The sequence below is a fragment of the Ovis aries genome, chromosome 2 (genome assembly GCF_016772045.2).
Source record: "Ovis aries strain OAR_USU_Benz2616 breed Rambouillet chromosome 2, ARS-UI_Ramb_v3.0, whole genome shotgun sequence".
Taxonomy (NCBI): domain Eukaryota; kingdom Metazoa; phylum Chordata; class Mammalia; order Artiodactyla; family Bovidae; genus Ovis; species Ovis aries.
In genome coordinates, this window is record NC_056055.1 from 23,299,904 (window position 1) to 23,371,992 (window position 72,089).

Genomic DNA, 72,089 nt, shown 5'->3' on the forward strand with positions numbered 1-72,089 from the left:
TCATGGCAAATAGAATAGGAAAAATGGAAACAGTGACAGACTTTATTTTCTTGGGCTCCAAAATCACTGCAGACAGAGACTGCAGCCATGCAATTAGTAATAAAAGATGTTTTGCTTCTTGGAAGGAAAACTATGACAAACCCAGACAGTGTATTAAAAAGCAGAGACATTACTGCTGACAAAGGCCCATCTAGTCAAAGCTATTGTTTTTCCAGTAGTCATGTGTAGATGTGAAAGTCGGACTATAAAGAAGCCTGAGCACCGAAGAATTGATGCTTTCTAATTATGATGTTAGAGAAGACTCTTGAGAGTCCTTTGGACTGCAAGGAGATCAAACCAGTCAATCCTAAAGGAAATTAACGCTGAATATTCATTGAACGGACTGATGCTGAAGCTCCAATACTTTGGCCTCCTGCTGTGAAGAGCTGACTTATTGGAAAAGACCCTGATGCTGGGAAAGATTGAGGGCAGGAAGAGAAAGGGGTGACAGAGGATGAGATGCTTGGATGGCATCACTGACTCAATGGACATGACTTTGAGCAAACTCTGGGAGATAGTGAAGGGCAGGGAAGCCTGGTTTGCTGCAGTCCATGGGGTCCTAAAGAGTCAGACATGACTAGTAGTTTGTAAAGGTGGCTCAGCTGGAGAAATATCCCCAGAGAGGCCAGTACTCCCTGCAGGGGGCAGTCACATTTGTAGAGTTCACTGTCTAACCAGGGCACTGCCTTAGGCCAACACTTGTAGCAACTGCAAGGCTTACCATGCCAGCAAACTGAAAGGCAGATGCATGTTGTTCTTTTTTTTTTTTTTTTTTTTTTTTAAGGAGAGTAGTTTACAACTGCTGCGTGCGTGCATGCATGCTTAGTTGCTTCAGATGTGTCCTAATCTGCAGCCCCATGGACTGTAGCAAGCCAGGCTGCTCTGCCCACAGGCAACCATTGTCAGAGTCTGGTTACCGCACTAGGTTAGTAATTCTCATTCCTGCGCAAGTTAAAGGCAGCAAGTTGGAAACTGTGTCTTTTTAGTTTTGTATCCATTGCGCTACCCATGTCCACTATTCTATGGCTGGTCTGAGGCTGCCTGCAAGAGCCGTCAGACTCCTTTTCTTCAGCGGACCCCAAGAACTGCTGTCTGCATGTGTCAGAATGGGGCTACTGAGTGCGCTGAGCCCCCAGATCACATTTGTTCTAACAGTGGGTGGCATCCTCCCATCTCTGTGTGACCTAGAGGGAGAAGAATGAGTATGTTGGGCCCCTGGAGGGCCTGAAAAGATAGGAAGAAAGTCTGCCCTTGTAAGCAGACCCTGAGCCAGCAGCACCCCAGGACACTTCGGTCCCCTTCCTGGGAAGGGAGAGAGGCCTGCAGGACATTCCTGGTCTGCAGCAAGGCTGTGTTGTGGCCTACATGGGGATGTTTATCTTAAGCTGCATCTTTGTTTTATGTGATTTTCCAAATCCCTTTTTTTCTTTACAGTAAAAGCTTAAAGACGCACACAGATGAGATAAGAAAAGTCCATGGAGGGGCCAAAAAGAACACCAGAAGCTAAGCGTCTATGGAGAGATGCCAGATGCTGTTGCCTCTACATGTCAGAAGTTGGGATGGAAAAATTCTACATAGAGAATACTTGCCTTTGTCTTTGACCTTTTAGTTAAGAATTGAAGATAGTTTTCCTTGGTGGGGATACCACTGGCTTCTGGATATGATTGCTTTGTGCTTGGTGTTGATAAAAATGTGAGCAGGCCTGAGAGTTGTATGGTTTTCTCATTATCCAAATGCTAGCTCCTAGAGGCCACCAAGTTTGGTCTGATGCAGAGCCTCCTGTATGGATGGATGTGAGGATGAAGTAAGATCAAATATTATAGCTGTGTTCATGCTTCCTGTTCTTACTCCCACCCAGCTTATCAAACTTCCTGCCAAAATCAGGCCAACTGCTCTCCCAACGTGTCTGAAAGAACCCTTAGGACAGACATGAGAGGCTGGAGAGATGGGGATTCTTAGAATGCTAAAAGTGAGAGCTGGAAACACATCCTTCCATCTCTGCCCAAACTGGACAGTTCTTTATTAACTCATTATTAACTGGGAGATTTTTGCAGAAAGTAATGCCTGTGGCCAGCGATTTTTACTTTGGCTGGTTGAAAATTAATTCTGTTACTTCACGAACACTTTGCGGGTTCTTGCATTCAGTAGTTACCCCTGATACACCTGTAAAGTCTTCTCCAGCACCATGAGTTTCATTTTCACTTTCCATATAAGAATCAATCACTGAAGTTTTTTGTCTTTTTGTTGGCCTAATATTCACATCATCTGAATCAGAACTATGTTCTGAAGAACTGTCATCTTCTGAGACACTGGTATATATGTCTCTCAGACAATCAGAGAAAGTATCTGAATAAAATTCACTGAAACATTCTTCTTCACTCAAAATTTTGCAATGCATCATGTTTGAAAATTTTATGGTAATTAACTTATGTTTATAATATACACGAAGTTGGAACAAAAACCCAACAGAGCAAAACGTGAATGATAATGACAATCATAAGTTGTATAATAATCAGTGTTAAGCTCCAACAGCTTCACACAGTGATGTTAACTGTATCATTCTGTCAAAACATATTGTCATGTCTCAGGTCAGTAATGTGATAAGTCACTAACAGTCTCACAGCCCACTCATCTTCCTCCCTCCTTGCTCCAGAAGGGACTTAAATCAACCAATAGAAATAGACAAGTTAAAAAAAGACGATGTGAAACTGGAAAGAGGAAATGAGGGTGGGGAAGCCTGGCTGGGCACATTGGCTGATCTGAGCCTGAGTCCCCAGGGAAAGGGCCCTGACTTTTGGGGTTCCCCAAGGCTGGATCCCCATCTGTGCTGTGAATCAGCGTAGGGCCCCTGAGTTCTGCTTGGCCATTGAGGCACCCGTGCTCCTGGGGAGTTGCAGCTTTTCTTTCTTCTTTTTTCCCTTTGCATTGAACTATCTCCAAATCCTATTTAGATTCGTTATCTTGAAATAAAAAGACCAACAATCACCAAACACAGTGGAAGTGAGGAAAGTGCCCCCAGTGGGCAGCATGGCCTGAACTGGATGTGAAGGCCCGCCCAGAAGCAGAGGAGAGCTAGGGGTGCCGCTGGCAGGTGGATGCTGAGGTCAGGTTCATGCAGCCTGGGAATGGGGCTAGAAGCCCAGAAAGTCCAGCTCCATTATAAATTTAATGTGAAGTGATTAAGAAGTGGTTTTAAAGCAATCAATGTCATCTACACTAGGTGTATTTTGTAACTTCACATAATTCTGTAAAATACGGTTCACTTTTCCTAGACAATCACACAGACATTAAAGGTGTATGCACAGGTGGGAGCAGCAGAGACAGGTGGATCTCTTTGCAGTGAAAGGAGAGGCATCACAGCAGCAAAATATGTCTTTGGGAAAGAGGGTGCAGGTAAACTCTCTCTTGTTTCTGTTTATTCTGTTTGATTAGTGCAATTGACTTGCTTTATCATGATTAGCCCTGGATCATCAATAGTCTCTATTCTTTAGCTCCTCTGATCAGCACAAGAGAAGGGATTTCCAGCACTACTTACAAAAATGAATTCTTCTGTAGCATGAAACAGACATTAGCATTGACGTTGAAGACCGCAGACTTCTCAGACTTCTGTTCTCAGGATCCTTTGTAGTCTCATAAATGATTGAGGAGCCAAAGACCTTTTATTCATGTGTGGTAAATGTATTCCTATTTACTGTATTAGAACTTAAAAATAATAAAAATTTTTACGTGCGTGCTGCACGCTAAGTTGCTTCAGTCATATCCGACTCTGTGACCCTATGGACTGTAACCCGCCAGGCTCTTCTGTCTTTTGAAATCTCCAGACAAGAATATTGGAGTGGATTGCCATGCCCTCCTCCAGGGGAGATTCCTGACCCAGGGATCGAACCTGAGTCTCCTGCATTGGCAGGTGGGTTCTTTAGCACTAGCGCTATCTAAAATAACACTAATAAACCCATTACATGTTAACTCACATATTTTTTACAAAATGATTTTTTACCAGTAATTATTTTGTTTGGAGAAGAGTGTCACTGTGTGCCTTTTTGCAAATCTCTTTAATGGCTGGCTTAATAAAAGATAGCTGGATTATAATATCTACTTCTGCATCCAATCTTCTGTGATAGATTTTATTTTTCATTTTATTTATTTTTGGCTGCATTGAGTCTTCATTGCTGCACGCAGGCTTTCTCTAGTTGCTCTGTGCAGGCTTCTCATTGCTGCAGTTTCTCTTGTGGAGCATGGGCTCCAGGCGTGTGGGCTTCAGTAATTGCGGCATGTGGTTCAGCAGTTGGTGCTTGAGGGTTCTAAGGCACAGACTCGGTAGTTGTGGCCCACGGACTTAGTTGCTTTGCTGCATACTATGGCATATGGGATCTTCCCAGATTAGGGATCGAACCCAGTCTCCTGCATTGGCAGGCAGATTCTTCACCACTGAGCCACCAGGGAAGCCTGATAGGCTGTTTTGATTGAAGTATATGAAGAAAATCCAACCTCATTTAGATCTGTAGTTTTAAAAGAGAGGAGAATTTTAAGAGCCTTTCAGATAGTTGTGAATATCCTTCTTTGATATGACATCAACACTTGACTAGTGGTAGCTTCTTAAAGGTGAGCTGCAATATGCAATCTGAAATCATATCAATGGACTTTTTGTCCTCCATTAAAATAAAATCAGTTATCTTGCACTTTGAACGGATTTTTCAATCTGTGCATGGTTTTGTACCAAAAGGCATTGGCCATTTGGAAAATATTGGTTCACTGAGGTACACCGCTAGACCATTCAGGTATGACCTAAATCAAATCCCTTATGATTATACAGTAGAAGTGAGAAATAGATTTAAGGGCCTAGATCTGATAGATAGAGTGCCTGATGAACTATGGACAGAGGTTCGTGACATTGTACAGGAGACAGGTATCAAGACCATCCCCATGGAAAAGAAATGCAATAAAGCCAAATGGCTGTCTGGGGAGGCCTTACAAATAGCTGTGAAAAGAAGAGAGGTGAAAAGCAAAGGAGAAAAGGAAAGATATAAGCATCTGAATGCAGAGTTCCAGAGAATAGCAAGAAGAGATAAGAAAGCCTTCTTCAGTGATCAATGCAAAGAAATAGAGGAAAACAACAGAATGGGAAAGACTAGAGATCTCTTCAAGAAAATGAGAGATACCAAGGGAACATTTCATGCAAAGATAAGCTCAATAAAGGACAGAAATGGTCTGGACCTAACAGAAGCAGAAGATATTAAGAAGAGGTGGCAAGAATACACAGAAGAACTGTGCAAAAAAGATCTTCATGACCCAGATAATCATGATGATGTGATCACTAATCTAGAGCCAGACATCCTGGAATGTGAAGTCAAGTGGGCCTTAGAAAGCATCACTATGAACAAAGCTAGTGGACGTGATGGAATTCCAATTGAGCTCTTTCAAATCCTGAAAGATGATGCTGTGAAAGTGTTGCACTCAATATGCCAGCACATTTGGAAAACTCAGCAGTGGCCACAGGACTGGAAAAAGTCCGTTTTCATTGCAATCCCAAAGAAAGGCAATGCCAAAGAATGCTCAAACTACCACACAACTGCACTCATCTCACATGCTAGCAAAGTAATGCTCAAAATTCTCCAAGCCAGGCTTCAGCAATACACGAACCGTGAACTTCCTGATGTTCAAGCTGGTTTTAGAAAAGGCAGAGGAACCAGAGATCAGATTGCCAACATCTGCTGGATCATGGAAAAAACAAGAGAGTTTGAGAAAAACATCTATTTCTGCTTTATTGACTATGCCAAAGCCTATGACTGTGTGAATCACAATAAACTGTGGAAAATTCTGAAAGAGATGGGAATACCAGACCACCTGACCTGCCTCTTGAGAAATCTGTATGCAGGTCAAGAAGCAGCAGTTAGAACTGGACATGGAACAACAGACTGGTTCCAAATAGGAAAAGGAGTATGTCAAGGCTATATATTGTCACCCTGCTTATTTAACTTCTATGCAGAGTACATCATGAGAAACGCTGGACTGGTAGAAACACAAACTGGAATCAAGATTGCCGGGAGAAATATCAATAACCTCAGATATGCAGATGACACCACCCTTATGGCAGAAAGTGAAGAGGAACTAAAAGCCTCTTGATGAAAGTGGAAGTGGAGAGTGAAAAAGTTGGCTTATAGCTCAACATTCAGAAAACGAAGATCATGGCATCCGGCCCCATCACTTCATGGGAAATAGATGGGAAACAGTGGAAACAGTGTCAGACTTTATTTTTGGGGGGCTCCAAAATCACTGCAGATGGTGATTGCAGCCATGAAATTAAAAGACGTTTACTCCTTGGAAGAAAAGTTATGACCAACCTAGATAGTATATTCAAAAGCAGAGACATTACTTTGCTGACTAATGGCCGTCTAGTAAAGGCTAGGGTTTTTCCTGTGGTCATGTATGGATGTGAGAGTTGACAGTTGTACTGTGAAGAAGGCTGAGCACTGAAGAATTGATGCTTTTGAACTGTGGTGTTGGAGAAGACTCTTGAGAGTCCCTTGGACTGCAAGGAGATCCAGCCAGTCCTTTCTGAAGGAGATCAGCCCTGGGATTTCTTTGGAAGGAATGATGCTGAAGCTGAAACTCCAGTACTTTGGCCACGTCATGCAAAGAGTTGACTCATTGGAAAAGACTCTGATGCTGGGAGGGATTGGGGGCAGGAGGAGAAGGGGATGACAGAGAATGAGATGGCTGGATGGCATCACGGACTCAATGGACATGAGTCTGAGTGAACTCCAGGAGTTGGTGATGGACAGGGAGGCCTGGCGTGCTGCGATTCATAGGGTCGCAAAGAGTCGGACACGACTGAACGACTGAACTGAACTGAGGTACGTGGAACTTCCAAATGTTGATCCAATTATTATAGTACATGAAAAAAATCACAATTGTTAATATCACCACCCACCTCTCAAGTATTTTAATGATTGAAAGGCTCTTGAGCTCATGGTTCTTGTTATAAGCTTTTCAAGATTGAGAGATTGAATGGTATCACAGGCAACAAGAAATGTCAGTCATTTTTCTTGAATCTACAGGCTCCATTTATTCATTTCTGAAAAAACATCTGCCAAATACCCAAGTCTAAGTATTCAGTTTGTCTGCCAATTGTTTTTCAGGAGGAAATGATGTTCCATGAAAAAGTGGCTAGTTTGGCTTGCTATTCAAACAATTGCACAAGTGTTTTTCCTCAAGAAAACCATAGTGTTTTGGGACGTAACAAAAGTCCTTTTTGTGAACTTTCCATTTTGTCATACAGAATACAAAAGACTTGTACTCAGAGATTGAGAGTTAATAAATTAATAACTCATATAGCATCATCATGAGTGAAACTGGCCTTTTTTTTTTTTAAGTGTGTGAATGCGTGTGAGGGAGGAATATGATCTACAGTACAGTCTGGTCCTGCTGGCTTGACTGAGGTTATGCCAGCAGTTTTACCCATTGTTTCTTTTGTATCATTTGGGCAAATGTCAATACAATGAACATGAATACCATTTTAGTGTTATTATGAAAAAAGTTTCTACCCTGTAAGCCATCTGAAAGGCTCTTGGGTCACACAGTATTCTGCAGAACATACTTTGAAAACTCCTAAGATAGGTTTTTTCTTTTTTCTTTCTTTCATTTTACTTTTTCTCTTTTTGATTTTTATTTCTTCTTCCAGTTTTGTTGAGATATGTTACAGCACTGTATAAATTTAAGGTGTACAATGTAATGATTGGACTTATATACATCATGAAATGATCATCACAATAAGTTTAGTGAGCATGCTTCATCTCATAGATACAAAATTAAAGAAATAAAAAATTTTCATTGTTGTGAGAACTCTTAGAATTTACTCTCTTAATGACTTTCATATACAACATGTTAATTGCTCAGTTGTGTCTGACTCTTTGTGACCCCCATGGACTGTAGCCCGCCAGACTCCTCTGGCTGGAATTCTCCAGGCAAGAATACTGGAGTGGGTAGCGATTCCCTTTTCCAGGGGATCTCCCCAATCCAGGGACTGAACCCATGTTTCTTGCCTTGCAGGCAGATTCTTTTTGGTCTGACCCACCAGGGAAGTCCCATCATATATAACATACAACAATATTAATTAGTGTTTTATTTTTCTTATAAGCCGTCTTGCCAGCCTTCTGGAGATAGGTAAGCACCAGACAGGGGGTTCTGCTTATTCCTTTTGTATCACTGAGAGGAAGATCCCAGGAAAAGCCTTACTTCCCACTGGTCAGGCCTGCAGGAGGCTCAGAAAGGAAGCATTTCGGTTTTCACACTTCTTAGGGGTGGAGGATTGGCAGCAGAAAGAATGGAGGATGGGGTTAGTGAGGGGAAGCCTCAGTGCCTGAACAAGGAAAGTATTTCTGGGCTTCACCATTTCTCATTTTCATAAAACAAAAGTCCACATTTCTGATTTTACAGTTTCTTTTTGTAAAGAGAGCAGCTACATATATTGCTTTGTTTCTGCGATACCTTATGAGACTTTTTGGAGGACTGAATAAGATAACACGAAATAGGGCATGCACATAACACAGTGCCTGGCACATATCATGGATTAAATGCCATCATCATCACACATACCAGGCATCCAGGGCCCTGCCTGAGCTGGCACGATCAGCCTTCCATCATCCTCTCCATCCACCCTCCCGACGAATGTCCACCTGAGCCAAATCGAGATGCTTGCCATTTCCTCTCTCCAATCTGCTTGAGTTCAGCTCCCACCACCTCTTTCTTGGGCTCCTCTCTATACAAAGTCTCCCAATCCTCCTCCTTGAAATAACTGTCCTTCCTCTAGACTCAGGTAATGGGCTGAATCATGTCCCCCAAGGAATATATGTTGATGTCTTGATCCCCAGAACTTCAGAATGTGACCTTATTTGGAAATAGGGGCACTGCAGATGTGATTAAAGTTAAAATGATGCTCTACTGCAGGAGACTGGGCCCATGATCCAGTGTGACTGGTGTCACTGAAAGCCTTGTGAAGGTGGAGGGCTGGAGAGATGGATCTGCAAGCCAAGGGACACCATCAATTTGCTGCAAACTACTGGAAGCCAGAAGGAGGCAAGCAAGGATCCCACTGCTGGCTTCAGAGGGCAAGGATTCCTCTTGGATCCCAGTGCTACTCTCTTTGCATTTTGAACTCTCTGACTTTATTTTACATACCTGTATTTTGTTAGTTGAAGCTTCTTGGTAAGTCCCCCTTCTCTCTGAAGGGCAGAAATCTGTGGTTCCCTGTGTTTTAGGCAGCAGTAGGATTATTGGGGCTTCCCTGGTGGCTCAGTGGTAAAGAATCCACCTGCCAATGCAGGAGGAGTCGATCCCTGGGTCAGGAAGATCCCCTCCCTGGAGGAGGGCATGGCAACCTTCTCCAGTAGTCTTGCCTGGAGAATCCCATGGACAGAGGGGCCTGGTGTGCAACAGTCCATGGGGCTGCAAAAGAGTCAGACTTGACTCAGTGGCTTACCAGCAACAGGATTACTCTCCCCAGAGATTGTTTTAGGGAATTCAAATGTAAAGATGGGTTCTACTTGGTATAAAACTCTTTCTTCACTGTCCTCAAGAATACCTGTTTCTGGAGACTTCCCTGGCAGTCCAGTGGTTAAGACTCTGTGCTTTCAATGTAGGGCATTTGGATTTGATCCCTGGTTGGAGAACCAAGATCCTACAGGCTGTGTGGTATGGCCAAAAGAAAAACCGATCCTGTTTCCCATATATATACCCATTATGGACCAGGAACTTGTGCCTTTTTGGGAAATGGGTGAACTTTTGGATAATTTGGAACTGTTAATGGCCACTTTGGGGAAACTTCAATTTAGACAAGTCAACCTGAAGGGGCACCCTTGAAAAAAGAACCTCACATCTTTCAGAGAGAGTGGAAAGCAGTCTTTGATTAGTATGCAGAAACAAAAACAAACTTGTTCCAAAAATATCTTTTCTAAAAGAATCCTTACAACATACAAAAAAAAAAAAAAAAAAAAATTTAGCAAAAAATTGGTCACCTGAGTAGGTAAACTTAACTTAGTCCAGCAGCCAGAAACACAGAGAGTATCCAGCTATTCTTTTGGGTTTTGTATTATCATACCTGAGACATGGCTAAAATTTTTAAATGAAAGCTATAAGGTCTCTGTGTCAGTCTATATTTTTATGTGTATCTATTTAAGTATTTATATTATGTATGTGCTATTTTTTTAAGTATTCTATTTAATTGGCTAAAAGAAGAATAAATGCTTCTAAAAAGTCTTTGTAAAATACAGAAATATAGAATCTAACACAAATATTTTTTAAGTTCACATGATCTGGTATAATTTTGGGTAAATAAAATCTAGTTTAAGTGTGTTGGTTTAATAAAACAGGAATGTCTTCAGAATTGTCAGCATTAAATGTAACACAAACATACAATTTTTCCTACCTGGGTTTACTATTCAAATTAGGTCATGCTATCTCTACATTACAAAATTGTCAACAAGAAAAATAACTTAAGATAATGGTTAGCTGTTTGATGTCTAATCTAGGCATAATTATTAAGAATAATTTAAATAAGAAAATTTACACTAAGTTTAACTATATAATGGATATATTTTGAATGTTTAGGTCATATCGAAATAAGGTAGTATACTGAGATTTTGATCACTAAACAGAAGTTTGTCTACTTTTAGCTTTTTAATTTTTATGGATAGACAGTAGATATCTGGGTCTGTGATCAATATATCATTTGACACATTAAAAAAAGGATGCTATGAAAAACATGTCTCTACAAAGTATGTATTTTTATAATTATGTACAGTTGGCCCTGTGCATCCTTGGGTTCTGCAAGCATGGATTCAACTAACTGTGGATCGAAAATATTCAGAAAAAAATTCAGAGAGTATGCCACATGTTGGCAACTATATACATAGCGCTTATACTGCATTAAGTATCGTAGGTAGTTTAGAGATGATTTAAAGTGTATAGGAGAATGTATGTAGATTTTGCAAATATACATCATTTTGGAGAGGGAAATGGCAACCCACTCCAGTATTCTTGCCTGGAAAAATCACGTGGCTGGAGCAGCCTGGTGGGCTATAGTCCCTGGGGTCTTGGAGTTGGACACAACTTAGCAACTATACAACAACAGCAATGATATACATCATTTTTTGTAAAAGACTTAAGCATCTGCCAATTTTAGTATCCACTGGGGTCTGCAGTCAATCCCTAGAGGGTACAGAGGAGTCATTGTATTTATACATTTGCTAATTTACTACATGATGTTAATAGGCGATAGTCTGCTTCCTAGTTCTCGCTGGGAAGTAAAGATTGTAATCATTAAAATTTATCATCAATATATAAAAATAGAACTACTGGTAACAATAAGAACAAAGGAAAACAACTTTGTATATAACATATGGGAAGAAAATGGGATATATTTTTATATGAAGAGAATGCAAGTAATATAGGATGTGTTTTTGTTAAAAGAGAGGGATATTGTCTAAAATAAAATGACTGGTTGTTCCAGAAAAAGAAGAGAAAAATAAGACAAAACCTAAATGGATATAGAAAACTGCAGGAGGTTTATGGAAAATAAATTTTATGTTGTGAGGTCACAACTGGCCGAAATTGAATAGATACAAGTGTTTTTAAAAAATGAGCTTTAATAAATAGGGTCAGTCAGTTCAGTCGCTCAGTCGTGTCCGACTCTTTGCGACCCCATGAATTGCAGCACACCAGGCCTCCCTGTCCATCGCCAACTCTCGGAGTTCACCCAAACTCATGTCCATCGAGTCGGTGATGCCATCCAGCCATCTCATCCTCTGTCGTCCCCTTCTCCTCCTGCCCTCAATCCCTCGCAGCATCAGAGTCTTTTCCAATGAGTCAACTCTTCGCATGAGGTGGCCAAAGTTTTGGAGTTTCAGCTTTAGCATCAGTCCTTTCAATGAACACCCAGGACTGATCTCCTTTAGGATGGACTGGTTGGATCTCCTTGCAGTCCAAGGGACTCTCAAGAGTCTTCTCCAACATCACAGTTCAAAAGCATCAATTCTTTGGCGCTCAGCTTTCTTCACACTTCAACTCTCACATCCATACATGAACACTGGAAAAACCCTAGCCTTGACTAGATGGTCCTTTGTTGGCAAAGTAATGTCTCTGCTTTTTAATATACTATCTATAAATAGGGTACTTATGTAAAACTAAAACAATGTTCTTTCATTTGCTACAAGGACAAAGTTTTGTTAGACTCTTAGTCTGCTTTGCTGATTGTGAAAGGTTTTTCTTTACTTTTTAAGTAGTCTGCCTAGAAAACAAAGATTCTGTTGTTTATGAAAATAATTTCCTGTGCTTCATGTTGTCTTTATTGAGTCTGATTACTTGAGAAAACTGAGTCTTCTCTATGAAAAGAGCTAGGGTTTTTTACAACTACAGCTGACCTTTGAACAACATGAGTTTGAACTGCACAGGTTCCCCTATACTCATATTTTTTAAATAGATAGGTATTATGATACTACAGTTCCAAGTTTGGTTGGATCCAAGGATACAGAATCTCAGATCTGGAGGGCCAGCTGCAGAGCTACATGTGGATTTTTGACTGCACAGAGGGTTGTGCTCCTGCCTTCACGTTGTTCAGGGGTCAGCTCTATATAACTTTCTGTATTTGCCTTTGAAATCTTTTCATTGTCACTTTGGTTGAATGAATAACATAGTGTTGTTTTACAGTGAACTGTGATCTTATTTGATCAAGTGTCTTAAACATTTTGATATTTTTGACACAGTTCCCAAAATCAATTATCAAAGTCTTTTTGACCTCAAAGTAACTTTGGGATTTTTTCCAGAGGGTCCCTGGAAGATCTCAATAGAGTTGCTCTCCCTCCCTATAATTTATTAGGCTTAATTTATTAGGTTATTAGGCTTATTTGACATGTTAAGTTACATAGGAAACATAATCCAAATAAAAACTGTTTAACTTTCTTAGATTTTATTTACATGGTCATATATTAACATAAATAATTCAGAAATTATGTGCAATTCCTAAAAATCCAATATGTCCTGCTGTAATGTTATCAGTCATAATTTCAGTTAGTATTTTATAGTATTGAAAGTAAAAGTCACTCAGTTATGGACTACACAGTCCATGGAATTCTCCAGGTCAGAACACCGGAGTGGGTAGCTGTTCCCTTCTCCAGGGGAATCTTACCAATCCAGGGATCAAACTCAGGTCTCCTGCACTGCAGGCAGATTCTTTACCAGCTGACCCACCAAGGAAGCCCAAGAGTACTGGAATGGGTAGCCTATCCTTTCTCCAGGGGATCTTCCTGAACCAGGAGTCAAACCGGGGTCTCCTGCATTGTAGGCAGATTCTTTACCAGCTGAGCTACCAGGGAAGCCCAACATCACAAAATAAATGTTTGCTTCTCAGCTGCACTATGATTATTATTATTTTGGTCAATTTTAACCATGGCTATTTTTAAGCCTTTTGTCACTCACAGACAGGTATTTTTCATTCTCTATTCTTCTCTGAATGCACTTACAATCAACTACAGATGAAAATGCTTCATCTTCAAAGAGATTCATGAAAGGACCCTGATAACATGACAAGTACTCTAACTGGTTTGTTGGTTCAAGTCACAATCTGAGTTACAGGGTTTCAGTCCCATTTCTAAAAGCAACCATTTAATAGTGTCTTTAGAGTGCAAAGGCAATTGAGAGAGAGGATTATTAGAATAAGTACTCAAATAAAGGAGTATTAAAAGGAGTAGGAGTTAAAGTTTTTGTCCCTTTTGTCATTAACCTTTAGTTAACCATCTGCAAATCTTTCCATTAGGCTATTTTGGAATTCTGAAGCCTTTTGGGGCTTCTTGTATACCAATTAAAATAGATACAGTGGTTTGAAATAAGAGCTCTCTAAAATGTTAACAATTTGAAGACTTTTGAATTCAGAGGATACAAGGAGCTAGCTCTTTTTTTTTTTTTTTTTTTTTTAGGAGCTAGCTCTTGCCTACAAATATTTTCCTCTGCTAATCTAATTTTAGAAAAGAGAAAAACTTACCGCTGTTATTTCCAGTAGACCCTGCAGAGAGAGATCCAGAAGAGTGCGACCCACTCCAGTATTTTTGCCTGGAGATGTTCCATGGACAAGAAGAGACTGGAGGGCTACAATCCATGGGGTGGCAAAGAGTCAGACACAACTTAGCAACTAAACAAGAACTAAATAAGAATTTTATGTGAAAAATTTCTGGAGAGCCAGAAGAACCCAAATTTTGCCATTTCGGGGTCTGATTTCCTTTAATTTCTAAGCAAGTACTTGTAAGCATACTTAAACCCAGCTGTATTCCCATAGGTGACTGTCTGCATGGGAGCTGTTTGGCTTTTGAGTACAGTTTCCCATTATTAATTTGGTAGGCTAATTCAGACATGAGATATGATCTGAACAACTTTCTGAGGACAGTGTGGTAGATCCAATGTGGCTGCTTCTGAGTCTAGATCCCCAGGGGGTTACCCTTGGATCAATTCAACTCCAGTATTTCTCAGTCTCTCCCCGTGACAGTCTAAAACTGCCATCGGTGCTCCAAGTGCTAGGTTATCAGCCTCTGTCTCAGCCCTTGAACCTCCTCACCTCACCGTGAGCAGTATTTACTTGATGGTGGTAGAGGTCAGTCTCTCTTGTTCTTTGGAGCTGAATGATTCAGTCTCTCATTTCATCAGCAGAAGTTTTACTCAGACCATATATCAACTAGTTTAAAAGAAACTTAACAAAACCCCAGCCATCCATGTTTCCCTGGATGTCTTGCCTAGATGCCTTTAGGTCCCTGCCTAGGAAATGCACTGGTGCCCCTTATAACTTCAAGTCTTAAGGGAAACAGCTGGAATAAAATTTTCAGGACCATCACTCAAACAATGGGATGCAATATCAGGAGAACTCATCAGAATACCTGAGCAGTACTAAAAAGGTAGTGGGGTTCAATGGGTCCTATGCTGGTTTCCGGTAGGTTCCAGGTGTCCTCTGTTGGATAACTCTGATTTTCTGCTGACCACACCATACATGTCAAGAAAAACTGATCAGTTGATCTAAGAAATAGTTTGAGCCAAATTGAGAATTATAACGTGGGAACAGCCATCCAGAAAGCTCCAAGAACTGTTCTACCTGTTAGAAGTCAGACCGAAGTTATTTAATCTTTTGAGACAGAGGTTGTTGTTCTTGTTTAGTTGCTAAGTTGTGTCCAAATCTTTGCAACCCCACGGACTGTAGCCCTCCAGACTCCTCTGTCCATGGAATATTTCCATGCAAAAATACTGGAGTGGGTTGCTATTTCCTTCTCCAGTGGATCTTCCCAACCCAGGGGTCGAACCCCCCGTCTCCTTCTGCATTAGCTTTTACCATCGAGTCACTAGGAAAGCTTAAGATTAAGGGCTATACGTTAAATGAAGTATTATTGACAGTTCATGCAACCACATCCATGTATAATGGGTCATCGTGGTCCCTTAAAAGGTTAAGGAGGGAGGTTATCTCCTAATGAGGTCTGGTTAATGTGAATGCACAGTACACACTAAAAGGGAAGGAGGACCCAAGAGAGGAAAGAAAAGTTTTATGTTTAACTTTTTTCTCATCTTGCCATAGAATATGAATTTTATTTTATCACCACTTACGGACCTCAGAGCACTCACTACAACAGATCATATGTGGATAACCTCCATTTCCATTGCCGTATGGTACGCGTGAGGACATGATTAAAGACTGTCAAACTGCAAACCCGGAAAATCCATCCGATTGAAACTGCCACCCTCATTCCATCATCTAAAGTTGCTTCAAACGCAAATCTAAAAATTTTCTCAAACTAGCTGTTCTCCAAGCTTGGGAACTGAATTTATAATTTGCTTGAACTCTTAACCTTTGATTTTCTTCTGTTTGCATACCTATTTGCCCGCATAGCATAGAGGCCAAATTTAGGCGGATGCTCACCTAACATCACCTCTTGAAAGAAAACATTCCCATGTTCATCCTTTCCTAAATTATAATGATGTGTGTTTGCTAATACATTATGCTGTATCTATGTAAAGAAATAAAGATAACATAGATTGACTTAGACAAGTAAAACCTGTATTTGATCATAACCTAAGTTATTTTATTGGTGAAATTTTGGCTTGAAAACAAATCTTGGCTTCTGGGAATCTCTGCTCGGGAATTTTTCAATCCTTGGCTATTTTTCTCCTCATCCTCATCATATTAACCCATCTAGTTTGTTGTATTCTCTCAAGGGTTTTCAATACCTTTTGGTAGCCACTCACACTTCAAATGACATCTGTCAGGACTGGACAACCTAATGAACTTAATGATTGACATCCAATGTGTATGATGCTGATGCAACTGTTGGTAACAGTGACTACAATGACCCTCTGTCCTGATGATTCAATTGGCTGAAACATCCAATATCTGATTCTTCACCCTGGTGGCAACAACAGTGGGAACTGAGAGTAATACCATATAGTTGGTCACACTCTCCAACTTGCTGAGAGAATGATTAAACTTTTGGCTGTTGGAGATTGATCCAACCTCCTTTCCCTTTTTCTTCCCCAAGGGATAGGATGGTTGAGATTGAAAGCTCAAACCTTCTAAGCACCTGGTTAACTCCTTTGGTAACCAGGCCCTGTCCTCTGGAGCATTTCAAAAAAAAGCACCTCATTAACATAAAAAAGATACCTTTATTCCTCTCATCACTTAGGAAATCCCAAGGGTTTTAGGAGCTCTGCACCAGGATTGGGGGACAAAGACCAAATATAGATTTTTTTTTGTTATTAATAACAATATCACAAGAAGTCACTGGATTAAGGAGCCTTAATCCAATAGACTATGGCTTTATAAGGGAAGAAAGATATCTCTTCCTCCTCTCTCCTCACTCACCTCTTTCTCTCTGCCATGTGTGGACACAGTGAAAAGACGGCTGAAAAGCCAGGAAGGGAGCTCTCACCAGAACCTTGAACTTGGACATCCAACTCCAAAACTGTAAGAAAGTAACTTTCTGTTTGATCTGCCCAGCGCGTGTCCTTTGTTATGGTAGCCCAAGCTAAGTGAGACACACTGCCATCTTCTGCACCTGCACTTTTCTGTTCTAAGTCACCTGGTGGAGCAATCCAACTGCTTCTAGAATTATCTAAAAGCATCACCAGGAAGAACTAATGGGACCAAGGACCACTTCCTTGTCCATCACAAGGCCTGTGTGAAGTGCTAAACATTATCATCTCTAAGAAGCTGGTATCTATTGAGGATGACTTGCCCCTGGCCCCACAGCTCATCATTGATAAACCCAGGCTTCTGTTTGTCATTTCAACATTCTTTCCCTGCAATGGGCCAACCACTGTTTTGGAAAATGAGTCACGAAAACCTCATGATACCAATCCTTAGGAACAAATATTTAAATACAGGAAAATAAGTAAGCATGAATATTTAAAGCCGGGAAATTCAGAATGTAATATTTGCACACTAGGATATCTAATTTGTTTGCTATGCTGATCAGAGCAGAAAAAAGTTTTCATAGTTCTATTTATATATTTGTAAGCAGTAGTACAAAGAAATGAACCATCATCTGTACATTTTGGCAATGAAAAGAAAAAGTCAACTTTATGTCAAGCAGCTGAGGGTACCATGCTCTTCACACGTCCCTCTTTTGTCACGCAGAAGCAATTCAGTGTGTCAACAAAAGACAGGACAAAGCAGAAGTGCACTGATGGGAACTTCTCAAACATTCCTGCTTAGAAAAGGAGTTTCTCTAGTGAGGAATAGCCTCGTTCAGAAGTGGAGAGAGTGTGCATGCTGAACACAGAAATGCAGAGCCATGATTTTACTGGAGCGTTTCTCCTTGGAGAGCCTTTGAAGACCCCACATACCCAGCCAGCCAGTAGTTAGCTCTGGAAACATTCTGCCTGTCAGTCTATGCCATGGTTATAAGCAAACTGAGGTGTCACAGTCTTTGAAGACTGTTCAAAAGAAACAGAGCCAGATCCTAGTTAAAGGCAAATAAGATTTTATTCATACTACTGCAATAAGGGGAAAGAGTTGAGCTCAATTCCTAAGGCAGGGACAAGTGGGGATTTATGCCTAAGAAAGGAGAGTCAGTCAGTCAGTCAGTCAGTTCAGTGGCTCTGTCATGTCTGACTCTTTGCAACTCCAGGAACCGCAGCACACCAGGCCTTCCTGTCCATCACCAAGAGTCATCGAATGGAAAACTACTGAGAGGAGACATCAAGGATGGGCTACTCTCGCTAAATCTACCTAGGATTCTTGCTGAAGGCAGGCCGGGGCGGTCAGTTCAGGGGTGAGGGATGACAGCAGGATTCTTGGCGAGGACTGGCTGAGGCAGGCCGATGAGGGGCCCTGAATGAAACCACAGAACACATCTCAGAGCTCAGTGGTGCTCATGTTCTTTATGTTTCAGCATGGACAGAATTCAGGGAGAGGCAAAGTGATAATAAGAAGTGATTTATTTGAGGGGATATATGTACACCTATGGCTGATTCATGTTGAGGTTTGACAGAAAACAACAAAATTCTATAAAGCAATTATCCTTCAATTAAAAATATAAATAAATTTTCAAAAAAAGAAGTGATTTATTTGTATAAGATGCTTGTGAAGGATACACATGGGCAGGTAAAAGGGCTCTGCTCTGAGAACTTAGGCTACATTTTTACAATTAAAGGAAAAGTAGGATGGGGGAGAAGACTATCTCTTCATTCTTTTTAAAAAATCAATCAGTTAATTCATTTTTTTACTATGGTGGGTCTTCGCCGCTGTGTGGGTTTTTCTCTAGTTGTAGCAAGCAGGGGCGGTGCGTGGTCTTCTCATTACTGTGGCTTCTCTTGTTGCAGAACACGGGCTCTAAGGTGTGTGGGCTTCAGTATTTGTGGCACATGGGCTCACCAGGATGGCTCCCAGGCTCTAGAACACTGACTTAGAAGTTGTGATGCAGGGTTTAGTTGCTCCAGGTGGGATCTTCCTCGACCAGGGATTGAACCCATGTCTCCTGCACTGGCAGGTGGATTCTTTACCACTGAGCCCTGAGGAAAGCCCTCTCATTTTTAAATTAAAAAAAAAAAAAAAGTATTCATCTATTTATTTGGCTGCCACAGGTCTTGACTGCAGTATTTGGGATCTCTGTTGCATCATGAAGGATCTTTTGTTGAGGCACATGGGCTCTCTCCAGTTGTGGTGCATGGGCTTAGTTGCCCTGTGGCATGTGGCATTTCAGTTCCCCAGTCAAGGATTGAACCTGTGCCCCCAGCATTGCAAGGCAGATTCTTAATCACTGGACCATCAGGGAAGTCCTCTCTTCCTCATTCTTGACTAGACATCAAGCTTCCATCATCAGCTTCTCCTCCACCCTGGGTGGTACAGTTTTTTGATCGCTATGTAGTCAATCTTGGATTGTCAAGGTGCTATTCAAATCAGCAGAAGGGTGGTAACATATGCTAAAATATGGTTAATCATCTCAGGCTTCTGTATAATGAGGGTCTTCTACTCTGGAATATCACCTTTCCCATATATATATATAATTTTTATTTATTTAATCATTGGCTGTTCTGAGTCTTCATTGTTGCAAGAGGGCTTTCTCTAGTTGAGGGGAGCAGGGGTTACTCTTTCTTGTTGCAGAAGGCTAGGGCACTTGAATTTCTATAGTTGTGGTGCCTGGGCTCAATAGCTGTGGCTCTTGGGTGTTAGAGCATGGACTCAGTAGTTGTGGTACACAGGCACAGCTGCCTTGAGGCATGTGGGATCTTCTCAACCCTGGGATTGAACCTGTGTCCTCTACATTGGCAGGCAGATTCTTAACCACTGGACCACAAGGGAAGCCCTATTTTTGTTTTTAGTTCATACACAGAGGAACATGTTCTAGGGGTCATTAACTTACTGACCTCAACCAGCAGGATTCAGGTGTCACTGACTTGACATACAGTTTTGTTATTAAGAAAGCCTGCTTTGTTTCACAATTTTCTGATTGCTTTCTTGATTAACTTAACTTACAATCATTAACTTACAATGGTCTCTCAAAGCCCCCTAAAGTTCCCCATCTATTTATAATTTCCTAGTGGGATTTTTAAACTAGCTATTTGACTATCTTACTCTAGACTTATCATGAGGACAAGGCCTAGTGGAGAAGAGGGTTCAGAGGAGCCTGTCTAAAGTTTGACAGAGGAAAGCCTTTAAAAGAATTGAAGTTATCAGACAGAGACAGTGCAGAAAATGCTGCCCTTAAATTCAGGTGGGAAATGGGTAATAAGGTAGAGTATGTGAACAGTAAACTATTTTTAGAGTAATGGCAGGGGTCTGGGAGAGGGGGCAGGGGAGGGAGGCAGGTGTGAGGAGGCCCTCATGGAGCTGCTCTCAAGCATTAGGAATAAGAATGTTGCTCAGTTCCACTGAGATTATCCAGGACACATAAAGCTGGTTAGCAGAGGCCAGCAATCCAGCCACCCTTTGATGCCCTGGAAGGAAGTCAGGTATGAACGGATGCTGCATGTCTCAGCTGGGGTTAGTCACCCTATCCTGTTTCCAGGACTCCATTTATGGCTGCTCTTGTGCTCAGTGGAGGAGAAGGGGTAGGAGACTTGATTCCAGAAGAGGCAAGGAAAGGGCCCTGGGCTTCCTCTCATAGCATCTGCAGCCCTCTCCCACCTTAAGGGTCAGCCAGCGCGATGGGTCAGAAGCAAATGACACAGGATCACGGCTCAGGAAGGGCCTTAGGAAAGTCCCTTCACAGACTGGTTGAGAACACTCAGTAGATGCAGAGCTGGAGGAGAGCTGAGCTGTGCCTATGTTCCTCTTGAAGGGGTTCTTGAGGGAGGGGTCCCTGGCTTGCTTATACACACACTCACTCACTCAGAGCAGTCACAGGAGGAGGGTCCCTAGGTGCGGAGAGGCGCTAGCTTGCTCTTCTCCCCAGGATTTCTCTTCCCTGGAAGGCTGTGCCCCTTTCACCATGGTAACTGAGTGGGCTATGCTCCCAGGAAGGAACATTTACCCCTTCCCCAGCACAGGGAGGGCACATAATACTTATACCAAAAATCTGGAATTTGTCGGTGGGCAGGTGGCATCATCACTAAAAGGAATGTTCCCAACTTTCCCCACTATGGTGATAAACGAAGAAAGCCAAACAGATGAAAAATACAGTCTTCACGATATTTAGTGTCGCTACATTCATCTTAGTTCTGAGTTTTAAGAAATGTCAGGGACCTGTACATGCAAGATTTATAGTGTTTGTAGTTCCTCTCAATCTTTTCCTCCCCTCCGCTTCGCCTACAAATCCCCCCTTCTTCCAAGAGGACAGTGAATCAGGGCTTTGGCACTACGCTTCAAGGAACAGCATCAATCCTCGGACAGAATTTCCCTTAGACCTGGCTCTGCCAAGCGCGCGTACACAACCAACCGAGGAGGTGGGGCTAGTAGTGAAAACTGTCCGCGCATTTTCGTCCCATTTCCCTGGGGACAGCGGGTGGCTGCAGGAAGTTCATCTGCGGGAGACCCCGCCTTCCCCATCCGCGCTTCCTTTCCCTTCTCGCTCCATCGCAAGGGCTCTGTGTTTTCCTCATTCACCTTGTTTTTTTTTTCCTCTTGTCCCATCGGGAACATAAGCACCGCGAGGCAGGGCGCGAGCCGGGACTCAGGGCTAGAGGAGCTCGGTCGGCGTCCAACGGCACGGTGGTGGGATCCTGTCCTGACATGTTTGATGTTTTGCTCATCACAAACTTTTTCTGCATTAACATCAGAATACTATTTAAATTGACCATTGAACTTTTTTTTTTTTTGGCGCTAAATCTTTTAAAATGAGCCCCGCGTGAATGCCTCAACCATCCCGGGCAGGAAGTAGAAACTGTTTTGCTCGCTACTGAATCCCAGTGCCGGGCACAGTAATACTCTGGTTCTCCGAATAAAACATTCTTTAAGAACCGCCCCTAATTTCTTGCAGGGACCCTCTCTGCCAGGGCGCAGTACTTCGAGGCAAACCTCGAGAAAGAACAGGGCCCAGGTCTCCCCAGCGCTGGATCCCTGCCCCCTACAGATCGAATCGCTCTTACCTTTCCTCGCAGGTGGGACCCCTGGGGCAGGTGGGGAGGGACTGAGCGCCGAGTGGGGCGAGCGCCCCGGGGACTTAGGGCGAGGGCGCGGCGGGCGGGGCCCAGGGGAGGGTGCGGAGGGGGAGGGCATGAAAGGGTGGCGGAGAAGAGTGCGTCGGCCAGGAGCGCGGAGGCGGCGAGCAGCGCAGGACAGAGAGCTCCGCAGGTAGGTGGGACGTGCAGAGGGTCGCGGAGGAAGGCGTGGGGCGGGGCGCCGAGGCAGGAGGGGGCGGGGCAGAGGCAGAAGGGGGCGGGGCAGGGGCGGGGCGGTTCGGTTCTCTGGGGGCCGGTGCTGCGGTTGTTGGTGTTACGGCCGCTACACCTGGGGTCGCGGGTGTTTGTGAGTGTTCCCCCTCACCCCAGCGCGGACGTCCGTGCTCCCGCCAGAGGCCGAGGCTCAGGCTGGTGCCGAGGTCCGGGCGCCCGGCGGTGCGAAGGGAGCCAGACATCGCTGCCCGCCCGCAGGTGACCGTTCCCCCGCAGGGATCAGCCACCTGAGTTCATTCACCCAGGTCCGCTCCTCCGCTACTATCCGTGCCCCGCGCTCACCGCCCCGCCTCTCCCCTCAGGTGTCCTTCTGCCGCAGGTGTCCCCCCTCGCAGGTGTCCCCGCGCCCGGCCATGGTGGACGTGCTGGGCGGGCGGCGCCTGGTGACCTGCGACGGCGCGTGGGTGGAGGCCGAGGCGGCGCTGCAGAACAAGGTGGTGGCGCTATACTTCGCCGCGGGCCGGTGCGCGCCCAGCCGCGACTTCACGCCGCTGCTCTGCGACTTCTACGAGGAGCTCGTGGACGAGGCGCGGCCGCCCGCGCCCTTCGAGGTGGTCTTCGTGTCCGCCGACGGCAGCGCTCAGGAAATGCTGGAATTCATGCAGGAACTGCACGGTGCCTGGCTGGCGCTGCCCTTCCACGACCCCTACCGGCAGTGAGTGGAGACCGTGTGTGTGGGAGGTGCTGGGAACTCCCACACCAACCCCCACCCCAATCCCTCATCCCCGGGCTTCTCCCAGCTCTCAGGGCCTCTTTGATAGCCTCCATCCCCACCCCTTCGTGTTTGAGCCTCTTTGCTTTGGCTTCCCAGGGAGGCTCTAGCGTTGGCTGACGGGGAACTCGGTGGGCGCGGACCTTGGTCCACCCTAGTCTTTGGCTCAGTGGATCTGAGGCTCTGGGAATCTGAATGTATAAGTTCTGGTGATGATTTTTCTGCGGCAGGGAGCCCATTCGAGAAATCACAGCTCTGAGATGCTGCACCCTACTGTGCAGGGAGGGCTTCCCAGGGGCCTCAGCTGTACAGAATCTGCCTGCCAATGCAGGAGACACAGTCGCCGCAGGTGCCATCTCTGGGTTGGGAAGATCCCCTGGAGGAGGAAATGGCCACCCACTCCAGTATTCTTGCCTGGAGAATCCCATGGACAGAGGAGCCCGGCGGGCTACAGGCCGTATGGTCCTCAAAGATTCGGACACAGCATTGAGCACACCCGCACTGCACAGGGAAGATACTGACCCTTATCTGGAGAGTAGGAGAGGGAGATCCAGAATGGATGCTCAGGTCAGAACTGGAGACTATGGGTGGACTACCCTGGCCCAGTAGCCTGGGCCTACCAGGTGCTGGGGAGAAGGGTCAGGACTCAAGTCCTGGAGGAACCTACTGCAAGCCAGATTGCAGTTTCAGTTTTATTGGCAGTGACCGAAATTTCATAAAGGTGTCTCCTGCCCCTATGCCTGTAAGAAGCAGCAGCTTCCTGGGCTCTTGAGACAGATGTCAGAGGTGACAAAAATCCATGCTCTCTGAAGGGATCTTGCCCCACCCTTGCTTTTAGAAAAATATGTGACATGGATTTCAGAATTTGTGAACAAACTAGAAATTGACCCTAGCGCTCTATTTTTTTTTAATTTAAATTTAATTTCTTTTTGCCATTCTGTGTACCATGTGGAATCTTAGTTTCCCAACCATGGATTGAGCCCACAGCCCCTGCACTAGAAGCTCAAAAACTTAACCACTGTACCACTAGGGAAGTCCCAACCCTGGTGTTCTGTTGGCTGTGGGCATGGGATCTATGGAGGGGAGGAGGGAGAAGGTGGGGGGTGGTGTGTTAGGGAAGAGAGAGGACATGGGAGGACTTTGTGGAGGATTGGAAGAGGGAAGTGGGGCACAGGCACCGATTGTCTGGCATGTTGGGGTCACCTGTGGTGTAAGAGTCCAGACTGAGGTTAATTGTTCTTCACCAAGTGCATTACCCCACTTTCCCCTTAACAGATATGGAGGTGAATTTCTGGATTTTTTTTTTTTTAAATAACACCACGTGGTACATTTTTCTGGGAATTAGTATTCAATTGCGGCATTCCCCCAAATTAATTATTCTGAAACGGTTTTCCTTCTGGACACTTAAAAATGAAAGCTAACTTTGGAAAGTTCCCTGGAGGAGTAATTTTTCCCCAGCACATGCTTTTGCTGATGCTAAGCAAGAGGTGAGATCCAGGCCCTTCAAGGCAGGTTCCCTGCTCCCCAAGACCTCACTCAAGGCGTGACTAGGAAAAGTCTTCCATGAGACATCCAAATGACCATGATTTACTTGGTTGAAACTTCCTATAGCTTCACATCTAGTGGTGGTTGTAAAAGGAGTTTTGATTTGCTTAGCATCCAAGTTACACACCGCTTTTGAAAGAATACACTAATTTTTGAAAGTGACAGCGTTAGTAATCAAGCAAAGGGCTCAGGGCCTCGGCAGAGTCCAGTTGTGGGATCTACTTGTGGGGTGACTGTAGGCAAGGTATTCAGTTGCTGAGTATAATGACAGGGCACGTGATGGATGAGAACTGCACTGATGCACCAGTTCAGAGCTATGCCAGCTGGTTCTGTAGCAGTACTTTCCGTGTTGCCCATTTCACAGATGTGCTATTGAAGTGGAGAGATGGGAGCCCCGGCTCTGGAGCCAGTTGTTTCTGCTCCAGCTTCCTCTCCCAGGGGACACTGAGCCTCAGCACAGCCTTGCTGGGGGTGGGGATAAGGGTGGGGTTGGGGGTTGCTTACAGCGTACTCTCTGCTTCCTGGATTAACTGGTCAAGGCGCATTTGGTCCACTGCAGGTACTGAGCTGTTTAGGGCCCGGCCTGGGGCTGCACTAGGCCCTGGCCATCTCCGGCTGCCAGCCTCACCTAGGAGGAATCCGATCGGTCGGGGGGGTTGGGCAGCAGTTTGGGAAGTTAGTTCCTGGGGCCTACCCTTCCCAGATTAAACTTTGTTAATCCTGTCATTGCAATTTATAAATTAGGAAATGTGGTATTCTGTGGGAAATTCTTGGAGCTAAGCCCTAAATTTTGCTTATCCCAGCCTGCATTTTGAAATCAGATTGTGAGCATAAATGAAAGTAACAGCCACCAAGGAGAACTAAAGAATGTAGAAAGCCTCCAGGAGGCCTTTTTCGAAGTTCTCAATATGTGCAGAGCATGGCATTCTTCTTGGTGCTGTGAGAAGGTGAGGGACCCGGGCTGTCTTTTTCCAGTGGTCCACACGCGTCATCTGCTGTCCTCTATGAGCCTCAGGCAGGTCATCAGAAAACCAGAGGACAGCAGGTCCTGCCTTGATGCCTGTGTGTGCAGCTGGGCGAGAGCAACATTGAAGACAGAGTCTGTCCTGCCTTCCCTCCCTTTCTTTATGAGCCCAAGAGCCAAGTAAGGAATAAAGAAAAATCCCTGATTGCCAGCAGGAATTTCTGTTGCATGCTGCCAGGCATGCGAGACCCACTCAGTCCGTGTCTCAAACATCCCCCTCCAGTATTTGACCCTCATTCATTTTATTTTTTGTTGTCTCGTTTGCATCTGTGTTCTGGTCAGACTTGACAGCGAATATGCCAGAATACTCCATACACTTTCCCACCTCCAGAGGTCTTACACATGCGGCATCCTCCAGCCCTGGAGCCTCTCACTTCTCTTCCTAGTAGCTCGGGACACCGGGTGCGTGTCCGGCCCCTGAGGCCTCTGCCCTCCGTAGCTTGAGCCAGCGTCACTCCTGTTGTCAGAGTGTGTGTCTGGTGGGGGCGGTGGTCTCTGTAGTCCCAGAGGTTGAACTAGACATTGTTCAGGGCTTGGCACCTGCAGGGCACTTGTTTGATGGATACTTGAAGCAAGTAGAGAGATTTGCTTGGTAACAGCCTGGCTACCAGTGGCTGAGATGGAAAGAGACTGGAGCCAGAAGTTGCCATGACAACCCAGAAGCAGTTGCGCCAGGGAAAAGGATGCGCTGCTTTAGATGAAGGGAGGGAGCCAGTGCTGGGACTGCATGCAGGGTGAGGAGGGAATGGACTCTCACATTTCCCTGAAATGGTTAAAACACTGAGTTATCACTTCATTCTGCCCAGCAACAAGGCTCTTTCCTTTCTGAGGCTTGGTCTACTCTCTCTGGACACAGCTCCCAGAGGAGACAGAGATGACTTCATGGTTCCAGGGTGACACCTGTCACCAGGCAGAGGCTGCCAGGGTGGGGATGTAGGGTCCACACTGGGTGATCCTTTGAAGAGAAGCTGGGGCAATGAAGTGTCTTCAGACCTCCTCCTCACTCCTCGAAGGCCTGCCTGACTCCTGATGTCCCTGTGTTGTCCCTTTTTCCTTCTCAGTCTCGATAGAGCTTTTCTCTTAGTCTAGGAACCAGGTTTTGTTTTGTTGCTCACCCCATATGGATTCATTTCCTAGTCCAGTGATTTTTGTCCTCTATCTTCTTTTGCCTTCTTTCTACTTTCTCTATAATTGCTTCATCATTGTTTTTCCAGTTTTCTTGAATTAAACGCAGAACTCATCTATATAGAGGCCTTTTAGTTTTGGACAAGAATATGTAAGACAACTCTCTGTGTCTAATTGTACCTATAGCTTGGGACCCATAGTATATTCATATTGCCCTGTTCTAATTATTTTGTAAGTCTGCTTTACAATTTCATAGATAACATATGGTTATTTAGTTTTTAACTCATTCCAAAAATTATTGGTTGTTGCTTTCCAGTTCCATTATGTTATGGTCTGATTAAGCAATCTGCACTGATTACTTGAAACTTATTAAGATCCCTTTATGACCAACAACATGACTGGTTTTGTCACCATTTCATAGATGCGTGAAAGCAAGGCATATTTTCTCTGTTGGGTGTAGATACTGTTTTTGTTTTCTTTTTTCTAGTTTGAATTAAGATTTGTCTTGGAGCAGGACACCAGAAAGCAGCAGGGAGGACCTGATGGAGGTGTCACAGGGGAGGTTTGGTAACAGGAGGGTCTCAAATGCATTTCTTCTTCCTCTCAGGTTCACAACCCTGAGGGCGACAGATAAGGGAAATCAGATTACTGCTAACCTGAGGCCCTGGCAAGCTGGTAGCAGGACGGGATTTGCACCCAGCTGTCTTGTCCTGAGGGCAATAATCCCTGTGAAGGTTATGGGGAGATTTGCAAAACTGAGAAGGCAGACCGCTCCTTTCCCTAAATGAATACAAATAATTTTGTAAAATGGTCACACGAGGGGTTATTACATGTGAAGGTAAAATGTTAATCAGCATGTCCTTGAATTTATAGGGTAGAAAGTCTAGTAAGCCTTGGCATTTGTCTAAAACTTACGGAATTTTAACTTTTCCCATTATAGGTACCTGATGTATTTAAACCTCTTGAGATAGGAAGGATCCAGATTTATTAGGTTACTTGTGGGTTTAAAATTGCACTGTCATTCGGCAGCCACTAGCCACATGTGACTACTTAAATTTAAAATAGACTGAAATAGGGAATTCCCTGGTGGTCTAGTGGTCGACTTCCCTGGTGTCTTAGAGGGTAAAGCGTCTGCCCGCAATGACCTGGGTTCGATCCCTGAGTCGGAAGGATCCTCTGAAGAAGGAAATGGCTACCCATTACAGTACTCTTGCCTGGAAAATCCCATGGACAGAGGAGCCTGGTAGGCTACCGTCCATAGGGTCTCAAAGAGTCAGACACGACTGAGCGACTTCACTTTCTTTTCACCTTCTAGTGGTTATGACTTGGTGCTCTTACTTCCATGCTGCTGCTAAGTCGCTTCAGTCGTGTCCGACCCTGTGCGACCCCATAGACGGCAACCCACCAGGCTCCCCCATCCGTGGGATTCTCCAGGCAAGAACACTGGAGTGGGGTGCCATTTCCTTCTCCAATGCATGAAAGTGAAAAGTGAAAGTGAAGTCCCTCAGCTGTGTCCGACTCCTAGCGACCCCATGGACTGCAGCCTACCAGGCTTCTCCGTCCATGGGATTTTCCAGGCAAGAGTACTGGAGTGGGGTGCCATTGCCTTCTCTGTCTTACTTCCATGGATGGGTTCAACCCTTGATTGGGAAACTAAGATCCTGCAAGCCACTTGGCACAGCCAAAAAATACATAAACAAACAAACAAAATGAACTAAAACCAAAAATTCAGTTTCTCAGGCTCACCAGCCAGATTTCAAGTGCTCAGTTATCACGGGTGACCATGGCTATGACGCTGGGCAGCACAGATGCAGAACGGTCCCATCACCGGATGCCCCTCTGAGGCAGCATTGGCTGAGAACCAGCCAGCAGCAAGAAGAGCCCACAGGAATCCTCAGCCCACTGGGAGGGCTCGCCGGGCAGGCTGGGTGCTAAGGCTTTGCGGGCTCAGCGGGCTCTGGGGAGGCGCCGGTCCCTGCAGACGTGCAGCGGACTGGCCTGTCCCATGCTGACCCTCAGCCGCCCTCTTCTCTCCCACAGCGAGCTGAGGACCAGGTACCACATCACGGCCATCCCCAGGCTTGTGATCCTGAAGCCCAGCGGGGAGGTCATCACCGACAAAGGGCGGAAGCAGATCCGGGAGCGGGGGCTGGCCTGCTTCCAGAACTGGGTGGAGGCAGCCGACATCTTCCAGAATTTCTCCGGTTGAGCCGGGGGCGGGTCTCCGGGGAGCCTGGACAGGTGTGCAGTCACTCCTGCTGCTGCAGCCTCAACCCGGCAGAGAAGAAGAGCATTCTCTTTCTCTGTGTTGGTGGTTTCTCTCAGAGCAGAAGCACTCATCTGTGATGGCAATAAAATGTTGCTCAGGGAATGCCCTCCCTCTAGCATTGTTGGTAGTTATTTTTATTATTCTTAGCATAGCTTTCTCCACATGAGCTTAAGTGTGTTCACAATGAGCTATTGGAAATCTATGCAAAACATGTATTTATTATACAAGCTCTTCAGGTAAAATGGCATATTTATTGATACAAATTTTCTGGAGATGTCTTTATTTTATTTTCTGTTTAATTTTTTTTTTATTGAAGGATAATTGCTTTACAGAATTTTGTTTTCTGTCAAACCTCAACATGAATCAGCCATAGGTATACATATATCGCTTCCCTTTTGAACCTCTCTCCCCTGGAAACTTGCATTACCATATGTAAAATAGATAGCCAACGGGAATTTGCTATATGGCTCAGGAAACTCAAAGGGGGGGGGGAGGGGGGCTCTGTATCAACCTAGAGGGGTGGAATGGGGAGGGGAAGGGAAGGGGAGGTTCAAGAGAGATGTCTTTATTTTAATGATACGCTTTCATGACTGTTTATTACTAAAGTTTGCACAGTCTGTTCGCTTTAATAAACACACCTATCTGCACCTGGAGTCCTCCGATTTCCTTTTTTCTCCCAGAAAACCAAGTGCCCTTATGAGGAAAGCGAAGCACTCGAGAAACACCATTCTCAAACACTTTGTTTTGTTTTTCAAAAGGGATAGTTTTTAATTATGGGTCTTCTTGGGAATTTTTCTTCTCTTTTTTTTCTTACACTTTTAGTAGCATCATATCTTAGAAAAGAAAATTTCAAGGCTGCATACTCATATCTTCAAGATCAAATCTCCCCATCTTCTGAAAGATGCTGATTAATCCAGGTAAACAAAAGTTCACACACAATCTTTCATTTTTTTAAATTTCTATTGAAATGTAGTTGATTTACAATGTTGTGTTAGTTTCAGGTGTACAACAAAGTGATTCATTTATACATACATATGTATATATACGTAGAGACCTGGGTTCGATCCCTGGGTTGGGAAGATCCCCTGGAGAAGGAAATGGCAACCCACTCCAGTATTCTTGCCTGGAAAATTCCATGGACAGAGGAGCCTGGTAGGCTACAGTCCATGGGGTCGCAAAGAGTCGGACACGACTGAGTGACTTCACTTTTTCATGTATATATACAAATATACATATATTCTTTTTTAACATTCTTTTCCCTTATTATAAGATTATTATATTTTTATGATTATTATATTTTTATAAGATTATTATATTATTATTATAAGGTTATTATAAGATATTGAGTAGAATTTCCTGTGCTATTCAGTAGGTCCTTGTTGGTTATCTATTTTATATACAGTTATGTGTATCTTTGCTGATGACAGGAGGGATGTGTGCAGTGCCTGCGTGCTGGAGGTGGCCAGCCATGATCTGATCCACGTGATTGGAGTCGTGAAATACCAGGCACCCATCTCTAGCCCAGTTTCCATCTGCCAACCCACTTGGCTCACTGGGTCCCTCACCAGGAATCTGGAGCAAAGCTGTCCCTTGTGGGACCCAGGAATCCCCACATCACCTAAGGAAGCCCTCTGTAGAGCAATGCTGGGCACAGTGAAGAAGGCTGCTGGGCTGCTCAGGTAACCCAGAATGTGAGAGTTGAATCCAAGAGGGTGAGGCTGTGTCATTGGCTTAATTATATCAGGGCCAGGGAATTCCACAGCACAGTCACCTTGTTGTGCTCTCCCCACCATCAGTCAAGTTCCCCATGGATTGACTAAAGATGTATTTGATGAAGCTAACCTGGCCATTATTTGCCCCAGAAATAAAGCATAAAAGTGCAGTTTTCTTCTCAAAACAAAAGATGGCATATTTCACTTAATTTTGGTATTTTCCCCAGTACTATAGTGTTAGCTACTTTCTTTATCATATCACATGGTTATCACTTGATCTTATCCAAAAGGCTGAGAAGCAGAGACATCACTTTGCTGACGAAGATCCATCTAGTCAAAGTTATGATTTTTCCAGTAGTCATGTACGGATGTGAGAGTTGAACCATAAAGAAGGCTGAGCACTGAAGAATTAATGCTTCTGAACTGTGATGCTGGAGAAGACTCTTGCGAGTCCCTTGGACAGTAAAGAGATCAAACCAGTCCATCTTAAAGGAGGTCATCCCTGAATATTCATTGGAAGGACTGATGCTGAAGCTGAAGCTCCAATACTTTGGCCATCTGATGCGAAGAGCAGACTCATTGGAAAAGACCGTGATGCTGGAAAAGATTGAAGGCAAGAGGAAACGGGGGCCACAGAGGATGATATGGTTGGATGGCATCATTTACTCAGTGAACATGAGTTTGAACAAACTCTGGGAGATGGTGAAGGACAGGGAAACCTGGCATGCTGCAGTCCATCTGGTCGCAAAGATCCAGGCATGACTGAACGACTGAACAGCAACAACAATGGTTACCACTGCTTTTTTTGTGATGAAGTAATTTAAGATCGGATTATAGTAATTCAAATCACACATTTTGGGGGCGGTGTGTGGACATTTCTTGTAGGTGTAACATCCTGGTGGGTGGATGCACACATATGCATGCATGTTTTGTGTGTGTGTGTGTGTGTGTGTGTGTGTGTTAACCACAACCAGACTTCTTAAAAAGTGTAGATAAGTTCCTCCTGGCAAACATGCTCATTAGTTGCCATGACAGAGCCCAAGCACCGTGCTTACCCCTGAGGCTGGACCATCATGTTGCTTTCAGCTTGGGATCTGCGTGGGGTTGTGTGTGTGGTAAGCATTCAGCACCTGGAGGGAGGGAGAGGTCCCGGCAGAGGCCACCCTACAGCTGCACCAAAGTAGCACACTGGGGGTTAGGGTTTCCACATGTGAATTTTAGGGGCACACGAATATTCAGACCACAGTAGTGGCCCCACCCTAGCCTTGCATTCCATCGAAACTCCTGGGTCTCTCTGTGTATGCTGATTTTACAGAAGCATTGCTCTACCCGGTGTCTGTCTACTAAATTTTTTGAAATCATTTATACTGAGCCTATAATTGTGGCATCTTTTCTCACACCCAGGCTGCCCAATAAGCAGGAAGTATTAGCTGCAGGCTGGGGAATCCAGAACCATGTGCAAATCCCAGGAGGTCTCCACAGCAATTTCACTTGAGAAAGATGTTGCTTATTATGTGTTTGTGTGGGACAGCCTCTGGAAGAACATGTGGACACACACACAACACACAGCACACCACATATATACCGCATACACATCACACACTATACATACACCTTACATGGATACATACCACATACAAACATCACATACTACACACACAGATACACACTGCACATCACATGTGCACCAGTTATGCACAATATCACACATACTATACCACACCACATGCACATACTACACATCACACAGACATACCACACACTCACCATAAATAGCACACAAACACTACACACACAAAAAGCACACCACATATACACCACAGACACACACACTACACACCACACACAAAGAAATCACATGCAAACACCACATACTACAGACACATGCCACACACAGGCAACACCACACACACGTACACACACTACGTTCACACCACACACACCACAAACACACATACCATACTCACATCACGCTTGTTTTCTGAGTCTTTCTGTCCTCCCTTCCTTTCTCTTCTTCTCTCATAGTGTTTTGGTCTAGTTCCATGAAAGCAGGATCTTCCTGTCTCTTCACAGGACACTGATGGGGTTTGGGGGGACCAGATGGAACCCCAGTGGGCTTGCTAACTTTGAGTTCCCTTTAGAGTGATCTTCCTGGGCCGTTTTGCCGTGAGACTTTCTTCCTGGGCTGGTCACATTGATCAGGTAACACCCTCCCATCCCCACTGGCAGGAGAGGACTGGGGGCTGGCAGGGAGAACACATTTTCCCATGATTTCCTGGAGTTCACTTCAGCACCCCGCCTTCAACTGTGTCTCTCCCACTGTGAAAGACCACCAGCCACCTCTGAGTGAGGTGGGACACCCAGGGTAACAGGGTGCAAAGGTAACCTGTTGTGTTAGTCCCTCAGTCTTGTCTGACTCTGTGGCCCCATGAACTGTAGCCTGCCAGGCTCCTCTGTCCATGGAATTCTCCAGGCAAAAATACTGGAGTGGGTTGCTATTCCCTTCTCCACAGGATCTTCAGAACCCAGGGATCAAGCCAGTGTCTCCTGCAGGCGCAGTGCAGGCAGATTCTTTACCGTATGAGCTGCCAGGGAAGGGAATCTAGGGTTGGTTTCATGTACAGATCCCAGTCCTCATGGGTGCTGCGTGTCCACCTCAAGGGGTTTCTGGAGCTGCCAGTTCTCAGGTCTTCAGGATTCCCGGCTAAAACCAGTTGGTTTCTGCTTCCCCAGTGCTGGCCAGGATCCTCCGTGTGTGTGTGTGTGTGTGTGTGTGTGTGTGTGTGTGTGTGCCTATAGAGGCAGCCACCACCCCGTCACTTGTAGAGCTTCCCAACATTTCTTGTTCCCTCTTTGTTTTCCCATCATTTAAAAAATCCCTTCATTGTCATTTTAATGGCTCTGTCAAGCAGTGAAATTATATGCAGGTGTTCAAACTGCTTGTTTGCCTGAGAGTTGAGGAGTGTCCATTTTAAGTTTGTAATGCCACCAGGACGATCTCTTTGAAATTTTTATTGGGATTTAGTGAACTGACAAAATGCTGTGTAAATCTAGCTTTCTGCTTTCAACATGAATTTCTAACTTTGACAATGTCTCCACAGTTGTAATTGCACACCCAGTATTACGTCTACAACACCTCTCTGCCTTTGCCACTGAAGCATGAGAATGAAAATGTTTGTGCCTGGTTGGACCCAGATGCTTCACACTATGGATGGGGAGCAGTGATGATGTGCCCTGCATTAGGATCTAAAAGGATGATTTTAATCCAGGTGCAGCTAGATGTGAACTTTAGGCCTAAAAATCCTGGATGAAAGCTCTCTACTCCATATGAAAGCCATCTGTAATCCAGTATCCTGTGGGCACAGACTATCCTTCAAAGAACCACTGCTTGTAGGCAATAATAATTGAAAAGGAGGGGACTTCACTGGTGGCCCAGTAGCTAAGGCTCTATGCTCCCGATGTAGGAGACCAGGGGTCGATCACTGGTCAGGGAACTAGATTCCACATGCTGCAACCAAGAGTTCAGCTAAAAAGATCCCACATGCTGCGATGATCGAGGGTCTAGCATACTGCAAAGAAGACCCGGCATGGGGTGGTGGTGGTTTTAGTCACTAAGTCGTGTTTGCGACCCCATGGACCGTAGCCTGCCAGGTTCCTCTGTCCATGGGGATTCCCCAGGCAAGAATACTGGAGTGGGTTGCCATTCCCTTCTCCTGGGGATTCTCCAAACCCAGGTCTTCTGCATCACAAGAGGATTCTTTACTGACTGAACTATCACCTTGCCTCTGCTCCCCAAAGCTCCCTCCAAAATCTCCTGTCCACTCCCACACCTCTGGTTCCCCAGAGCTCTGCTCTCTCCCTCTGTTTCGCATGGTCTTTCTTGGCATCTCTGGTTCCATTTGCATCGCTTTCCTTGTTCTCCGGATTCTGCCTTTCCTCACTTGGGATCTCTGCTGACCTGGAGGACCCCTGGTGGCTGTAGGAAGTGGTGCGTTTACAGGGTACAGAGAACTTTGGCTGTGGAATAACAGAGAGAAGGCTGGCTAGGGACGTGGCAAAACACGCCTCTCTCATACATTGTGTATAATACATCTCTTATTATTCCAGGTAAATGTAAATCCCTGGGTTAAAGTCTTAAGATTTGAGGGTTAGCATTCTCAGTGATTGGGCAGAAGATAAATCATTTTTATTTCTTATGTTCTCTTACTTTCTTGCTTTCCTTTTAATGACAAAGAGTCATTATTTTTAGTCTCTTTCCCTTACATAGGTATCATGATAATTTTATTTGTTACATAGAAGTGGCTTTGGTTTGGGGGTAAGATGCATATACTGATACAAGGTTTTGGATATTAACCAATACATTCATTCATCCATTCATTCAACAAGCATCTGGAGCTCGCCAGGCTCTAGGCTGGCAGACATTAATTGTGTCGTTAAATGGTCTGTGACAGAGCGTGGGGATCTCAGGCAAGGTTTAGGCTCAGAGGTGAGAGAGGCGGGTGGAGTTAGTGCAACTGGCGAGGACAGCTGCTCACCTGACATGATAGCCCTTCAATCAGGACCTCAGAGAGTGGGTCTGAGGCCATTCCTGGGGTGTGATTACTTCTCAACATGAATGACGACTATCTGCTATGAGTCGGACGGGAGAATCTCTCTGCAGTGAAGGAAGTCATCCAGGAGCATTTCTGTACTGGAGGGCCCTGGAGGTGATGGCATATCACAGGATTCATTGAAGGACAGCGGGTGCACCGCAGACGGGGCCCTGCATGTTTCTCTTTCCCTCTGTGGGCAGACTTTGCTCCATGACATTTTCTCCAAGACAGATTCACCAGGCATCCTTTGTCAGGCCAGCATAATGCTGGTGCTCATTGAGTTGGTTTTCCTGGAAGAATTAACATAACCACTTGGTTGAAATAAAGTCCCAGGTTGACAGGACAAGGGGGACAGGCTGGGGATTTTCTGGGTTCATGAAACAGATTTTGTGGCAAAAAGTGTGTGAGGCTTTGAGATTGCAGGAGAAGGGAGGCCACATTAAACAATATATATTTATTTATTTGACTGTGCTGGGTCTTAGCTGCAGCAGGCAGGATCTTTTGTGAACTCTTAGTTGCGGCATGTGGGATCTAGTTCCCTGGCGAGGGATAGAACCTGGATGCCCTAGATTGGGAGTGTGGATCCATAGACACTGGACCACCAGGAAAGTCCTGAGAGGCAACATTTTTAATTGCAGCGAATATCTTTACAGGCTGCATTTTTGTACATCTCAGCTGACAAGACTCCTCTTTCCTCCTCCCTCAGGAAAGTCCCGAGAGGCAACATTTTTAATTGCAGCGAATATCTTTACAGGCTGCGTTTTTGTACATCTCAGCTGACAAGACTCCTCTTTCCTCCTCCCTCTCCCAGCTTCAAAAGAGACCCGAGAAACCGCAGGCTTAGGTGGCTCCCCTTCCAGGTGGGTGTCAAACAGAGCTCCCTTCAAGAGTCTCTGTGGTGAGGTTCCTGGCTCTGCAGCCACTTGCATCAGGATTTCTGGAGCACTTACACTGTGAGAATGTTCTTAAACCTGATTATACAGACAAATATATACATAAACAAACCACGTTTGCTGTCGTAGTTCATCCCGGTTTGTAGAATCGGTGGGTTAGAAATGCTTTTCCTTCTTCCCTGTGTGCAGGTGGGGAGACTCTGACCAATAACCTGAGATGAGGGGGGAAACCCAGCCCCAGCATGTCCACCTTATTCCAAAACAGACCCCAATTGGTTGTGTGGTTATAGATGCATTTTGAAGCCTCACCCACCCAAAGCAAGTAAGGTGAAAACCAGTGAACAAGGAACTCAACGGTGTCCCTCTCCACTCAAGAACCTTTGAGCCAGGGGAAGGAAATTTATAGGAGAGGTCAGTTCACCCTCTCGTTTTATAATAAACTCCAGTGGCGAAGTTCTCTCTTCTGCATTTCAGGAACTGCCCTTTGGTTATTTGCCCCCCTCGCTTCAGTGAGAGCAAAGGTCATTTGAGGACTTGTTCAATGGAAAAATGAACAAGTGCCTCTTTGTCCCTACCAGGGCTTCCCAGGACCTAGGTTAGAAGGGGAGGAGATAGGCCCTCTATTCCCAGGTGGTAAGTCACTCCATACTCACAGGGCTTCCTGTCTCCACATTCAATCTCTTGGTACCTGTACCAGTCAGCTTGGGCTGCATAACAAAACGGCACACACTGAGTGGCTTAAACAACAGACATTTATCCCTCACAGTTTTGGAGGCTGGAAGTCCAAGATCAAGGTGTGGGTAGGGTTGTTTCTCCTGAGGCCTCTCTCCTTGGCTTGTAGACGGCCACCTTCTCCCTGTGTCCTCAGTGGTCTTCCCTCTGGGCATCTGTGTCCCAATCTCTTCCTATAGGGATACCAGTCATTTTGGATTAGGACCACTCTAATTTCATCATTTTAACGTAATCACCTCTGTGAAGATGCTATCTCCAAATTCAGTCATGTTCTGCAGTACTGAGGATAATTGAATGTTATGGATTTTGGGGAGATGCAAGTTAGCTCATAACAGCACTCAACCTCCTGATTGCACTCTGCACTAAGCAGAGACATCTGCTTCAGCTACTATGCTCTGAGTTTTCCAACAAGCACAGATGACCCAGAAACAGTGGGGGAGGAGAGGAGAAGGTCCAGCCAGCCTCACGGCGACCTCTTTCCATTCATAACCATCAGCTCTCCTGTACTGCCCACCTTAGGTGGGCTCTGGGGTGTAGGACACAGAACTGGAGGGCCTCTTCTTGGGGCCAGGCAGGCAGATGTTGTGGCTGGCAGGCAATATGGCACTTGTGTGGATACCACCAGGAGCAACAGTGGCTCTCTGGAGACTGGAAGCTAACTGTGGCTAACCCAAGACACCATACTCTACTGAGACCCCAGAGAGACAGCTGCCACGGGGAAGCCTCCGGAGAGTTAATGACTCACCACCTACCAGGCTGGTCCTCCATCACTGGCTGCCCTCTACTGCTTGCTCCCTCACCCAACAACAGTGACAGCAGTAACAGTAACTGCAAAGGGCTTGCTCTTTCCCATGAATGTTCACTCCTGTGCTTTCCTCCCTCTCAGTGCCTGCAGCAGCTCCCTGCCCCAACTTTATGATAGAATCCACACTCTGCGCCCTGCACTTCCTGCCAGGTGTAATCTCATGCAACTTGCTCAGTCCATTTAAACTCGAGCTTCTGAGCAACAGTGATGGTGTGAGTCCTTCCACCTGAAATGGCAAAATAAACAGAGTAAGTGGAAAGATTATTCATCCTCTTCGCAGGGAGGGGGGCTCGCTCCCTCCCCGGGGCTGCTCTCCTGGCCAGGTCCACTCCCCACGTCCAGCAAAGCCATGTCCTGAGACTGCAGGTGGGAGAGACTAGGGAGTCTGAGACCTTTTGGGGGTGACCTAGGAAAGCCAGTGAGACCTCCCAGAATGGCACAAATGTGGGGGCACCTGTGTATAGACCATTGATCTTAAAGAGGAAAGAGCTGGCAGAAAACATGAGCAGAAAAGGGGACTGTGGCCTTCTTAGGAATCATTGCACACTCTCCCTTTCTTTCAGCATCTGGAAATCTGAACATAGATCTTCACTCAGTGGTATGAATTCTGTTGGTGTTACAAAAAAGCCTGTGGCCTTCTGCATGATGGCCCCTCCTGGACCAGCTTGATGCCTCTCTCCTCCAGCTCTGGACTCGCTGTCCCTCCAGCCCCTTCATCCTTGCGGAGATGAACTTCTCACTCTCACCCATCTTCCACTTGCCACAGGCTCCTTCCTTCACCAGGGGCTGTTGACCAGGGTGTTGACTGCAAGGGTTCCCAGGTGTGGCAACCTTGATCACTGCAGAGCCCTTGGGTTTCCTGCATTGCAGGCAGATTCCTTACTGTCTGAGCTACCAGGGAAGCCCAAACCCCCAAAACACAGATGATAAATAGAGCTCATATGATGAGTTTGGACTTCCCTGATGGTGCAGTGGTAAAGAATCCATCTGCCAATGCAGGAGACGCAAGAGGCGCAGGTTCAGTAACTGGTTTGGGAAGATCCCCTGGAGAAGGAAATGGTAGCCCACTGAAGTATTACTGCCTGGAAAATGCCATGGACAGAGGGGCCTGGCAGGGCTACAATCCATGGGGTCGCAGAGTCAGGCATATCTGAGCGCACGCACACATGACTGGTTTGCATAAAAAGTGAATATTTCTGTGACAGAACTAGTGAGCAAGTGATTAATAGAGAAGGCATTTGCAGTGGTTGAATCCAACAGGAGATTCCTTCCCACGTTGTCTGTGAAGCTCCTGAAAGTGACAAGAAAGACATGGGGAGTGTGAATGGGCGTCTTACAGAAGAGGAGACCAAGAGGCTCACAGGCCCCTCTGGAGACGTTAACCCCCACAGTCATTGGATACAAACCGCAAGAACCCAGCTGGGCTTGGAAGGCTGCCCGGACAATGTGGAGGGGCAACATGGTGGATGGCACCAGGGTGGGACACGCAGCAACTACAGGCCTCAGATTAGAGGTTCAAACAGGTAAATCACAGTCCGCATGGCAGGATACCTTGATTCTGCAGATCTTGGAAGACTGAGGAGCAGAAAGAGGATGTAGTTGTGGTGCCTGGGGATGTTGCTGCAGGTGCCCTTGCTTTGGAATCAGCATCACATACAGGACTCCGGCCTTGACCCTTTGAGAACCAGGCAGTCAGTTTCCAACACCTTTTCAGCAGTGACCTGAGTACAAGCAGCATGGATGGCTATTAAAAACATCACATTGAGTGAAGACAATAAAATACAGAGTGAATTATGAGATGGGTAAGCAGTATTATCATTTATGTCATTGAACATACACACATGAGAAGATCCCACACATGTTCCAAAACACACGCAAACAAACATATGCACAATAAGACCCACAGAATGAATTCCTGGTGATCGAGGAGGGGTGTGGAGTTAAAACGGGGCATGAACACGGGAGAAATGAAAAATAAGAGGTGAGTCGTATGTTGGCCAGTGATGACACTGCACGTGGACCTCTGCCCAAAGGATAGAAAACGAAATGCACAAATTCAAGGTTCGACCCCAGCCATACCCATCAGGATGACTAAGTTACTAAGACGGAAAACTTCAAGAGCAGCGAGCACTGCTCGGGGAGTGTGGATTGACGCAGTCGTTTCACTGATCTGGTTTGACTGATTCTGCCAAAGCTGAAACTTTGCACAGCCTGTGACTCAGGGATGCCAAGGTCTATCCCAAGAGATCACACATCACCAGAAAACACAAACTGGGATGTACATAGCAACGCTGTTGTTAACAGTCCCAAGCTGGGAGAGGCTCATGGGCCATCAGTAGCAGAATGGGTAATCCTTTGAGGTATATTTACAAAGCAAGGATGTGCAGTCACCCATAAGAATAGCGATGCATTTCAACAGTTAGTAAGAGGTGAAAAGAATCAGACACAGAGAGACCAAGAAGTATGTTTTCTTTGACACAGTGCTATGAACAGGTGAAATGAATCTGAGTGGTTAGAAATCAGGATGGCCATTGCCCAGGCAGAGGGGTTGGAAATGAAATGGGCCTCAAGGGTGCCCCTGGGGTGTTGGTGACAGTGTGTGTGCCGTGTGAGACTCCATCAGCCATGCATTTCTGTGAGCTTTCAGTAAAGAGGAAAAAAAGAGAGGAAAAGAAAAGCAGATCAGTTTAAATCATAGGAGGGCAAATAATGAGAGATTGCATAGGAAATTTTGCTTATTGACAAAATATTAAAATACACACACACTGAGGGCTCCCCGCATAGGGGGCTGGGGTCCGAATACAGGGCAGGTGGTCTACCGCCTCTGAGTGGTGCTGAGCACCGATGCACCTTGATAAAAGAAACGGTCACATACTGAGGTATGGTGAAGACATTCTGGCTTGTACATGAGTTAACTTGAACATTATGCTAACTAAAACAACCTGTTTGTGGCCTATCAAACAAGCATTGTACATCTGCTTTAATTATTAAAGGAAAGAGTGTCTTTGACTCTTGACCAGAAGTAACAAATGTCCATGTTAAAAATGAAGATTAAATGCCTCCCTTTCTGGGACACCAGCACATCCACATTTAATTTATATGTTTGATGAGAACTGACACCGCTCCATTATTGAGCTTCAGTCCAGTAATGACAACTGCTTGGCTTTTTATTCGCTTGTTTTCTGTCTCTTGCCGGAGTCTTAGTTCTTCCTGCATAGCCCTGCTTCTGTTCTGCTTCTTCTCACACATATTTGTTGCTGTTGCCTTTGGAAAGAGAATTCTTTCTTCCTTTTTTCCTCCCTCAACTTGGTTTTTATCTATACATAGAAAAGAAGCCCCCATAGCATGTAAAATTGTCACCAGCTGACTTATGGCTTTTGTGACGGTTGCTAAGTTGAGACACCAAGGGAACATTTCATGCAAAGATGGGCTCGATAAAGGACAGAAATGGTATGGACCTAACAGAAGCAGAAGATATTAAGAAGAGGTGGCAAGAATACATGGAAGAACAGTACAAAAAAGATCTTCACGACCAAGGTAATCATGATGGTATGATCACTCTCATAGAGCCAGACATTCTGGAATGTGAAGTCAAGTGGGCCTTAGAAAGCATCACTATGAACAAAGCTAGTAGAGGTGATGGAATTCCAGTGGAGCTATTTCAAATCCTGAAAGATGATGCTGTGAAAGTGCTGCACTCAATATGCCAGCACATTTGGAAAACTCAGCAGTGGCCACAGGACTGGAAAAGGTCAGTTTTCATTGCAATCCCAAAGAAAGGCAATGCCAAAGAAGGCTCAAACTACCGCACAACTGCACTCATCTCACACGCTAGTAAAGTAATGCTCAAAATTCTCCAAGCCAGCCTTCAGCAATATGTGAACCATGAACTTCCAGATGTTCAAGCTGGTTTTAGAAAAGGCAGATGAACCAGAGATCAAGTTGCCAACATCTGCTGGATCATGGAAAAAGCAAGAGAGTTCCAGAAAAACATCTATTTCTGCGCTATTGACTATGCCAAATCCTTTGACTGTGTGGATCACAATAGACTGTGTGGATCACAATAAACTGTGGAAAATTCTGAAAGAGATGGGAATACAGACCACCTGACCTGCCTCTTGAGAAACCTATATGCAGGTCAGGAAGCAACAGTTAGAACTGGACATGGAACAACAGACTGGTTCCAAATAGGAAAAGGAGTACGTCAAGGCTGTCTATTGTCACCCTGCTTATTTAACTTCTATGCAGAGTACATCATGAGAAACACTGGACTGGAAGAAGCACAAGCCGGAATCAAGATATCCTGGCGAAATATCAATAACCTCAGATGTGCAGATAACACCACCCTTATGGCAGAAAGTGAAGAGGAACTAAAAAGCCTCTTGATGAAAGTGAAAGAGGAGAGTGAAAAAGTTGGCTTAAAGCTCAACATTTGGAAAACTGAGATCATGGCATCTGGTCCCATCACTTCAAGGGAAATAGATGGGGAAACAGTGGAAACAGTGTCAGACTTTATTTTTCTCGTCTCCAAAGTCACTGCAGATGGTGATTGTAGCCATGAAATTAAAAGATGTTTACTCCTTGGAAGTTACGACCAATCTAGATAGCATATTCAAAAGCAGAGACGTTACTTTGCCAACAGAGGTCCATCTAGTCAAGGCTATGGTTTTTCCAGTGGTCATGTATGGATGCGAGAGTTGGACAGTGAAGAAAGCTGAGGGCCGAAGAATTTATGCTTTTGAACTGTGGTGTTGGAGAAGACTCTTGAGAGTCCCTTGGACTGCACAGAGATCCAACCAGTCCATCCTAAAGGAGATCAGTCCAGGGTGTTCTTTGGAAGGACTGATGCTGAAGGGGAAACTCCAGTACTTTGGCCACCTCATGCGAAGAATTGACTCATTGGAAAAGACTCTGATGCTGGGAGGGATTGGGGGCAGGAGGAGAAGGGGACGACAGAGAATGAGATGGCTGGATGACATCACTGACTCGATGTGAGTTTGAGTGAACTCCAGGAGTTGGTGATGGACAGGGAGGCCTGGCGTGCTGTAGTCCATGGGGTCACAAAGAGTCGGACACGACTGAGCACTGAACTGAACTGAGCTGAGCTGAAGTTGTGTCTGGATTTTCCGAGCACATGATGGTGTCAGTTTTCATGATGGTGATTTTAGCTTTGCCTTCTTCACTGTTTTTAGCTCTCGTGTTCCTCTCTCATCTTAAACCAACATTTACGTAATGAGAATATTTTGGTATTTCATTATCAAGATTGGTACTCATTTTTGGTTTAAAATATGCTTTTAAATCATAATAAGAAAATACTCACTTATTGTTAAGTGTTTTTAAATTTTAATCAGGAATGGATGCTGAGTTTTCTAAAATATCATTTTCACTTCTCTGCAGATAATTATGTGGTTTTTCTTCCTTGACTTACTAATGTTGTCAGTTGTGTGAACTGATGTCCTAATTTGAATTATCCTTGCATTCCTGAGGGGTAAATCCTACTTGGCTGTGGTTTATTATTATTTTAATGAGCATTTTGAATTAAATTTGTTAATATTTTATTGAGGCTATTTGCAGAGATATTCACACATAAATCTGCTCATCTTGTGCTTTGCGTCTTGCCCTGCTCAGCAGCCTGCCGCCTGTGAATGCGCCGCTCTCCAGGACGGTGTACATGGGCCAGCTTTTCATACCGGTGACTCAGTCATGCTCCTTTTACACTTTTCAAAGTGTGCTTTCTTTTCTCAAGTAGAGAGTGTGGTGTGCATGCTAAGTCGCTTCAGTCGTGTCAGACTCTGCTACCCTATAGACTATAGCCCGAGAGGCTCCTCTGACCATGGGATTCTCCAGGCAAGAATACTGGAGTGGGTTGACATGCCCTCCTCCTGGGGATCTTCCCGACCCACAGATTGAACCCAGTATCTTTTGTCTCCTGCTTTGGCAGAAGGGTTCTTTACCACTAGCACCATCTGGGAAGCCTCAGGGAGTATGTTGCCTGGGGTTAAAATCTGTATTTAGACAGAACCTCTTAGGTGTCTTTGTTCACTTTGTCAGGCCTCACCTTCCTCATTTGTAAAACTGCAATATTATCACACCTCTTTTATAAGGCTATTGGGGATTAAAAGGATGAACAATACACACAAACTTGAAAGAACAGCATCCAGTAAGGAATAAATATTATGTAAGTGTTTGCTATTATTTTGACCAATGCTATTATTCACTTGTTAATAAATGAATAATGCTCATTCATTATGATTCTCTCATTCTTTACAGAATGTCAAGTTTAACTGGAGGAATCCCGTGCTGGCTTGATGCCTTTAAATGCTCAGAGCTCGATGTGTGTGGGAAAGGGCCTCCTGTATAGTCTAGCACTGAGGCCTGAGGGTGGGAAAACTGTGGAAGCCACTGAGCTAGCCGGCAGATTTGGAACTAGTGTTTTCTTGCTGGTTGAAACCCTCTTCTGTCCTCCCACCATTTGAGGCTGTCAGCTGCCTGGGTAACCTGGATGTGAGTGTGGTGAGTGGGACCTGTTGTGGTGGTTGCCATGGCAGAGTTGCTGTTTCCAGGCAAGGGTCAAGTTAACTCAGCGGCTAACTCCCAGGTCAGAGCATTTAGTCCTGTCCTGGAAAATTCATCAAGGGCTTTGAATCATCTGGTGGCACCTCGGAATCTAGCCTTGAGCATGCAGGGCATGTGTGTGTGCTAGGTTACTTCAGTTCTGTCTGACCCTTTGCGACCCTATCGACTGTAGCCTACCAGGCTCCTCTGTTCATGGGCATTCTCCGGGCAAGAAAACTGGAGTGGGTTGCCATGCCCTTCCCCAGGGGATCTTCCCGACCCAGGGATCGAACCCAGGTCTCATACCTCCTGCATTGGCAGCTGGGTTCTTTACCACTAGTGCCACCTGGGAGGCCCCCCGTGGGGGACATCACACCAGATAAACTGCTGCCTGGAGCTGCAGGCCACAGATTCCCTCAGGATCACATCCCACCTACACACATCTTCTTGCAGACTTCAGTCAGATCATGTCTAGTCACAGAGAAATGTTTTCTTGAGGCTGAGGCAGCAGCCTTCTTGGATAGCCTCTGTGGCTGCAGACCCTCTGGTTGGGTTTAGGGGTAAATTGTTGTTTAGTCACTAAGTCGTGTCTGACTCTTTTGTGACCCCAGTTGCCTCTGTCCATGGGATTTTCCAGGTAAGAATACTGGAGAGTGTTGCCATTTCCTTCTCCAGGGATCTTCCCAAGCCAGGGATTGAACCTGCAGCCCTGCATTGGCCGGTGGGTTCTTTACCACTGAGCCACCAGGGAAGCCCTTGGGCGTAAGTAGCTGTTGTATAATAAAGGGTACATCTAGTCTTTGTCCTGGGCTCCTGGCACAGAGCTTCTAAACCCTTAAGAATTCCTAAATGATAGGAGTGTTATTGGTAATGAGCCCTTGGACCACATATAAGTTTATGTTACTGAGGCGACTCATGATGGATGCATAGATAGTTTCAGAATGGGGTGGTCAATCCTGAAGCACCAACCACATGATTAGAGGGTTGGGGCTTAGAGGCCCCATCAGCCAGACTTCCCACCCTCCAGGGCAGGGGGAGGGGAGTGGCTGGAGATTGGTTTCAACCACCTGGCTGACCAACGATTCAACTGGTCATGATGATGTCATTAAACTCCAGTAAAAACTCTGGACGCCAAAGCTTCCTGGTGCTCCCTGGTTGGTGAACATGTGGATGTGCTAGAACACAGTGTAGCTTGACATACAGGAAGAGTGTTACACAGAAGCTCTATGTTGGGGACCCTCCCAGACTTCATGCTATGCATCTCTTCATTTGGCTTGTCCTTATCTGTATCCTTCATAATAAAACTTAACCAGAAGTGTAGCGAGTTCTTGAGTTCTATGAGTTTCTAGTGAATTACCAGACTTGGGGGTGGGAATCATTGAGAAGTCCTCAGATTGGGAGCCAGTTGGACTGATGTATAGGTGGCCTGGGGAATTCTGAAGTAAGGGATTGTCTTGTTGAGAACCATGCTTTCTAATCTGTGGGGTCTGTGCCACCCAGTGACATGTAGTGGGACTTTGGAGCCTGGTTGGTTAGTGCCAGAATCAAATTGCGGTGTACCAGATGGGATAGTGATGGAAGGGTTAGTGCTAGGAAAAAGTGGAATTAGCTAGCATGACTCAAATCACTGAAAAATATGGTTCTGTGGGAGAAAAGATAAAAGGGTGAGGAAGAAGGAAGTTTTGATTCCTGAGTGGCTGTGGGGTCTTTGCCTGTGGTATGGAGCAGCTGCTATGCTGATGTCAGTTTCTGGAGGTAGAAGTTCCCAGTGGAATTTAGAGATGATGAATCCAGATTCTGGGGAGTTGGCTCAGTGGATCTGTAAGGAAATGCAAAATACTATGAAAAGACCAAAAGACACAATCCCTCGGTTATTGTTCTATGTGAGAGCTAAAAGCTTAGCTTATGGCTGGGGAACCACAGCCTCTTGTCTCAGGGCCCTCAGTGGAGGATATGCTGGGGATTCAGACGCAGACCCAACTCAGATTATTGCATCTAGTCTCAGAGCAATATCCAAGGGAAAAAGGTGTGCCGAAATAGCACGTGACAAGGAAGGCTAGGCTGATGGCCAAAGGAAGGGGCATAGATGAGGGGAGAGCCACAGAACTTGTGCCGTGGAATGGAAATCCTGAAATAGTTATGAAGAAATGGGGTGAATAAAACAGCTATTGATGTCTAAATGAAGGTCTTCTGCAGCACTCTTGGAGGGTGACTGGACCAATGAGAGCCCCTGCTGGTTCCCTAAACAAAGCTGCTTTATATACTCCAGTTTGGAAGAATTTGGAAAGGTCCAAGCAAAAAAATGGCAACAGGAAAAAATCATATCAGCTGTCATCTGTGGTGAAAGTGAAAGTCGCTCAGTTGTGTTTGACTCTGTGACCCCAAGGACTATAGCCTGCCAGGTGCCTCTGTCCATGGGATTCTCCAAGCAAGAATACTGGAGTAGGTTGCCATGCCCTTTTCTAGGTGATCTTCCCTACCCAGGGATCAAACTCAGGTCTCCGGCCTTGCAGGTGGATTCTTACTGTCTGAACCACCAGGCTAACCTGTGGTGATGGTTCTGCAATTGAATCAAGAGAAAGAGTGACAAAAAGGCCAGAGTCTCTTGGTTCAGTCCCCTGCTGGGTACCGAAAGCAAAACGCATATGAATATGGGACTTTTCTTGCCATCAGTGGTTAGGTCTCGGTGCTCTCACTGCCGGGGTCCCAGTTTCCATCCCTGGTTAGGGTAATAAGATCCTGTAAGCTGTGAAGCAAGGGGGGAAAAAAAAAGAAGGAAAAAAGAAAAGAAAAAAAGGAATGTTTAACAGGCTTTATGTGAAGAAGTTGTATCTCCTTCACCTGAGTGTTTTCTGGGCATGGACATCATGTCTAGCTGGGGAACACTTTCCCTGCTTGGTATTGTAAAGCCAAGTCCTGTTGGTGAAGTTCAGTAGTCAGGAATGGAAGGGTTGATGGATTAAGATGAAGATTTGGACAAAGTTTGGGTTGTCTGCATGGGTTCTTTATGAAGTGTCTGTATCTCTTCATCTGAATGTGTGATGAGGATGGATATTGCCTCTCCCTAGAATTATAAAACAGAAGGTGGGTATATCTGTCCTTCTATCAGTATTAATTGGACATGTCAATGGTAACTAATAAGATGGCTTGAGTCGTCACAGGTTGTTAATTTCAAACAGTGTAGAGCAGTACTGATGTGAACAAACTCTCTGCGGAGTAAGTAGCCTTGTATGGGGTGTAGGCTGGGGCTTATGACAAAAGCCCACTTGTGCCATCCAGTGACATCTAGTGGGACTTTGCACCAGAGAGTTGCCATTGGCACCCCACTCCAGCACTCTTGCCTGGAAAATCCCATGGACAGAGGAGCCTGATGGGCTGCAGTCCGTGGGGTCGCTAAGAGTCGGACACGAATGAGCGACTTCACTTTCACTTTTATGCATTGGAGAAGGAAATGGCAACCCACTCCAGTGTTTTTGCCTGGAGAATCCCAGGGATGGAGGAGCCTCATGGGCTGCCATCTATGAGGTCGCATAGAGTCGGACAAGACTGAAGCGACTTAGCAGTAGCAGCAGCAGACTAGATTCTACCAGGCATGAACTGAAAATGCCTTTATGACTGAAGGACTTAATCTTTACGTATGAAATACCCTTGATGTCTTGGGTACTGTCTGACAAATGCTCTTACAAATAGGTCAATGCCCAGAAGCATTCGATAATAAAATGGAAATGGTTTACCCAGGATCATGCTACTCAGGGAATTGTAGTTAGTGTACTCATGAGCAAGGGGTCAAACTCCTGGAAAGGGAACGTAGCATGGAGGCTGCCACGCCCAGAGAAAGGAGAAATGGGGTTTTGTCATTTAATGGGTATGAAAAATTTCTGGAGATCATTGCAGGATAATGTGACTATCCTTAACACTGCTGAGCTGTACACTTAAAAGTTGTTAAGGTGGTACATTTTAAGTTGAGAATATTTTACCCCAGTGAGAACAGCAAAAGATCTGTAGATACATTTTCCCAAAGAAGATACATTGTTACTGTTGTTTAGTTGCTAAATCTTGAATGATTCTTTTGCTGCTCCATGGACCATAGCCCGCCAGACTCCTCTGTCCATGGAATCCTCCAGGTAAGGATACTGGAGTGGGTTGCCATTTCCTGCTCCAGCAGATCTTCCCAACACAGGGACTGAACCCAAGTTTCCTGTGTTGGCAGGCGGGTTCTTTACCACAGAGCCACCAGGAAAACCCAAAGAAGATATCTGAAGGGTCAGTTAGTACATGGAAAGGTGCTAATGTGACTCATCACTGGAGGACTGTAAATCACAGCCTCCAGGTGGGCTGTAATAGATGATGGGTGGTTAGTAGCAAGACTGGGGAGGGTTGCAGACACTGGAAACCTCACAGTGCTGCTGGGGTGTAAAGTGATGCAGCCTCTTTGAATAACAGCTTATAGTTTCTTGAGAAAGTTAACATAGGTTTACCACATGGTCCAGCAATTCCACTTGTATGTACATACCTAGGAGAAGTGAAACATATGTCCATGGAAAAGTCTGTGCACAAATGTTCATAGCAGCATTATTCGTCAAAGCCAGCCCTTGGAAGCAATCCAGAGACCCATCAACTGATGATCAGATAATTAAATGTGGTATTGATATATGTGCACATCAGAATATTATTCAACAATAAAAAGGATTGTAGTACTGACCCATGATAAGGCATGCATGAACCTTAAAAGCATGCTCAGTGAAGGTCGCCAGTCAAAGATGATATTGTATGATTTCATTTACAGTAAAATGTTCAGAATTTGACATCTGTAGAGACAGAAATAAAGTGGTTTATTAAGACAGGGATAGGGAAAGGGAATGTGGGGAAATGAGATGTGATTGCCAGTGGATACAAGGTTTCTCTTGGGATTGATAGTTTTCTAAAAATTGGGTCTTTGTGAATATACTAAAATCCATGGATCTATATACTTAAATGGGTGAATCATATGGTATGTGTATTGTATCTTAATAAGGCTATTAAAAATAAAATTAAACTAAAAAATAAAAGAAATTGTCATTATTCATCTGCTTTTCGGGAGGTCTGAGGGGAGAGAGAAAGCTCTCAATTGACAGCTCACAGCAGAGAGGTTGTGATTGTATAAGAATAAGCAGTAAGTAAGCCCAACAGTTGCCCAAGGAGTGAAATAAAGGAAATAGGGTGTGAGGGATAGTGGTTTTCTTAAACAGTTATTCAGGGTGGAGTCCCTGAGAAGAAGAGTTTTTTGGCTAATCTGAACGGAGGGAAATTGCCAGCCTGGTGGCAGTGTTTTCTGGACTTGAAAGAGTTCCTGCAAAGGCTGAGTGAGACGCCCCATGTGTTCTGCAAACTGGAGTGGAGGTCCTGACAGGGGCTGGGTAGTTTGAGCACAGCTGTCTTCACCTGAGTGCAAGACCCCAAGGACAGAGATTTTATTGGTGTTCTGGGTCACGCCTGGCTCATGCCAGATGACTTACTTGAAACCATTTTTTTTTTTCTTGTAGAGTTCCTTAATTGATATTTTAAACCACATGTTGAAGCTTAAAAATGATTACCGAAAGATTTGCTGCTAAGTTCCCCTTTCATTCTCGCGATTCAGGTGAGGGGGTGAGGAAGGAAGCAGAGGGGAAGCACAAGCCCTCCCACTCCCGGACTAGGTAGCACCCGATCCCCCTGGCCAGGGATGTTACTGAGGCCTGCCGGGTCCTCCTGAGAGGGTGCCATGGGTGGGGCTGGGGCGCACCTGGTGTCTCAGCTTTCATACCTTCTTTGGCGGCTGGCTCCTCCTTTCTCATTTTGGAGGCTGCGGGCTGGAGTGTGTGGAGAAGTCCCAGGTGTCCTAGGAGGATTCTATTCAACTCATGGCTTCTCACACGGTGCGAGGGCATCCCCCAGAATTGAGAAACAAGCAGAGTTCTGTTCTTTGCGGGACCGTGGGCGACTTGGAGCGCCTGGGCCGTGGGAGGCAGGGTGGCCTCAGCTCTATTTCTGAGGCTGCCTAGGTGCAGGCAGGACCCCATCCTGTCATGACCCTGCCAGAGTGTCTCCATGAATGGCCTCCTCTTGACCTGAGCACATGGAAAGAGTTTCAGCAAAGAAGGGTCAACCGTCCCCTCGCACAGCGGTGGGCGGGGTTCCAGCTTCCCACCTGAAATCCGTCTGCATTTAGGCTTGCGGCCAAGACCTCATGGGCAGATACTGAGGTAGGGGCTGTGTGACCCACATTGGATCATCCAGAGGCAGCTGAGATGCTACTGGGGGGTGGGCCGGAGGGCGAGAAGGTGGGCTGGAGCCTGGGGACTAGGAGCCTGGGGCAGGAGAGACAGAGGGAGGTAGGAGAGAAGGATGGTCACAGAGGGGGGTGTGAGGGAGGGCATATGGGGGACAGAAAGAGGGAAGGATAGGGCAGCAGGGAGGGGAGGAGAGGAGGAGACAGTTGTGCGGAACCACGTTGAAATACATAGACAACTGCACCGGTCATGGGGGGTGCCTGTCGGGGTCCTAGACAGCGGCCTCCTGTGCAGCAGTCAGCCCAGTACTCAGGATCACCGGGATCCCCTCTCTAGAAGTGAGAGACTGAAATGCATGGATTTCTGAGTTCTTGGCATTAGGATGAGGAACTGACTCTAAGGTTCTTTTCCTTTGTGCTTATTTCCCCCTGTTAATGGCTTTTCCTCACGCTTCATGGCTTACTGCAGCTTCAAGGTCTAAGTTAGAGTTGAAGAGTCAGCCTGAGCACCGTCCCTGTATCAGTACTGTGTTATTTCGGAGGAGAAATGAGACGGTTTTACCTTTGAAAGTGCAGGGGACCCAGCTGCTGCCTGTGTGTGAGGAGAGGGCTGGTTGTACACTCAGTGACGTGGGTCTGAGGTCACACCTGGTGTCCGGGGTGAAGCTGTCATCTCCTGCGTGAGGATGGGGTATGCAGGTGATCTTGGGGGGCACTGTAAGGTACAGGGGCTCCAGGCCAGAAGGGGTGGACAAACGTCGTGCTCCTTCCCAGCCCTGAGAGCCCATGGGGCCAGCTGGTGTGGGGGTGTTTTTGGCGCCTTCCTGGACAGGGGCACAGATACCCTGCAAGGACGTTGGGGAAGCCTCTTGGTGTGAGGCCTCTGAGGAACACAGGGCCTGAGGGGACCCGGTGACCCTGAGTACAGGGCTGGCTGCCGCACAGGAGGCTGCTGTGAGAGACTCGGGCCATCCGAGCATGGCCACCAGTCCCCATGGGGCTCAGCCTTCAGCCTTGTCACAGATGAGGTGGAAGGTGCGAAATCGGGAAGACTCAGAAAATGACTAAGAATTTGGGAACTGATTGCTCTGAAGGAAAGTTGGGTAGAATCGTCCCCAGAAAAATCCTCAAGAATGCAAGGGCAGGTGTTTTAACTTATAAGAAGAAGTGGGATTCATCTATAACAAGGGCACGTGGGGACAGAGCAACTTGGCCAAGGGAGGGGCTACTGGATCCAGGTGGCCCGGGACAGCCTGGCACAGCGCTTCAGGTGTGCGGCTCCCCTTGAGCGGGGAACGTCTGTAGTGCCCACGGCCTCACTCAGGGTCTTTGTAGGGGACATGTGTGTATTTGAAACATGTGGGTATGGATGATGCCTAAAAAAAGAAAAACCTCTATTGAGCTAGCCTGAAATGGATTTGGTTGTGAAAGTTATTTATTAATGATAGAAAATGTGGAAAATACAAAAGAAGACAGAAAGAGAATAGAAATAACCTTCAGTCTGGAAAGACTGAAGGCAGGAGGAGAAGGGGACGACAGAGGATGAGATGGCTGGATGGCATCCCCGACTCAATGGACATGAGTTTGAGCAAGCTCTGGGAGTTGGTGATGGCCAGGGAGGCCTGGCGTGCTGCAGTCCATGGGGTTGCAGAGTTGGACACGACTGAGCAACTGAACTGGAACTGCAGACGCACCACTGGCCAGCACGTTGGTGCTCTTTCTTCTGGGCGTGCTGGCTTCCTGTGTGAAATCTGAGGCGTGACCTGAGGATGTTGCAGGGCTGGCCTGTGACGTGTTCACACTGCCCCCTGGTGGCCCCTGCATGGGCAGCCACCTCCATCTCAGAGAGGCACATAACGGAGCCAGGAGCGGAGCCAGGAGCCGGATCAGAGGGTCAGCTTTATAATCTGGAATCTGTGGAGGGAACCTAATGAGTCCAGGGCTTTGAGGGGATAGCTTCAGAGAAGTGAGCTTCATCCAGACTGTCGGGACAATGGTGGGCTGGGCAGAGGGCCTGTGTACACAGAGCTGAGCCCAGCAGACAGGGGGTGGGCAGTCCAAGTCCAAACTGAGGAAGGGAAGAGGGGGCCTGGGGACCAAGACTGGCTTTCTTGCTACGTATGTGGAGAGGAGGGGTTCGGATCATCGAGATTTGGGCAAGTAGGCAAACGTGATACATTTGTCCCTGTCAGAAGGCAAAGCTGGGGGACATGCACAGGTGGTCTCTGTGCCCTCCTCTCACCACCCTCACTGATGCTGCCTTTCCGTAGCTCAGCACTCGGGCACCTTGGGGAGTCAGCGAGTCTTCCTTCACTTTGCATCAGCGGATGAAATGTGGCTGAACGTGGCTCTCTCTCCTCCTTTTCCTCCTCCCCTCCTCCTTTGCTACTCCTCCCCTCCCCTTCTCCTCTCTCCTTTCTTCTTATTAAAATTTGAAGAGATTTTATTAAAACATTTTAAAAACATTATTTTGAATTGACTTTGGACTCAACGTTGCCTAATGAGAGCAGAGAATTTCCATCTGTTCCCCTCGTGTTAGCATCTTTGTGTGAGTTATGTGGGGCTCCCCAGGTGGCTCAGTGGTAAACAGTCTGCTTGCCAATGCAGGAGACGCAAGAGCTATGGGTTCAATCCCTGGGTCAGGAAGATCCCCTAGCATAGGAAACGGGAAACCCACTCCAGTATTCTTGCCTGGAAAACTCCACGGACAGAGGAGCTATAGTCCATGGAGCTGCAAGGAGTCAGATGCAACTGAGAACAGATTAGTCCCTGACAATGGTCAAACCAGGGACTCTGCCCTTATGCAGCACTGAGAACAAGCCCATGAACCTCATTCAGATATCACCCAGGGCTCTGCGAATGTCTTTTTCTGGGCCAGCACCCACCACCTATGTGTCACTAGGTGCTCTGTGCACTGACTTCCACCATCTGACAGTTTAGTTTTCCAGGCCTGCCGCTGCCCATCCCTTCTGGAAAACCTTCTGTCTTTAAGTGCTGTGGGGAGGGGAGGATGGCAACTGGAGCCGCGAGGAAGTGGGGGAGGCCTGGGCAGGATGTGGCTTCTGCTCAGTTCCTGATCAATGAGCTCCAAAGCTGGGGAGGGGGGCAGTCAAAGGCAATAGAAGCAAATATTGGTTTGGCCAAATGAGTTTTCTGCACATTTAATGGAAAAAACATGAACTTTTTGGCCAAGTCAATAGTATCACTCATTTTTAACTTAATAGTGAATGTTGGTGATTTTAAATGAGGTAACTCTTCTATTAGCTCGTTTATTTGTGGATGCCTTGTTTCCAAATTGATAAAAGCATGTTTTGAATGGACTTTGTTGCACAGAGCACTTAGTGACACATAAGCTTTTCTCTCAGTTGTTATTCACTCAGTCATGTCCGACTCTTCGTGACCCCATGGACTACAGCACACCAGGCTTCCCTGTCCTTCCCTATCTCCTGGAGTTTTCTAAAACTCATGTCCATTGAGTAGGTGATGCCATCCAACCATCTCATTCTCTGTCATCCCCTTCTCCTTATACCTTCAGTCTTTCCCAGCATCAGGGTCTTTTCCAATGTGTCAGCTCTTCGTAACAGTTGGCCAAAGTATTGGTGCTTCAGCCTCAGCATTAGTACCTCCAATGAATATTCAGGATTGATTTCTTTTAGAATTGACTGGTTTGTTCTCCTTGCAATCCGAGGGACTCTCAAGAGTCTTCTTTACAGTTGGAGAAGGTGCTATTTTTTTTTAAAGGAGATTCCTAACCATGATCAAGATGACAACGGTTGTGGTTGGTGTCAGCAAACGTGAACCTGTGGAGGACAGTGATGTTTGGCATATGTCCGTATGGGAGGCCTTGACGTCTTTTCCTGTTAATCAAGAGCTCCCTTTGAGCTCTCACTTGCTGGTTCTGTCATCCTCTCACCTGGATTCTGGAAGAACATTTGAGTGGTGAGAGTTTTGCTCTTTGTGACTCTGTAGCTATATCTTCCTAAAAGGAAACGAACTATTTCTTTTGCGGGGGGTGGGTGAAGATTGAACTGCTCATTAGAGGAGCAGCTTAAGCGAGGAGTTGTGCTATTAGCTTTTGCTGCACAAGAAGCATCCCAAAATTTAGAGGTATAAAACAGCAGTTATTTTCTACTGTTTACAAGTCTAAGAGACTGTGGGGCTAACTCAGTGGTCTCTGCTGGGCTCTCCCACGTATCTGTGGTCAGAGGGCAGGCGGGCATCTGGGTACTGTGGTTCTGTTCCTTGTGGTGGCTAATCCCCCAGCAGGCTCACTTGAGTTCATTCCCACGGGAATTCGGGGGTGCTAAGCGGATGCAACTCAGTCAAGTCTGTTTGCATCATATTTACTATCTTTCCACTGGTGGCTGTACCCAAAGTCAGTGTGGGAGGAGGCTGCCTGAGGGTGTGAACACGGAGACAAATTATCAGCCATGTTTGCAAGCCATTTCCCCTAAGTGAGACACAAACATCACTGCTTATAGGGCATTAAGCACCAAATTAACAAAATAATGAGAAAGCAATTCCCTCTTCATTTTATGGGGCTTCCCTGGTAGCTCAGCTGGTAAAGAATCCGCCTGCAATGCAGGAGACCTCAGTTCAATCCCCGGGTTGGGAAGATCCCCTGGAGAAGGGAAAGGCTACCCAGTCCAGTATTCTGGAGAATTCGATGGATTGTATAGTCCATGGGATTGCAAAGAGTCAGACACAACTGAGCGACTTTCACTTTTCATTCTATCATCTGTATATTCCACAGCTCTGCCCTTTCTCAAATGTATGCATGCTGGAACTAGAAAGACAACCTAACACGGCAACAAAGACTTTCGCTGGCAAACTAGTTCCTTAGGTTTTTGGAGCAGACACACCACTTAAAACCTAGACAAAGAAGAAAATTCTGTCATTGTCTTGGAAAATTAGTCAATTCTGCGCAATTATCCTAGGTAGTTTTTTTTTTTTTTTTTTCCTCCTGAGAAGTTGTATTAACGTCCTTTTGGACCCAAGAAAATACTTAATGGTTGCATGCACCGTTTTCTCCAGTAGCCATGTTATTCTCATGGCTAGGAATTTTATTTCTTGGATTTTTGTTGCTTGAAGTCTCCTTGAACACATCACAGTCCTGTGTATAAATGCAGCAGCAGCAGCGCATTACAAATTCTCCTATCAGGTGTCTAGGAACACTAGGAAAAAATATTCTCCAGCATTGATTAGAAAAGTATAAAAAGTCAAGACATTTCATTTTGAATCGTGACCAAGTTTGATATAAACCTTTCCAGGTATCTTTATCAGCCCCCATCTTCTCCCTCCCACCTGGGTTTTGTGCCTGTCTGCACAAAAGACAGAGTTTGTCTTCACTTGTCCTCTGGAGTCCCTGCCCTCTGGCCTTTGTAAAGGTGATTTATTGTCTTGATCCCTAATTGCTGCCCTTCCTCTTTCTGCCCTTTCACAGACAAATATCAGCTTGGTCATCATTCAGAATATTTATGTATTGAAATGAGTAAATACTTATTAATGTAAAACATACTTGTGATTGAAAGTATTAAATAGAACCGATAGTCTCAAGATAAAAATAATAGACCCCTTGGTCACCTTCTCTGTGCCCGAGCCCCATTCTTCAGAGGTCAGTCAATTTTAAACTTCTGTTTAGCTGTTTCTTCTGGCCCTCACCTCCATGCTTTTAGACAAGGTACTTATACCATTATTTCTTTTATTTTTTTAATGTTTATGTTTTATTTGTTTGGCTGCATTGGGTCTCAGCTGCAGCACACAAGTGCCTTGTGGCATCTGAGATCTTTTGGTGTAGTGCGTGGGACCTAGATCACAGGCCCAGGTTACAGTGCAAGCTTGGTTGCCCAGTGGCCTGTGGGCTCTTAGCTCCCCGACCAGGGATTGAACCACATCCCCTATATTGGAAGGCAGATTCTTAACCCCTGGACCAGCAGGGAATCCCTCGTTATTTCTTGATTTGATAAATTTTAGGCATTGTCAATAGGCTTTCTCTAATGAAAGATTTTTCTTCCATGTCTTCTGTGACATCGTCTAGGAGAGGTGGATTAATAACCAATATTTACGTTACTAGTATAGCTATGTATTGTTCTTTGAGGCTCCAGGTGAATATTTCCTTTCTTATGAAAATTTTTGTTTCTCTTGAAGTTTGTAATTGTTTCATTTTTTCTACTTGTTTAATTTCCTACTCATATTTTTATATTGTCCCCAAAGGTATAATTTTTTAACATTTGTTCTCCTTTTCCCCAATGAGTCTTACCCTCCAAATACTTCTATAGCCCACTAAATCTGAACTGTTTGCTGTCTAGGCCCATGGCATATTTTTCAACTTGGAGCTTCCTCTAACTCTTGGGGTTGGACCCATTGTTTCTTTACTCCCCTGTCTTCCTAATTTTGCCAGAGATTATCTCTAGTAGTTCCTTAAGGAAGGTGAAAGAAAAATCAATTTTGAGATTCATTATATGAATGAAACTGTCTTTAGTCTATTTTTATTTATGACTGGTGTTTTGCTGAGTTTATAATTCCAAGTTGAAAATAATTTTTCTTCAGAATTTTTTAGACATTAGTATCTTTACCAACATAAGATGACGTAAGAACCTTACCATACAGTGTTATATGGAGGCTGTTCTATGTGAGCCTTAATTCTAAGCTTACAGATTCATAGATGTTCCTGGTTCCACCCTCTTTATGCAACCAGTCACCTGACCGCTTCAATAAGGAGCCAGTGCGTGATCTTCAGCATGGTTAGTCTTCACAGTGCTGAAGGGCTCTGCCTAGATGATTCCTGCCTATCATGACATCCAGCACATCTTTGCCTTTTATAAAAAGCAGTATTTTGTTATTTTCTCAGCAGCTTTTTTTCTGCTATTTTTGTTAAGAGAATGTTGCTGCCCACTCTTTGTGATTTTCCTTTTTCAATTGGAATGACATGTCCATTTCTGAACAGGCCTGAAGAACTGCAGCAGCTCGTGTTTTTGTTCTCCGTTTTACTGGCAACCTGACCAGGGTGGGGTGCAGCCGTACTGGGTCACAGCACACGGTGACCTGGTGCATGGAGGGACCAGGGCATGTGGGTGCATCTGGGTGAGGGGTGTGCACACCCTCTGTGGATCTGTGCTGGAGAGGGGAGCCCGGAGCCAGGCAAGGAGATCAGAGCGGCACAGGAGGATGGGGTGTGAGGAGGCTCTCCTGAGCGGGTCCTTCCTGCCCAGTGATTGAGCCTGGCTGCCAGGCAGGTGTCAGGTCCCAGTCCAGTGTTGGAAGGAGAGACAGAGGGAGAGTAATACTTGCTTTGTATAATGGCATCAAATTAGTTCTAATTTTGAATTTGAAAAAATCCATGCTATGACCCGTGAAACACAAGCCACCTTCAGAAATATGCCTCACAAATGCATTTAAAACCCAGGCAGAGAACAGTCTCTTCTGTCACTAAAAGAAATTGTAAGATGATTTTCCCCAAACATTATTTCTGTGTCTCCTGTGTGTATCCCAGACAGACAGACCTCTCCCTGAAGCTTCTTGGGAGGAAACAGGGACTCCAAGCTCACAGATGAAGGCAACCAGCCCTGGTCTCCACGTCCTGGGTGAATGTAGGGGCACAGGTCTCCAGTGTTCCTGGGTCATGCTTTGTTTTGGTCCCTGCCAAGCAGGTGTTGCAGGTGATCCAAGGAGGTGGGCACATTGAGTGTCTGTAGCCACAAGGAGACTAGATGTCTCACTAAGTGCCTCCTTGCGGATTGCTAACAGTGGGAGCTGCTCCCTGAGAGGTCAGTTCTCCATGTCAACAGGAGTAGAGTGTCTGCGATAATTTTCCTGTGTGGGTCCCAGATTTCTGGGCTGTTCCCTCCTTAATGGCACCTCCAGGGGATAGAAGGGGGTGTGTGGGAATGGGGGACAGTGGAGAAAGGAGAAAGGTGGTAATGGGGGACAGGTGGAGACACGGTCTGCATTGTGAAGATCTGCAGCCTGGGCCACGCCAGTGAGGGTGACCTCTGCTTTCAAAGATGAGAAACAGTTCTGGCTTTAGTGGAAAATGCAGGATGCTTTTATTTATTAAAAAAAATTTTTAAATTTAGTTTTATTTGGAGGATAATTGCTTTACAATGCTATGTTGGTTTCTGCCATGCTGCTGCTGCTGCTGCTGCTAAGTCGCTTCAGTCGTGTCCGACTCTGTGCGACCCCATGGATGGCAGCTCACCAGGCTCCCCTGTCCCTGGGATTCTCCAAGGAAAAACACTGGAATGGGTTGCCATTTCCTTCTCCAATGCATGAAAGTGAAAAGTGAAAGTGAATTCACTCAGTCGTGTCTGACTCTTAGCGACCCCATGGACTGCAGCCTACCAGGCTCCTCCGTCCTTGGGATTTCCCAGGCAAGAGTACTGGAGTGGGGTGCCGTTGCCTTCTGCCATACAACAACACAAAAGAGCCATAATTATACTTATATCCCTTTTGAGCCTCCTTCCCCTCCCCACCCCAGGTCATCAGAGAGCACTAGGCTTGGCTCCCTGCGTTATATAGCAACTTCACAGCAGCTATCTATTTGTAGGATGCTCTTAAAGTAGAAATTCTCAGGTGTCTTTACACACTCACCTGAGGGTGAAATAAAAGTGTATGACCTGGTTGGACAAGACCTCATGTCTTATCCAGCCATGCTAACTTCTTTAGAGGAGCTTGGATAGCTTTGGGGCACTTGAGTCACATGCCCCTCCAAAAGGGGACCTTGCCATTCTGAGGAGGGACAGATTCTGGGAGTGAAGAGGAGCCTCCTGGGCCCAGTGTGGTCCTGAAGCCAGTAGTGGGGGAGATCTCAGTGGCTTCACACAAAGAGATGCAGGCAGAAAGACCTGTTTCGTACCTCACTTGCCACTTAGGTTACAGGGAAGGAGGATTAGAGCGACAGGCTTCTTGTGGTTACTAATACAAATCTACTTCCATCGCAACTAACCAATCAACACACCAGCCAACATTATTAAGCACCACTGTATACCAGGTACTTAATTAGCATTTCCAGGCATCACTCGTGCAACCTTGATAGCAGCCATGGGACACATACTCATCATTTCACAGACAGGACACTGAAGCTCAGAGAGGTTAAGTGACTTCTGCGGGTCACACAGCAGAGGCGTCTGACTTCAGAGCCTTCTGCTGCAGCCTCTGTTGCTTGGATAGCTTTCAGGCACCAAACTATTTCAGTATGGTAGCTGACCTGATTCATGTTTGTTAGGGTTCCCTGAGCTCATGACCAAATATGATGAGTTATGGAGAGTGAGAGCCCTTCACTGTTTAGGTCACGTCTGCTCTGTCCCACATATGTTTTCTTTAGGACCTCATTCCTTTCTTCTGCAACAGCTTAGGGATGGAGGTGAGTTCTTTGCTGAAAAGCTGCCAATCAGATGTGGTTGCTCCCCAAAATGTTAGGTACACCTGAAAAGTAAACATTCATTTTCTCCTTCCTTTGCTCCAAAATCTACCTTCTGTGCTTCTAACCCCACTGCCCAGGGCAGTGGCGGCCCCTTGCTTCAGCACTGGTGCAAACTTGCTTGGCCCCTTTCCCACTTAGAGCATGTTTTACTGGCTTCCTGTCTCTTCTGGAACCGAGTGTCTGGATCTTAGGACAGCAATAGTTTCTATTTTTGGAGGCTAGCCTGGATTGATCACTAGTGATTGCTTACAGCTCTGTGCTAAAATGACCCTGAGACATGGTTGGATGCAGTTCTCGGTTCCATTATTAGTGTTCATTATGGTCAAAGGATGGGAAGTGGTGCTAAGTGTGCTGATAGTCCACGGCCCTTTCTATAAAGTGATAGGTCTCGGTGAAGTATAGGAAAGAAGGCCCTTCATCAAGTTACTGCTATAGTGTCCTTGGGAATGATGATCAAATGAGGCCCCTCTGTCCCCTCTGGGACTTCCGTGGTGGTCCAGTGGCTAAGACTCTGTGCTCCCAATGCAGGTGGCCTGGGTTCAATCCCTGGTTGGGGAATTAGATCCCACATACAACTAGAGATACTTCATGCCGCAAGTAAGACCTGGTGTAGGACTTGTGAGAGTTGGACCATAAAGAAGGCTGAGCGCCGAAGAATTGATGCTTTTGACTGTGGTGTTGGAGAAGACTCTTGAGAGTCGCTTGGACTGCAAGAAGATCAAATCAGTCAATCCTAAAGGAAATCAATCCTGAATATTCATTGGAAGGACTGATGCTGAAGCTGAAGCTCCAATACGTCGGCCAACTGATGCGAAGAGCCAACTCACTAGAAAAGACCCTGATGGGAAAGAGGAGTTGACAGAGGACGAGATGGTTGGGTGGCATCAGTGACTCAATGGGCAAGCGTTTGAGCAAGCTCTAGGAGATAGTGAAGGACAGACACCTACCACTGGATTCTACAAAAACACTGAACTTCTTTTATTTTTGTTTTTCATATCTAGCCATCCATCTCTATATTGATCTACCTCGTACTTTTAATTAAATAGGCTCTATTTGAACTGTGGTGTTGGAGAAGACTCTAGAGAATCCCTTGGACTGCAAGGAGATCCAATCAGTCCATTCTGAAGGAGATCAGCCCTGGTTGTTCTCTGGAAGGAATGATGCTAAAGCTGAAACTCCAGTACTTTGGCCACCTCATGCGAAGAGTTGACTCATTGGAAAAGACCCTGATGCTGGGAGGGATTGAGGGCAGGAGGAGAAGGGGACGACAGAGGATGAGATGGCTGGATGGCATCACTGACTCAATGGACGTGAGTCTGAGTGAACTCCGGGAGTTGATGATGGACAGGGAGGCCTGGCGTGCTGCAATTCATGAGGTCACAAAGAGTTGGACATGACTGAGCAACTGAACGGACTGACTGAACTGATACTTTATTTGGATGTTTAAATTTTTAGATTGTGACAAAATACACATAATAATAAGGGCTTCCCTGGTGACTCAGTGATAAAGAATCCGCCTGCCAATGCAAGAGATGTAGGTTTGATCCCTGGGTCAGGAAGACCCCCTGGAGAAGGAAATGACATTGTACTCCAGTGTTCTTGCCTGGGAAATCCCATGGACAGAGGAGCCTAGCAGGCTATAGTCCATGGGTCGCAAGAGAGTCAGACATGACTTAACAACTAGATAACAAGAGCAACAACAGCACATAATATAAAACTTACCACATTAACCATTTTCAAGTGTACAGTTTACTGGCATTAAGTATATTCATATTGCCATGCAACCATTACCACTATCCATCTCCAGAACTTTCTCATTTTCCCAGTCAGAAACTCTGTTCCCATTAAACACCAACTCCCCATCCCCTCTCTCTCTCCCCCTACTAAACACTGTGTTACTTTCTGTGTCTATGATTTGAGTACTCAAGATCCTTCATCTGAGTCCCTCGTAATCTTCCTGTGACTGGCTGAGTTCACTCAGAATGATGTCCTCAGAGTTCATCCATGTTACTGGCGTGTAATATGGTTCCTGTTTAAGGTGATGTAATATTGCATCGCAAGTATATGCCGCATTTTGTTATCCATTCCTCTGCTAACGATCATTTGGGTTGCTTCCACCTTCATGACTGTTATAAATAATGCTGATATGAACATGGCTGGGTAAATGTCTGTTTGAGTTCCTGCTTTCCTTTGTTTCACGTATATACCTAGGAGTGGGATTGTGGTGATCTTCCACATATTTTGAAGCATTTCAAAGAAAGTTGCAGACATCCAGTCATTCTACCCCAGCACTTCATCAAACATACATCCACTTTACAGATGTCTCTTTTTCTCCTTCACAAGTCCTATCTACACCATCCTATGAGTTTTGATAAAGGCCTGTATCTGTATAACTAAAACACCATTGAGTTATGGAACATTCCATCACTCCAGAAATTTCCCTCATGTTAGAACGTATTTGTGAAGGGACACTGAAGGGACTTTTCTATTGCTCTGGGGGCTGGTGGGAAGGTGGCCAGCCTATAGGCAAGGGGATGTCACCCTGAAACCAAGAAGACTTAGGAAAAGTCTTGTCTAAACCATCCAGTGAGGTTCCCGGTGACAGAACCCTCCCAGAGCCCTTTGCTTACTGATGGTTGGGAAAAAAGACCATGGGGATATACTGTGGCCTCTTAGGCCATCTATGAATGGAGCAAGCAAGCCCTAGCAGCTGATGATTAGAGAAGCAAAGGAATGCAGAAACAAAGACAGAGCAGTGATAAGTCTGCTTACGTCACAACCAAAACTTAAGCAGTACGTTGGCTCCAGGGGCTCCCAGTTCTGTCTCTGTTGGGTGCTTTGGGCATTTGCTACCTGTTCTCCTTGCTTGGTGCCTTGAAACAAACACTGTGCTCTCCTTAACCACAACCTTTGTGTCAGTGGCAGATGCAACTTTGGTTTGGTAACAACCCTAGGAACATGGGTCTCTTGCTGTGGACTTAGGTTGTGTTGCCCCAGAACACACACACACACGCACACACACACGCACACACCATGGATTCAGTGCATCTCCACTTCACTTCTGGCAGGTTTGTGTCCCCACTGTCTCACCCAGGCTGTCCTAGTCAGGACACACGTAGAACAAATCCACCATGAACAATAGATCCGGGTATGCTGACAACCAGCTATGTGAAAGGTTTCAATAAAGAAAGTAATTCTCTACTAAACCTTTGGGCCCCATGAGCAGTTCTGACTGCCAACTCTCAGAGATCTCCAAGGGCTAGCACACACAGTGGGCCAAAGGAGGGCTCCATATCAATTTCATGGGTTCCTGCAAGAGGATTTTGTTGATTCTTTCATGATTCTGAACTTAGGATATATCTTAGCATTAACAGCAAAATAGCTTCCTTGGTTGTAGGCATAGGATGAGGCCATGATGTTCCTGTTGTGTGTGAACCAGCATCTGTGGACCAAGTCTCTTCTGTGCCCATGGCATTTTAGCTTCTGGATTTTTCCTGTTTAATTAATATGTCTTCATAAGAATCACCTATAAAATGATGCAGCTATACTCTTAGTGATTTCAAAATTATATATTGCATATAAAATTTATATACTTTTATGTAAAATAAAGTTTAGGCTTTCGGGAGGAAACTGCTTTCTCACACTGGCTGCCCTCTGTGCCTTGTTCATGCACCTTGGGGCCAGCATCCCCTGCCAGCAGGAGCAACTCTCTACTGTAATGTGGCTGATGCTTGAAGAGAAGGTTACTGCCCAGAGTCTCGTAATACAATTTAAAAGTTGACTGTGACTAAGCGGGAAATGGCAATGATGGTACTGGCATTTGTTTCAAAGTGATTTTGTTGATCTAGGAAGGCGTTCTAACCCCAAGGGGGTCAGGACCATGATCTGGAGTTGGTAAAAATACAACTGAGGCCCTGAATCCGTGGGAAAGGTCAGCAGATCAGTGTTTCCCAAGATATTCCCTCCCAGGACTCAGCTGCTAGCCTGAAGGGGGAGTGTGAGCAGTTCAGTAGAGCAGGGAATGCCAGTGTCAGTTAGTAAAGAGGTCAAACAAATAGAGGTGTGTGCTTTTACAATGTAAAAGTCCCATCAAGCCTCCAAAAACCTGGCTTCTGGAGAGCAAGGAGCTGGGCCGTCAGAGGCCTGGAGTCCCCCCACGCCCAGCTGACGTGTTTAACGGTGGGCGTGACTCAGCACTTGGGTGTTTGGAGAGGAGCTGAGATGCTGCGTTTGGAGCCTGTGACCCCTCTGGGCAGCAGTGTGCGAACTGACAGTGGCCCTGGGCAATACGGTGCATGTGGGGCCTGTCTCCACAGGCCTGCGTAATTCCTCTCCAGGAAGGGGCTGTGCACCCAGGGCAACTCGGGTGTGTAGGCATTCTGGGGTCAAAAAGTTGAAAGCCATGATAGTAACGACGCACTGAGGACTTCCTTGGTGGCACAGTGGCTGAGAATCCACCTGCTAACGTAGGGGACGTGGGTTCGATCCCTGGTCAGGGCAGATCCCACATGCCGCAGGACAGCTGCCTGCTCGCCACAATCACTGACCCTTTGCTCTAGGGTCTGCTGCTGCTGCTAAGTCGCCTCAGTCCGCAAGCCACAGCTACTGAAACCTGCGCGCCTAGAGCTGTGCCCCGCAACAAAGAGTAGCCCCCCTCTCCTCAAGTAGAGAAATCAACAAAGACCTAGGACAGAAGAAAAAAAAAAAAAGAAAGACCTATCAGGAACCCTGCTGAGTCTGTGGACTGATGCTGGGGCTGTGTGTCCTCTGGGCGACTCCCATGGCGTTGATCTGGCTGGCCATTCAGCTCCCCAGGCCAAGCACCTGCACAGCTGTGCAGAAGTGGTGGGGGGCCCGCTGTGATTATTTCTAGAACATGAGTGAGACAAAAAAATGCCCTCTGTCTGGGGCATTCTGAGAGTAGGTGATGAAAAGTCTAAGAAGATGAGATTGGTGACAACTTTTATTCTGTGATTCTGCAAAGCAGGAAGAAGTGCAGAGAATTCTGCAGGCCCAGGCCTGGGAGAATCTGTATCAGGGGTGAATGTATGTGTTTCTGCATCTTTTGACACGTCTGTCCAGGCAGATGGGGCAGTGAGTCAGAAAATGTCCTGCCTTTTGAAAAAAATACCAAGAAAAGGACAACAAACAAACAAAAACACCCAACTGACCGGAAAAGATAAGGCCTTTGAGTGAAGAGTGTAAATACAAGAGAAAGTGGGTCTTCCTTCCCACCCTCTAGCCCCACCACCAGCTTCTTCAGCCACTGCTGTCAGAGCCCTCGGGCACTGGGGTCCCCATAGGCTCTGGGAGGTGGGATTGGCAGGCAGCACATGGCTTTCCTTTGCCCAGGAAGTGGACTCTGTGCAGGGGAGGAGAATAGCTAGAGCCTCATGCTCTTTGTTTTCTTATCAAAAAATGACTCAACTTTCCCGGTGGTCAGAACCAAATAGTTAATCATTTCAGGAGTTTGCTTTGTAAGTGGAAAAATAGCACGTACACACAATACTGGGATACAGGTTTGGGGATTCTTGGTGGGCTGCTGTCTATGGGGTTGCACAGAGTCGGACATGACTGAAGCGACTTAGCAGCAGCAGCAGCAGCAGCTGAGATCTTCTACCAGCAGGGGGCCCATAACTCCAGGTTAAGAACACCCCAGGAGAAAAATTTTGCAAAGTGCAGGAAATAAAACCAAACCGCTTTTTCCCATGTCCACTACCATAAACAGTCTGCTTTTCCTTCAGTTTCCTCTAGCGTTTGTGCTGTCAAAGCCCTTCCCCATCGATTTGCACTGTCAAAACCCTGCTTCTTCATTACAACTGCTTTTAACAGCTGTGTAATACTCTACTGCTGAGGCATAGTTTGAAGTGAAAGCCGCTCAGTCATGTCCGACTCTTCGCTACCCCATAGACTACAGAGTCCATGGAATTCTCCAGGCTAGAATACTGTAGTGGGTAGCCTTTCCCGTCTCCAGGGGATCTTCCCAACCCAGGGATCGAACCCAGGTCCCCAGAATTGCAGGCAGATTCTTTACCAGCTGAGCCACAAGGGAAGCCCGAGACAGTTTGCTGCTGGATGTTTAGACTGTTCCCACTTCTTGATCATTAGAAATAACACTATTGTAACATCTGTAGACATACAGTTTTGTCTCTTTTTCACTTAATTTCCTTTGAGTATATTCCTAGAGTTGGGATGAACAGGTCAGAAGATTTAAAGAATTTTTCATGCCCTTGGTGTGTGTGTTGTGTGTTCAGCTGCTAAGTTGTGTCCAGCTCTTTGCAACTCCAAGGACTGCAGCTCGCCAGGCTTCCCTGTCCTTCACCGTCTCTCGGAGTTTGCTCGAACTCATGTCCATTGAGTCAGTGATGCCATCTAACCATCTTATCCTCTGCTGCTCCCATCTCCTTTGGCCTTCAGTCTTTTCTAGCATCTGGGTCTCTTCCAATGAGTTGGCTCTTCAAATCAGGTGGCCAAAGTATTGGAGCTTCAGCTTCAGTATCACTCCTTCTAATGAATATTCAGGGTTGATTTCCTTTTGGGTTGACTGGTTTGATCTCCTTGCTGTCCTAGTGACTCTCAAGGGTCTTCTCCAGTACCACCTCGATACACCTTGTTAAATTCTGATGCTCAGACATGTTGTTTTATTTTATTTATTTTTAAATTTAGATGTTTTCATCATTTATTTTATTTCGGCTGTGCTGGGTCTTGGTTGCTGCTAGGACTTTCTCTAGTTGCAGTGAGCGGGAGCTACTCTCTCATTGTGATGCACAGGCTTCTCATTGTGATGACTTCTCTCGTTGTGGAGCACAGCTCCAGGCACTTGAGCTCAGTAGCTGTGGCACGCAAGCTTCAGTTGGCAACAGCTTTAGTTGCCTGTGGCATGTGGAATCTTCAAAGATCAGGGATGAAACCATAGTCCCCTGCATTGGCAGGTGGATTCGAAACAACTGGGCCACTGGGAAAGTCCCTAAACATGTTTTAATTACAGTTTAATCATCAACAGAGCAAGGAGGTGGGCTCAGATAGCCTGTAGGAAGGCAAGGTGCTTGTGGGGCTGGGGGGTTCAGCCTTTAGCTGCTAAGAGTGACTGCTGGGAGGTGCAGAGCTGTGTCCTGTGCTCATGTGCCTGGTGGGAACTGGAAACTGTCCCTCCTTGCCCTGCTGCTCCTTGAGGAGGCTAACAGTTGCTCAGTAATAGCTCAGCTGGTAGAAAATCTCCCTGAAATGCAGGAGACCCCAGTTCCATTCCTGGGTTGGGAAGATCCCCTGGAGAAGGGATAGGCTACTCATTCCAGTATTCTTGGGCTTCCTTGGTGGCTCAGATAGTAAAGAATGAGATGCAGGAGACCCAGGTTCGATCCCTGGGTCAGGAAGATCCCCCTGGAGGAGGGCATGGCAACCCACTCCAGTATTCTTGCCTGGAGAATCCTGTGGACAGAAGAGCCTGGTGGGCTACAGTCCATGGGGTCGCTCAGACAACACACACACACACACACACACACACACACACACAACCTGTGTATGCTCTGGCTGACTTCCACCTGACTGGGCTTACTTTTAAGATTTGAATAGAATGGAAAGTTAATGCAGAATCCAGTCTTTGTGTTCTGACTTCCCAGGCAAACTCCAGAGCTTCGAAGAGTCAGACAAATTGAATAATGAGTTTGCTTTGCTTTGACTGTACTGCTTGAATTTCTTGAATCAACAACCTGGAAAACTTCTGTTTAAACTTCTGAAGATACATCAGAATGTCCTATGTTTTATATGAAGAAATGTAGTGTAGTAAAATGTCAGTCTATTTATTATTTTCTGTGGTTTCTTTTAATAGCGGACTAGTTTCCTGTTTTTTTGCTTTTCTTTCTTTAGGGATTTGGGGAACAGAAATCCTATAAATCTTCTTTACTGGATTCACAATCTACCGCCCCTTGGCAACTACAAAAATGGTCTGATGCCTTTCAGTCCATGATGGTGACATTTTGAAAGGCCTTGGAAAATCTGTTTGTGAATTTCCACCAGGCTGTACAATCATTCCTCTCTCAAATTCCTGCATCCCAGACTGTGCTCTAGAAAACTCATTTTATATTTATGTCTATGAGCCATTGAGTTAATTTTCGTATATGGTATGGAGTATGGATGAAAGTTAAATTTTTTTACATAAGATGTCTAATTATTTCAGCACTTTTTTTGAAAAAAGCCATTCTTTCCCACAGAATTGCATTTACATCTTTGCAAACAAATCAGTTGTCCGTAAGTGTGTGGGTCTGTTTTGGGGTTCTTTACTCTGTTCATTGGTCTATTTTTCTATCTTGATATCAGTTCCATACAGTCTTGATTACTACAGCATAATAAAAAAGAAACCTTGAGATCAGATAGTGTTGGACCTCCAGCTTTTGTCCTTTTTTCATAGTTTGTTTTGATCGTTCCCGGTATTTTGCATTTCCATATAAATTTTAGAATTAGTCTGTCAATTTCTCCCCAACCAAAGCTGTTGGGAATTTTGTTGGGATTTCCAACATCTTAGTAATATTGAGCCTTCTGATCCATGAATAAGGTATATGTCTCAACTTATTTAGGTATTCTTTAATTTCTTTCATCAGTATATCATAGTGGTAAGTGTGAGTTAAGTTTCATAGCTGTAAGTTGTAAGTCTTACACATTTTTGTCAAATGTATCCCTAAGTATTTTATATTTTTTGATGCTGTTATAAATGGTATTATCTTAATGGGCTTCCCAGGTGGTATCTTAGTAAAGAATCCACCTGCCAATGCAGGAGTTGAAAGAGACTTAGGTTAGATCCCTGGGTCAGGAAGATTTCCTGGAGTGGGGAATGGCAACCTGCTCCAGTATTCTTGCCTGGCAAATTCCATGGATAGGATCCAGCTTGGCCATAGTCATGGGGTCACAAAAAGTCGGACATGTCTGAATGACAGAGCGTGTGTACACCCACACGCATTGTAAGGTATAGTTCAGGCCAAGGCAGAAAAAGGAAAGACGACCTCAACAGAAGTAGGTTACCTTTATCCAGGCAAGGAGGGGCGACAGTCAGCCTAACGACCAGGCTGAGCGCGGAGAGGGATCAGGGAGGCTCCATCTTTATAGGGAGGTTTGTGTAAGCGATAAGGGAAACGTTAATCAGGTGGGATGTTTTGGGTATACTTTAGTTGAGATGGCATTTGTAGTTGGGCGGAGGGTGATAAGTCTTCTGGGCAGGTGTAGGGGGTGGAAGGTTTCAGGACAGGGGGTGATAAGTCCCAGATAGATGCAACTGGCCTGGAGCATCAGGGTGGGACCTAAAGTTCTGTTTTGTTTTCTCTGAAGTTAGATGATTCAGCAAGGGCCTTTGAAACTGTTATTTTCTTTTCTAGGCCGAAAAGACTCCTTCACACATTATCTTAATAATTTCAACTTCTTATTGTTCATTGCTAGTATATTGGAATAGAATTAACAGCTGTATGTTGACTTAAATCCTGAAGCTTACTAAACTCACTTATTAGTTCTAGCAATTTTTTAAAAATAGATTCTATCAAGATTTTTTATTCATTAATTTATCTTAATTGGAGGATAATTAATTCACAATATTGTGATCTTTTTTACCATATATCGACATGAATCAGCCACAGGTATACATGTATCCTCCCATCCGGAACCTCTTCCCTTCCATTCTATCCCTCTGGGTTGTCCAGAGCACCAGCTTTGGGTGCCTGCTTCATGCATCTATATTATGGCAATGTACATGTTTCAATGCTATTCTCTCAAATCATCCCACCCTCGCTTTCTCCCACTGAGTCCAAAAGTCTGTTCTTTACATTTGTGTCTCCTTTGCTGTCCTGCAAGTAGAATCGTTGGCACCATCTTTCTAAATTCCATATATATGTGTTAGTATATAGTATTTGTCTTTCTCTTTCTGACTTACTTCACTCTGTATAATATACAGGGATGATCATAAATCAATAAAGCAATTTTATTTCTTCCTTTTCAATCTAAATGTCTTTTATCTCTTTTGCTTGCCTGCTTACACTGCCAGAACCTCCAGTATGGTGCTGACTAGACATCATGAGAGCAGACATCCTTGTCTTGTTCTTGAATCATAGGGGAAATGCATTCAGTCATTACCACCAAGTATTACATTAGCTATAGGTTTTCTGTAGGTGTTCTTTATCAGATTGAATAAGCACCTTTATGGCTGTAATTTTCTGAGTATTTTTAATTAGAAATAGAGGTGAGCTTAAAAAATAGTGAAAAGTGTTTCATCTTATTCCATTCTGGCTGTTACTTTGCTTGCTCAATAGAAACTGAATTATATCATAAATAAATAAGGCAAATACATCTGAGATGCATAGAGTCATATGCAACATTCATCTGTAGCTAGCCATGTCTTTGTTGATCCAATTAATCATTTGAGTTGCATATTCTAAAATTAGCCATTAAAAATCATATCATGTTGTGCATATTATTTAAAACCAAGAAGAAAAAAATGAGAAGAATTTAGCCTCTGAAAACTATGGCTGAATTGTCTTTTGGTCTAATTATCCATAAGTCATGTAATATTTGGCATTCCAGGACCCTGTGAATATAAAATGTGATCATCTTATAAAAAAAGTGATAAGTCATTGAGTCAAAAATAAAATTACTTTAATAAGGGCAGGTACTCTTAATGGACAAGTAAATGTCAAATTGATTATAGAGAATTTTAGTGGAAAACGGTGGCATAAATAAAAACGAGAGGAAGCCTTTTGGTGGACCAACACCTGATGAAGCGGATATATAAAGAGCCCCAAAGTGAGAGGAGACATTTTGTCCTAGATAGTTCGTCTTTCACTCCAAGATGCCAAAAGAAACCAGGTTCCCGGTGCCACGGCTTGCTGAGCTCCCCTCTGCTGCAGTGTTCCCACCAGCCCCGCCACTACTATCTGCTCCTCTGACAAATTCTGGGCATGAGTCTGCCTGCCCAGCTCCTGCTCACATATGGTTTGGTTACTGGAGACAACCTGCTGTGACAGCTGCCCAAAGCCTGCACATTCCTCAGCCCTATGTGCCCACCTGCTTCCTGCTCAACTCTACCCAGCCCACCCTGGACCAGGAAACCATCAGCCTCACAGCCCTGTATCCCAAGCTGCTGCTAACTGATGTTTGACTCACTCAGTGCCTGGCAATAACACAGAAGCTATCTGTTTGGCATTCACTTGCTCAGTATTTTATCACATATTGAGGTAGATCCGATGGCATAGATATGGAAGGCCTACTTTTTATCTTAATGGAAAGAAAATAAATAAACTTTATGCTTATTTGGCTAACAATTTGGTTCATTTGGGCGGGTGAATGTCATCTATTGTCAAAATAGTATTAAAGTCTATAAGACTTCAGATCCTATTTTATTGGTCATATTGCTTCCTGGACCCCATTTATTGTATTCGGCATTTTCATAGAGGAGAAATAATTTCTTGATGGATTTTCCTAATAAGCTATTTCTGTGGCAAAAAAGAGAAAGAGATGTGAAATTTTGTTGAGTGCTTTTTCTGTATCTATGGAAGTAATTATTTAGTTTTTTATATTTAATCTTTTACATTTTAAAGTTTATAACTATGTTCATTTGCATTGATTTTTAAAATGTTAAACCAACCTTGCATTCCTTGCAAACCCAGATTGATATAATGTATTTTCCCTTTCATACATGATTGACTTTGATTTGCTACATTAAAAACATTTATTTATTTGGCTACACTGGATCTTAGTTGCAGCACATGAGATCTTTGTTGTATCATGCGGGATCTTTTGTTGAGACACATGGGTTCTCCAATTGTGGTGCACAAGTTCTGGAGCATCCTGGACTCAGTAGTTGCAGTTCATGAGCTTAGTTGCTCTGTGACATGTGGGCTCATAGTTTGTCAACCAGGAATCAAATCCTCATCCCCTGCTTTGCAAGGCAGATTCTTAGCCATTGGACCATCAGGGAAGTCCCTGATTTGCTAAAATTTTATTTAGAATTTTCGCATTCATATTAATGCAGAATATTGGTTTTTAGTTTTATTTTCTTGTAATATTCTTATCTGGTTTTGGAATTAGTG

At 45.2% G+C, this 72,089-nt stretch overlaps 1 protein-coding gene across 1 annotated transcript; it reads left to right on the forward strand.

Moving 5' to 3' along the window:
- The first annotated feature begins 22,428 nt into the window (after positions 1-22,428).
- NXNL2 (nucleoredoxin like 2) lies at positions 22,429-29,174 on the forward strand. The gene is made up of 3 exons (XM_015093020.4): positions 22,429-22,590; positions 22,695-23,047; positions 28,839-29,174. Exons 2-3 carry the CDS (start codon positions 22,746-22,748, stop codon positions 29,005-29,007), a joined length of 471 nt encoding a protein of 156 aa, XP_014948506.1. The 5' UTR covers positions 22,429-22,590; positions 22,695-22,745; the 3' UTR covers positions 29,008-29,174.
- The last annotated feature ends 42,915 nt before the right edge of the window (positions 29,175-72,089 follow it).

Bases quoted from the DNA above. Each gene is read 5' to 3' on its own strand.
- NXNL2 (XM_015093020.4), top strand. From the start codon at position 22,746: ATGGTGGACGTGCTGGGCGGGCGGCGCCTGGTGACCTGCGACGGCGCG. The intron at 23,048-28,838 runs GTGAGTGGAGAC...TCTCTCCCACAG, and splicing joins TTCCACGACCCCTACCGGCA to CGAGCTGAGGACCAGGTACC.